Source organism: Loxodonta africana, chromosome 7 (genome assembly GCF_030014295.1).
Source record: "Loxodonta africana isolate mLoxAfr1 chromosome 7, mLoxAfr1.hap2, whole genome shotgun sequence".
NCBI lineage: Eukaryota > Metazoa > Chordata > Mammalia > Proboscidea > Elephantidae > Loxodonta > Loxodonta africana.
This window is the reverse complement of record NC_087348.1, coordinates 88595821-88667909: the sequence shown is the minus strand read 5'-3', so window position 1 is coordinate 88667909 and position 72089 is coordinate 88595821. Positions and strand designations below refer to the sequence as shown.

The 72089-nt window shown below is 39.0% G+C and overlaps 1 long non-coding RNA gene across 1 annotated transcript; it reads left to right on the top strand.

Moving 5' to 3' along the window:
* Positions 1-26410: 26410 nt before the first annotated feature.
* On the top strand, positions 26411-64428 carry LOC100672561 (uncharacterized). Its single transcript, XR_010322480.1, has 4 exons — positions 26411-26578; positions 61476-61544; positions 62377-62490; positions 63088-64428. It is a non-coding gene; the product is annotated as an uncharacterized LOC100672561 (long non-coding RNA).
* The last annotated feature ends 7661 nt before the right edge of the window (positions 64429-72089 follow it).

Genomic DNA, 72089 nt, shown 5'->3' with positions numbered 1-72089 from the left:
TATTATATTATTCCTTCTGGTGCCTGAAGGTTTCATTGTTGTTGTTGTTATTGCTCTCTTTCTATTTGATCAAGTTGTAGGGATAATTCTTTGATTTTGGCCCTTTATTCTTTTTCTATGTGTGCTTTTATTGATATAAAATGACCTCTAAACACTGTTTTAGTCGTGTCCCAGAGGTTCTGATAAGAAGCTTTTTCATTCTCTTTGGATTCTATGAATTTCTTTATTCCACCCTTAATGTCTTGTATAACCCCGTCATTTTTAAACAGGGTATTGTTCAGTTTCCAAGTGTTTGATTTCTTTTCCCTGCTTTTTCTGTTATTGATTTCTACTTTTATGGCCTTATGGTCAGAGAAGGTGCTTTGTAATATTTCAATGTTTTAGATTCTGTTCAGGCTTGCTTTATGACCTGCTATGTGGTCTGCCCTTAGAGAATGTTCCATGTGCACTCGAAAAGAAAGTATACTTGGCTGCTGTTGGGTGGAGTGTTAAGTTGGTTAAGAGTGTTAAGAGGTTAAGTTGGTTGATTGTGGCATTTAGATCTTCCATGTCTTTACTGACCTCTGTCCTTCACCGAAAGTAGTGTGTTGAAGTCTCCTACTATGATTGTGCAGCTGTCTATCTCACTTTTCAATGCTGTTAAAGTTTGTTTCATATATCTTGAAGCCTTGTCATTGGGTGTAGAAATATTTAAATACAGTTATATCCTCTTGGTATATTGTCCCTTTAATCATTCATTATATAGTGTCCTTCCTTACTCTTTTTTGTGGATTTAACTTTAAAGTCTATTTTGTCAGAAATTATTGTTAACACTCCTGATCTTTTTTGACTGTTGTTTGCTTGATATGTTTTTTCCATCCTTTGAGTTTTAGTTTGTTTGTGTTTTTAAGTCTAAGGTGTGTCTCTTGTAGGCAGCATAGAGATGGATCATGTTTTTTTATCCATTCTGTAACTCTCTGCCTGTTTATTGGTGCATTTAGTCCATTTACATTCAGCATAATTATGGATAGGTTTTAGTTTAGTGTTGTCATTTTTACGTCGTTTTTGTGTGTGTGTGTTGTTTACACTTTCTTTTCTCCACTTTATTTTTTGCCCTGAGTAGTTTTTATGTATTGTCTTTTCCTCTTATTAGTTACCGTGGATTTTTTTTTTTTTCGCTGAGTCATTTTTTTCCTTATATTCTATTTCCATGAGTAGGATTGTTAGTCTCCTTCATGGTTACCTTAATATTTACCCTTATTTTTGTAAGTTTAAATATAACTTTTATTTCTTGAGATCACCCTGACTTCTTCTTTATTGTTTTAGTTGCTCTTTATTGTTTTAATATTGCCATTTTTAATATAATGACATCACTGTTTCCCTGGTTTGAGCTTTTTTTTTTTTAATCTTGACTTATTTTTGTGATTTCCCTATCTGGACGGACATTCGCTTGCTCTGTCTTGTGTTCTAGGTTTGGGTTTATATCCGATATTACTGATTTTCTAACCAGAGAACTCCCTTTAGTATTTCTTGTAGTTTTTGTTTGTTTTTACAAATTCCCTAAACTTCTGTTTATCTGGAAATGTCCTAATTTTGCCTTCATATTTGAGAGGCTATTTTCCTGGATATATGATTCTTGGCTGGCAATTTTTTTCCTTCAAGGTTTTATATAAGTCATCCCATTACCTTCTTGCCTGCATGGTTTCTACCAAGTAGTCTGAGCTTATGCTTATGGACTCTCCTTTGTAGGTGACTTTTCATTTATCCCTAGCCACTCTTAAAAATCTCTGTTTAACTTTGGTTTTGGCAAGTTTGATTATAATACATCTTAGTGACTTTTTTTAAGACCTACCTTATGTGGTTTATGTGGAGTTTGATGAATACCTTGAATAGATATCTTCACATCTTTCATGATATCAGGGAAGTTTTCTGCCAACAAATCTTAAACAATTCTCTCTTTATTTTCTATTATCCCTCCATGTTCTGGTACTCAAATGACTCATAGATTATTTCTTTTGACAGATTCCCACATGATTCTTAGGGTTTCTTCTTTTTTTTTTTTTTTTTTATTCTTTTATCTGATTTTTCTTTATATGTAGTGCCAAGTGTTTTATCTTCTTCAATCTCACTAATTCTGCTTTCCATTTCCTTAATTCTGCTCCTCTGACTTTCTATTGAGTGCCTAATTCTGTAATTTTATTGTTAATCTTCTATATTTCTGATTGCTGCCTGTCCATAGATTCTTGCAGCCTATTAAATTTTTCATTATGTTCTTGAATAACCTTTTTAATTTCTTCAACTGCTTAGTCTGTGTTCCTTGGGTTATTCTGTGTTTTTCCTAATCTAGTTTTATGTCTTAAAGTGTTCTGTATTTTAATCTTTTGTATTCTACATCTGGTAATTCCAGGAAGAAACCTTCATCTAGAAGATTCCTTGATTGTTTTGAGAGCTTGTTGAACTGATCATGGTCTGCTTCTATATGTGATTTGATATTGACTGTTGTCTCTGAGCCATCTCTAAGTTATCGTATTAGTTTATTTTATGTTTGCTTACTCCATGTTAGCCTCTTGCTTTGTTTTGTTTTGATATGCCAAAATAGGCTGCTTGAGCGAGCTAGCTTATTTTCACCTGTGAAGCTCTAACATCCTGTTACCAGGTGGCTAGAGCTGTTATCAGCTATATAAGCATGGGAGTCCATTTGCTTTTCTTGTATGCATTCAGCTCAGGTGTCCAGGTATTTGGTCTTCAAGTGCGTGGTACAGGCTCTGTCCTACAGTCTTAGAGGGGCAGGGGTGATACGTATAGGCAGAGGTATCTGGTTGCCACAGGGGGTCATGCTCTGAATAAGGCAGGAGGCTGACAACCATCCTCCAAGTGTCTGTGAGGAAACCACTTCCCTGTTCCCTAGACTGAACAGGTGGGTGGGTTCTGCAGACAGACCATGGACACTCAAAGGTTTGGGTTGTAAGGACTGTGAGGTACCACTAATTCTTCAACCCCTGTCACAGGTGGCTTTATGTATACCGTCCCATTGCCTTCTTGCCTGCATGGTTTCTGCTGAGTATTCCCAGCTTCCTCTTATTGACTCTCCTCTGTAGGTGATTTTTCATTGATCCCCAGATGCTCTTAAAATTCTCTCCTTATCCCTGGTTTTGGCAACTTTGATTAAAACATGTCTTTGTGACTTTTTTTTTTTTTTTGGATCCACCTTCTGTGTTGTTCAGTGAGCATCTTGGATAGATATCTTCTCACCTTGCACAATATCAGGGAAGTTTACTGCCAACAAATCCTCAATAATTCTCTTTTTATTTTCTGTTGTATGCCGCCTGTTCTGGTACTCTAATCACTAAGGTTATTCCTTTTGATAGAGTCCCACATAATTCTTAGAGTTCCTTCATTCTTTAAAATTCTTTCATCTGATTTTTCCTCAAATATGTTGGTGTCAAGTGTTTTCATTTCAATATCACTAATTGTGATTTCAGTTGCCTCAATTCTGCTCTTATGGCTTTCTATTGAATTGTCTAATTCTGAAATTTTATTGTGTTTGCAGTCTCTCTATGGATTCTTGCAGCCTATTAAATTCGTCATTATGTTTTTCTCTAATCTTCTGAAGTTTCTCTGTTGCTTTATCTGTGAACTCCTTTGCTTTTTCTGCATTTTGCCTATCTCCTTCCTGATCTCTTGAAGAGTTCTGTATATTAATCTTTGTATTCTACCTCCAGTAATTCCAGGAAGTTCTGTTTCTCTGCAAGATTTCTTGATTCTTTGTTTTGGGAGCTTGCTGAAGCCATCATGATCTGCCTCTTTATGTGATTTGATAGTGACTGTTGTCTCCAAGCCATCAATAAGTTATTATATTGATTTACTTTATGTTTGCTTACTGTGTCCTAGTTTCTTGTTTTGTTTGAATATGCCCAAAAAGGCTGCTACGGTGAGCTAATTTGATTATTGGCCCCTTCATACCACTAACGTCCTGTCATTAGGTGGTTAGAGCTGTTACCAGGTATGTGAGCTCAGAAGTCCATTTACTTTTCTTGTATGGATTCAGCTCAGGTGTCCAGGTGGTCTGTCACTAAGTGTGTGCTGCAGGCTCTCACCCACAGTCCTAGATGAGCAGGTGTGATTGGTGTAGGCACAGGTATCTGGCTGCAGTAGGGGGTTCATGTGCTGAAAAGGCCAGGGGCTGACAATAGCCCATAAGTGTGAGGAAAACATGTCCCTGTTCCCTAGAACATGTAGGTGGGTGGGTTTTGCAGCTGGACTATGAGCACCCAAAACTGTTGGCTGTAAAGACCAGGAGGCATCATTTATTCTTGGACCCTGTCCACGGGTGGCTGGATGGCATGGGTGGAGTCACCAGTACTCAGGTGCCTGATGTGGGTAGCTAAGGACCCTCCTTAACAGGCAGAGTGGTGTCAAATGCACGAACTTGCCTCTCCACCATATAGGTGAAACATTTGAAGTTAGACTTCAGGTGCATATCCTGTTTTACTGTGCTAATGAGGGACTACACTGTTGAAATGGGCCCACACAGGTCTATGCAGGGGTGAGAGGCATTCAAAGTCTGTGGACCCCTTATGCTTGTGCCTAGGTTAGGAACTGTTTTTGCCCTGAGTTCCTGGCTTAAAGGAGCAGCAGATTATTTTTTCCCTGTTTGTTAATTTGTTCCCTCTCCGAAGATGGGAGAATGGCTCAGGGCACATGACTCTTCCTACTTCCACCCCAGGGGATGTGGCAATCTCTGAAGCCAGCTTGGACACAGTACAGAGGGGAAAGGAGGCAGGTAAGTGGGAGAGAGTTTTTTCCCAGAGTATTTTTTTTTTATCCATGTGATAGGTTAGACGAATGTTCTTATCTTTTGCCAGTTGAACGCCACTTTCACTAATTCTTTAGGTGTGAGTAAACTGTAGGCCTCTCAGTCCCTCCGGATGTGGAAAATGCATCCCAAATGACACAGCATACCTCACGACTGGTGCCAGCTGATCCTGGCCTACAGAGTGCCTGTTACTGGCAAATCAAGTCTAGCAACTCTTCGCTGCTTCTGAATTGGCCCTCCTGGCCCTTGATGCTCAGTCTGATTCATCAACTTTGCCTTTGATGTTCAGGGCTTCTAGGTTGTCATAAATAATCTATTCACTTGTTTTTTGGGGGTCTTTGTTGTAAAAGGCACCACAGGAAGCACCTGACTACTCCGCCATCTTGGCCCTGCCTTGAGGGTAAACTTCTTGCCCAAGTTCGCATAGCCATAAATCCACAGAACAGTATTCAAATGCAAATGTTTCCTTTTTCACTTAATGGCTAGAAATTCACAAGATATTAGGGTTAGGAACCAGACAACTAAGAAGAATCCAGACAAGAAATAAATAATGTTCTTTCAGTTCTTTTTCTTCCTCTATAGCTGGTCTCGCAGCCCTGCTAATGCACTGGTTAAGAGCTCAGCCACTAAGCAAAAGGCCGGTAGTTTGAATCTAAACCAATTCCTTAGAAGCCCTGTGGGGGTGAGTCAGAATTGGCTTGATGGCAATGGGATTTTTTGGTTTCTACAGCTGGCCTGGCTCCAAGTCAGCACAAAATATGAGTTGCGCCTTCAAGTGGCCGTGTGGATTACATGGACTTTAAGAAAATAATTTTATACGTAAAAGTAACAGTGGGTTTCAGCCTGTACCCCTTCAGAGGTGAGGAAGAAACGCCTGTTGAACAAGCTACGAGAAGCAAATGAAATGGGAACTCATCTAGGAAACTAACCCTAGATTCACTGAGTTTCAGTTGATTAGATAAGATCTACATGTGTGCCTAGTGCTTATTAAAAAACTCAGCAATCCTCTGGATATCTTTTCTCATCTTCTATAGCCACTGTCAACTACATTTAAGACTTTTTATGGGTTTTGCCTCTAGGAAATTATGCTTATGTTGTTATTTCTGACTCATCAATTTTAGACATTATCTGTGGTCTTACCACTATGATAGGTCTCTTTCTATGTTACCAATATAGTCATTACACAATATAGAGAATACTAATATTCTCTCATCATTTCAGAAATTGGTGGAATGACTTTAAAAATGACTTTAGGGATTGTTAAAGAGAGAAACTGAGGATCAGAGAAGTTGACAATTTTCTCTAAGTACATTGGAAAATTCACAAAGGTCACATACCAGTGTAGAAGGCAACGAAGAAGACATCAACAGGAATAAGAAGACACAGTGGAGAAAGTCACTATCAAATTGCAGAAAATGCCTTTTTGCGACATGACTTCTGTTAACCACAAAATTGCTTAAATTTTACCTCGTACAAAGAAATTAACTTTGTACAACACAATTTGGCTCTTGTTCCTTTTCCTGAGAAGTAATCCTTGGAATTTCGTCAGTAGCTGAGGTACCTTTAATATTTGAAAACTTGTGATTTTTACGAGCTCCCAGTTATCTAGTCTTTCTTCTGGTGTTTGTGCAGTTAGTTATGATTTGTGCTCTATTTATGCTATTTATTAGGTCTCCTAGTGTTGTCCCTATTTTTTTTCCCATGATCTTTATCATTTTAGATTTAATATTTCAATCTTTAATCCATTTTGAGTTAGTTTTTGTGTACAGTGTGATGTATGGGTCCCATTTCATTTTTTTTTGCAGATGGCTATCCAGCACCATTTGTTAAAGAGATTGTTCTTTCCCCATTTAACAGACTTTGGGCCTTTGTCAAATATAAGCTGCTCATAGGTGGATGAATTTATGTATTGGCTCTCAATTCTCTTCCATTGGTCTATGTGTCCATTGCTGTAGCAATACCAGGCTGTTTGGACAAAGATGGCAGTGTAAAACCAACCAAAAACCAAACCCCCGTTGCCGTGGAGTTCATTCTGACTCAACACGACCCTAGAGGACAAAGTGGAACTGCCCCGTAGGGTTTCCAAAGAGCACATGGTGGATCTGAACTGCTGACTTTTTGGTTAGAAGCCGTAGCTCCTAAGCACTATATCTCCAGGGTTTTCCATGGCGGTATAATAGGTTCTAAAATCAGGTAGTAAGAGGCCTCACACTTTGTTCTTGTTCTTCAATAATGCTTTACTTCTCCAGGGCCTCTTTTTTTTCCATATGAATTTGGTGATTTGTTTCTCCTTCTCGTTAAAAAATGTTTTTGGAATTTGGATCAGGATTTTATTGCATATGTAGCTTGCTTTGGGTAGAAATGATATTTTCACAATGTTGAGTCTTCCTATCCATGAGCACAGTGTGTTTTTCCACTTACATAGGTCTCTTATGGTTTCTTGAAATAGTATTTTATAGTTTTCTTTGTATAGGCCTTTTACATCTCTGATTAGATTTATTCCTAAATATTTTATCTCCTTGGGGGATATTGTAAATGGTATTAATTTGGTGATTTCCTTTTCAAAGTTCTTTTTTTACCTGTAGAGAAATCCAACTGAGTTTTTGTATCTTTATCTTGTATCCTGATACTCTGATGAACTCTTTATTAGTTTCAGTATTATTCTTGAGCATTCTTTAGGTTTTTCTGTGTATAAGATCATGTCATCTGCAAACAGAGATACTTTTACTTCTTCTTTGCCTATTTGAATGCCCTTAATTTCTTCATCTCGCCTTAGTGCTCTGGCTAGAATTTCTAGCACAATGTTGAATAGAAGTGGTGATAAAGGGCATCCTTATCTGGTTCCTGTTCTCAAGGGGAATGCTTTCAGTCTCTCTCCAATTAGAATGACTTTGGCTGTTGGCTTTGTACAAATGCCCTTTATTATGTTGAGAAATTTCCCTTCTATTCCTATATTGCCAAGAGCTTTTATCATGAATGGGTATTGGGCTTTGTCAAACACCTTTTCTGCATCAATTGATAAGATCGTGAGGTTCTTACCTTTTATTTATGTGATGCATTACATTGATTGATTTTCTAATGTCAAACCATCCCTGCATAAAGAAAAAAAGTGTTATACCTGGTATGAATCCGCCTTGGTCATGATGCATTATTTTTTTGATATGCTGTTGTATTCTATTGGCTAGAATTTTGTTGAGCATTTTTGCACCTATGTTCTTGAGGGACATTCGTCTCTAATTTTCTTTTTTGTGGTGTCTTTCCCTGGCTTAGGTATCAGGGTAATGCCGGCTTCATAGAATGAGTTTGATACTATTCCTTCCTTTTCTATGCTCTGAAATACCTTAAGTAGTACTGGTGTTAACTCTTCTCTGAAAGTTCGGTAGAATTCTCTAGTGAAACGGTATGGGCCAGGGTTTTTATAACAGGCGTTTCTTTTTTTTTTTTCAATATCTTTTTTTCTTATGGGTTTATTTTTTTGTTCTAACTATTTGTGTTAGTTTAAGCAGGGAGTGTGTTTCTAGAAATTTTTCCATTTCCTGTAGGTTTTCTAATTTTTTGGAGTACAATTTTTCATAATATCGTGTTAAGATCCTTTTTATTTCAGTTGGGTCTGTTACGATATCTCCCATCTTATTTCTTATTCGGGTTATTTGCATACCGTCCTGTTTTTCTTTTGTTAGTTTGGCCAGTGGTTTGTCAATTTTGTTGATATTTTCAAAGAAGGAACTTTTGGTCTTGTTGACACTTTCAATTGTTTTTCTATTCTCTGGTTCATTTATTTCTGCTTTCACCTTTACTATTTCTTCTGGTGCCTGTGGGCTTCTTTTGCTGCTCTCTTTCTATTTGTTCGAGTTTTAGGGTTAATGTTTTGATTTTGGCCCTTTCTTCTTTTTAGATGTGTATGGTTTTTGTTGTAAATTGATCTCTAAGCCCTGCTTTTGCCGTGTCCCAAAGGTTCTGGTAAGATGTGTTTTCATTCTCATTTGATTCAATCAATTTCTTTATTCCATCCTTGATTTCTTCTATGACTCAGCAGTTTTTGAGTAAAGTCTTTGGTTTCCATGAATGTGATTTTTTTCTTTTGCCTTGCTGTTTCCATTATTGAATTCTACTTTTATGGCATTATGTCAGAAAGGAAGCTTTGTAATATTTTGATGTTCTGGAGTCTGTTAAGGCTTGTTTTGTGGCCTAAAATGTGATCTATTCCAGGTAATGTTCCATGTGCATTGGAAGAGAATGTATACTTGGCAGCTGTTGGGTGGAGTGTTCTGAGTCTATGAGGTCAAGTTGATTGATTGTAGCATTTAGATCTTCCATATCTTTACTGAGTTTCTTTCTAGATGTTGTGTACTTCACTGAAAGTGGTGTGTGGAAGTCTCCTACTGTTATTGTGGAGCTATTTCTCTTTTCAATGCTGTTAGAGCTTGTTTTGTGTATTTTGGAGTTTGCCATTGGATGTGTATATATTTATTATGGCTGTGTCCTCCTGGTCTATTGACACTTGAATCAGTATATAGTGTCCTTCCTTATCCTTTGTGGTGGATATTGCTTTAAAGTCTATTTTGTCAGATTAATGTCACTTCTGTTCTTTTTGAGTTGTTGTTTGCTTGATATACAATTTTTTCCATTCTTTGACTTTTAGTTTGATTGTGTCTTTGAAACTACGGGGTGTCTCTTGTAGGTAGAATATAGACAGGTCTTTTTTTTTTTTTTTTTTTTAATCCATTCTGTCACTCTCTTGTCTCTTTATTGGTACATTTAGTCCTTTTACATACAGTATAATTATTGATAGGTCTGAGTTTACTGTTGTTATTTTGATTTTTTTTTCTTTTTGTGGTGTTGACAGTTTCTTCGTTCTGCTGAATTTTCTTTGCTCATTTGTTTTTCTTTATGTATTTTCTGTTCATGTTTTTCATTATTGTTGATTTTGTGTTTGCTGAGTTTTTGTTTTTCTTCTTTTTTATTTTGATGGTAAGCTTGTTAGCTACCTTTGTCGTTACCTTAAAATTTACCTTCATTTTTCTAAATTTAAGCTGATACTTTATTTCTCGATATTGCTTTAACTTCTTCTCCGTATGGAAGTTCTATGACTACACTGTTTTTTCCCTCTTTTTTGTTTCGATGTTGTCATCATTTACACATTGATGTCTCTGGTTCTGTCTTTTCAGTCTTTTAGCTTTGACTCTTTTTTGCAACTTTCCTATCTGGGTTGATAACTTGTTGATCTGTTCTGTGTTCTGGTCTTGGGTTGTTGTCTGATATTGTTGTTTCTCTAACTGGAAGACTCCCTTTAATAATTCCTGTAATTTTGGTTTTGTTTTTGCATATTCCCTTAACTTCTATTCATATGGAAATAATGTGTTTGCCATGGTACTTGAGAGACAGTTTTGCTAGATATATAATCCTTGGCTGGCAATTTTTTTCCTTCAAGGCTTTATTATGTCATTGCATTGCCTTCTTGCCTGCGTGTTTCTGCCGAGTAGTCAGAACTTCATCTTATTGGTTCTCCTTTGTAAGTGATTTTTTGTTTATCCTTAGCCACTCTCAGGATTCTATCTTTGTGTTTGGTTCTAGCAAGTTTGATTATGATATGTATTGGTGACATTCCTTTATGTTTTATCTTGTGTGTAATTCATTGAGCTTCTTGACAGATATCTTCTCATCTTTCACGATATCAGGGAAGTTTTCTGCCAGGAATTCTTCAATAATTCTCTCTGTTTTTTCTATTATCTCCCATGTTCTGGTACTCCAATCACTCATAGGATTTTCATCTTGATAGTGTCCCACATAATTCTTAGGCTTTCTTCATTTTTTTAAAGTCTTTTTTCTGATTTTTCCTCAAATAAGTTGGTGTCAAGGGGTTTATCTTCAATCTCACTAATTCTGACTTCCACTGCCTCAATTCTGTTCCTATAACCTTCTATTGTGCTGTCTAATTCTGAAATTTTATTGTTAATCTTTTAGATTTCTAGTTGCTGTCTCTCTATGGTTTCTATCAACCTGTTAAATTTGTTGTTTTGTTCTTGTACTGATTTCCTGAATTCCTCTATTGCTTTGTCTGTGTGTTCCTTGGCTTGATCTGAGTTTTGTCCGAACTCTATTAGTCCTTTGAATTCTAACTCAGCTAATTCCATGGCCATCTCTTCCTCTGGAATGTTCCCTGGATTTTTATTTTGGTTGCTTGCTGGAGCCATCTTGATCTGCTTCTTTATATGATTTGATATTGACTCTTGACTCTGAGCCATCAATAAGTTATTAAATTTTTTTACTGAATGTTTGTTTACTGTGTCCTAGGTTTCTGTTTTGTTTTGATTTGATGTGTCCAAGTAAGCTGCATGTCTGAGCTACTTTGCTTATTGGTGTCTTTGAAGCTCTCGTGCCCTGTGTACATGTGGTTAAAGCAGCTACTAGGTGTGTCAGCCCAGGAATCTGTTTACTTTTCTTGTGCAGGTGTGGCATAGGTGTCTAGGTTGTCGGTCACTGAGTATACGATGCAAACTCTCACCTACAGTCTGGACAGCTGGGGCTGCATAGTGTTGTTTGGAGCAGGCACTGGTATCTGGCTACAGTAGGGGTCTATGTGTAGAGCAAGGCATGGGGCTGACAGCTGCCCCTGGGTGCCTAGGTAGAGGGCATGTCCCTGTCTCCTACAGTGTATACTGAAGGAAGATATTGCAGCCCGTCCGTGGGCACACAGTGCTGTTGGCTAAAGGGACAGGGAGGCACCACTTATTCTCAAACTCATGTCATGGGTGTTTTGATGGAGTGAGTGGTACCATCATCCCTCAGGCCCCTATGTGGGTGGGGTGGGTGTGGTACCTGCTCAAGGAGAAAGGCAGTGTCAAATGTCACTAACCTGCAGCAGCCCCTTGGCTGCTGCAGTTTAAAGGGAGCTTCAGTTGTATGCCCTGCTGTTTTATGCTAATGAGGGCCTTCGGTGTTGAATCGACCCTCACATGTCTAGGCAAGGATGAATGATGCTGTGGACCCCTATGCCAGCGGCTAGATGCAAGGGCTACTGGCTTAGGGTGCTTGGAGTTTTTTTAATGTCTCAAGAATGATGTGGGTACCACTGGCCCTGAGTTCCAGCTTAGGGGGTGTGGCAGTTGTTGATTACTTCAGGACCAGTGTTGAAGCAGAGCAGGGTGAGGGGCATCTGTTAGCTAGCTGAATATCTTCTTTAGTGAATGTCTTCAAGGGCAGCCTGTTCATATCCTTTGCCAGTTTTTTAGTTGGGTTATTTGTCTTTTTGTTGTTGAGGTTTTGCAGTATCATGTAGATTTTAGAGATCAGACGCTGATTAGAAATGTCATAGCTAAAAACTTTTTCCCAGTCTGTAAGTAATCTTTTTACTCTTTTGGCGAAGTCTTTGGATGAGGATAGGTATTTGATTTTTAGGAGCTCCCCATTATCTAGTTTCTCTTCTGGTGTTTGCGCATTGTTAGTAATGTTTTCTGTACTGTTTATGTCATGTATTAGGGCTCCTAGCATTGTCCCTATTTTTTCTTCCATGATCTTTATCATTTTAGATTTTATATTTAGGTCTTTGATCCATTCTCAGTTTTTGTACGTGGTGTGACGTATGGATCTTGTTTCATTTTTTTGTAGATTGATGGCCAGTTATGCCAGCACTATTTGTTAAAGAGGTCATCTTTTCCCCATTTAACTGACTTTGGACCTTTGTCAAATATCAACTGTGTGTATGTGGATGGATTTATGTCTGGATTCTCAATTCTGTTCCATTGGTCTATGTATCTGTTGTTGTGCCAGTACCAGGCACTTTTGATTACTCTGGCAGTATAACATGTGCTAAAATCAGGTAGTGTGAGGTCTCCCACTTTGTTCTTCTTTTTCAGTAAACCTTGTCTTATCCGGGGCCTCTCTCCCTTCCATATGCAGTTGGTGATTTGTTTCTCCATCTCTTTAAAAAACGTTGTTGGAATTTGGATCAAAATTGCATTGTATACACTGTTTTTGGTAAATAAGACATTTTTACAATGTTGAGTCTTCCTATCCATGAGCAAGGTATGTTCTTCCACTTATGTAGGTCTCTTGGTTTCTTATAGTTGTGTCTTCTAGATTTCTTTGTACAGGTCTTTTATGTCTCTGGTTAGATTTATTCCCAAGTGTTTTATCTTCTTGGGGGCTCCTGTAAGTGATATTGATTTGGTGATTTCTTCTTCAATGTTCTCTTCATTGGTGTAGAGGAATCCAACTGCTTTTTGTATGTTTATCTTGTATTCTGATACTCTGCTGAACTCCTTATTAGTTTCAGCAGTTTTCTTGAGAATTCTTTAGGGTTTTCTATGTATAAGGTCATTTCATCTGCAAATAGAGATACTTTTACTTCATCCTTACCAATCTGGGTGCCCTTTATTTCTTTATCTAGCCTAATTGCTCTGGCTTGGACCTCCAACACAATGTTGAATAAAAGTGGTGATAAAAGGCATCCTTATCTGGTTCCCATTCTCAAGGGGAATGCTTTCAGACTCTCTCCATTTAGGATGATGTTGGCTGTTGGCTTTGTATAGATGGCCTTTATTATGTTGAGGAATTTTCCTTCTATTTCTATTTTGCTGAGAGCTTTTATCATGAATGGGTGTTGGACTTTGTCAAATAACTTTGCTGAATCAATGGATAAGATCTTGTGGTTCTTGTCTTTTGTTTTGTTTATACAATGGATTACATGGATTCTTTTTCTAATGTTGAACCATTCCTGCATACTTGGTGTGAATCCCGCTTGATCTTGGTAAATTCTTTTTTTGATATGTTGTTGAATTCTATTGGCTAGAATTTTTTTGAGGATTTTCACATCTAAGTTAATGAGTGATATAGGTCTGTAATTTTCTTTTTTGTTGTGTCTTTACCTGGTTTTGGTATCAGGGATATGCTGGCTTCATAGAATGAGTCTAGGAGTATTACCTCTTTTTCAGTGCTCTGAAATACCTACCGTACTAATGGTGTTAACTCTTCTCTGAAAGTTTGGTGGAACTCTGCAGTGAAGCTGTCCAGATCAGGGCTATTTTTTCGTTGGGAGTTTTATTTACCTTTTCAATGTCTTCTTCTGTTATGGGTTTATTTAGTTGTTCTATCTCAGTTTGTGTTAGTTTAGGTAGGTAATGTGTTTCTAGAAATTCATCCCTTTCTTTTGGGTTTTCAAATTTGTTAGAGTACAATTTTTCATAGAATTCTGATATGATTCTTTTAATCTCACTTAGGTCTGTGGTGATACCACCCATCTCATTTCTTATTTAGGCTATTTGCTTCCTCTTCTGTTTTTTTTTTTTTTTTTTTTGGTCAGTTTGGCCAACGTTTTATCAATTCTATTAATTTCTTCAAAGAATCAGCTTTTGGTCTGAACTCTTTCAATTATTTTTCTCTTCTCTATTTCATTTAATTCTGCTCTAATTTTTATTACATGACTTCTTCTGGTGCCTGAGGATTTTCCTCTGTTGTTGTGCTCTTTCTGTTTCATCAAGTTGTAGGGATAATTCTTTGATTTTGGCCCTTGCTTCTTTTTGGATGTGTGCACTTATTGATATAAATTGATCTCCGAGCACTGCTTTAGCTGTATCCCAGAGGTTCTAATGGAACTGTTTTCATTCTCTTTGGATTCTATGAATTTCTTTACTCTATCCTTAATGTCTTCTATAACCCAGTCATTTTTGAGTAGGGTATTGTTCAGTTTCCAAGTGTTTGATTTCTTTTCCCTGCTTTTTCTATTATTCGTTTCTACGTTTACAGCCTTATGGTCAAAGAAGGTACTTTGTAATATTTTGATGTTTTGGATTCTGTTGAGACTTGCTTTATGACCTATTGTGTGGTCCATTCTAAAGAATGTTCCGTGTGCACAAGAAAAGAAGGTACACTTGGCTGCTTTTGGGTGGAGTGTTCTGTATACGTCCATGAGGTCAAGTTGGTTGATTGTGGCATTTAGATCTTCCGTGTCTTTACTGAGCTTCTTTCTGATGCTCGGTCCTTCACCAAAAGTGGTGTGTTGAAATGTCCTACCATAATTGTGGAGCTATCTATCTCACTTTTCAATGCTGTTAGAGTTTATTTCATGTATCTTGAAGCCTTGTCATTGGGTGCAGAAATATTAAACATGGTTTTATCCTCTTGATACATTGTCCCTTTAATAATTATATAGTGCCCTTCCTTACCCCATTTTGTGGATTTAACTTTAAAGACTATTTTGTCAGAAATTATTATTGCTACTCCTGATCTTTTTTGACTGTTGTTTGCTTGATATATTTTTTTTCCATCCTTTGAGTTTTAGTTTATGTCTTTAAGTCTAAGGTATGTCTCTTGTAGGCAGCATATAGGTGGATTCTGTTTTTTTTTTTTAATCCATTCTGCCACTCTCTGTCTGTTTATTGGTGCATTTAGTCCATTTACATTCAGCATAATTATGGATAGGTATTAGTTCTTTTTTTTTTTTTTATTAGTTTAGTGCTGTCATTTTAATGTCTTTTTTGTGTGTTTACAGTTTCTTTTCTCCACTTTTTTTTTGTGCTGAGTAGTTTTTCTTTATATATTGTCTTTTCCTCTTATTAGTTATCAAGGTTTTTTTTTTTTTTTTGCTGAGTCTTTATTTTTTTCTTGTATTTTATTTTGATGAGTAGGATTGTTAGTCCCCTTCATGGTTACCTTAATATTTACCCTTATTTTTCTAAGTTTAAACCTAACTTTTATTTATTTATATCACCTTGACTTCCTCTCCATATGAAAGACCTATGACTACATTTTTTAGTCCCTCTTGTTTTTTTTGTTTTGTTTTGTTTTAATATTGTCAACTTTTACATAATGACATCCCTGTTTCCCTGGTTTGAGCTTTTTTTTTTTTTTAATCTTGATTTATTTTTGTGATTTTCCTATCTGGGTTTACATCTGGTTGCCCTGTCTTGTGTTCTAGGTTTGGGTTTATATCTGATATTATTGATTTTCTAACCAGACAACTCCCTTTAGTATTTCTTGTAGTTTGGTTTGGTTTTTACAAATTCCCTAAACTTCTGTTTATCTGGAAGTGTCCTAATTTTTCCTTCATATGTGAGAGACAATTTTGCTGGATATATGATTTTTGTTGGCAATTTTTTTCCTTCAAGGTTTTATATAAGTCATCCCGTTGCCTTCTTGCCTGCATGGTTTCTACCAAGTAGTCTGAGCTTATTCTTATTGACTCTCCTTTGTAGGGGACTTTTCATTTATCCCTAGCCACTCTTAAAAATCTCCCTTTAAATTTGCTTTTGGCAAGTTTGATTAAAATATGTCTTAGTGACTTTTTTTGAGATCTACCTTATGTTTAGTTGGATGAGCATCTTGGACAGATATCTTCTCATATTATCAGGGAAGTTTTCCGCCAGCAAGTCTTCTCTTTATTTTCTATTATCCCTCCATGTTCTGGTACTTTAATCACTTGAAGGTTATTTCTCTTGATAGATTCCCACATGATTCTTAGGGTTTCTTCATGTCTTTTTAAATTATTTTATCTGATTTTCCTTCAAATATATTGGTGCCAAGTGTTTTATCTTCTTCAATCTCACTAATTCTCTGCTTTCCATTTCCTTAATTCTGCTCCTCTGACTTTCTATTGAGTTGTCTGATTCTGTAATTTTATTCTTAATCTTTATTTCTGATTGCTGCCTGTCTATAGATTCTTGCAGCCTATTAAATTTTTCATTATGTTCTTGAATAACCTTTTTAATTTCTTCAACTGCTTAGTCTGTGTTCCCTGGCTTGCTCTGTGTTTTTCCTAATCTCGTTTTATGTCTTGAAGAGTCCTGCATCTTAATTTTTTGTTTTCTACATCTGGTAATTCCAGAAAGACACCTTCATCCAGAAGATTCCTTGACTCTTTCTTTTGAGAGCTTGTTGAAGTGATCATGGTCTGCTTCCTTATGGATTTGATATTGACTGTTGTCTCTGAGCCATCTATAAGTTATTGTATTAATTTATTTTATGTTTGCTTACTGCATCTTAGCCACTTGCTTTGTTTTGTTTTGATATGCCAAAATAGGCTGCTTGAGTGAGCTATCTTGATTATTTTCACCTTTGAAGCTCTAACATCCTCTTACCAGATGGCTAGAGCTGTTATCAGCTATATGGCCCTAGGAGTCCATTCCCTTTTCTTGTATCGATTCAGCTCAGGTGTCCAGGTATTTGGTCATCAAGTGTGTGGTACAGGCTCTCTCCTACAGTCTTAGAGGGGCAGGGGTGATAGGTAGAGGCACAGGTATCTGGTTGCAGCAGGGGGTCATGCTATGAATGAGGCAGGAGGCTGACAACCATTCCCTGGGTGTCTGTGAGGATAACACTTCCCTGCTCCCTAGAGTGGACAGGTGGGTGGGTTCTGCAGCCAGACCATGGGCTCTCAATGCTTTTGGTTGTAAGGACTGGGAGGTACCACTTATTCTTCAACACCTGTCTCAGGTGGTTAGGTGGCATGGGTGGAATCACCAGTCCTTAGGCCCCTTATGTGGGTAGGTGAGGACCCTGTTTAACAGGCAAAGTGTTGCCAAACATCAAAAATGCACCTGTCCACCATACAGCTGAAACAGGTGCAGTCTGCCAACAGTGCCTATTCTCAAATGGGCCCAACCAGGTCCATGCAGGGGTGAAAGGTATTCAAAGTCTGTGGACTGTTTGTGCCTGGACGGGAGCTTCTTCTGTCCAGAGCTCCCCAGCTTAATGGAGCTGGCAGATTATCTTCTCCCCTGTTGTTAATTTGTTTCTCTCCAAGGCCAGGAGAATGGCTCAGAAAGTGCAGCAAGACCTATCTCAGGCCCAAGGAAATCAACAGCCACTGAAGCCAGCTTGGGGGCTGGGAGCATGGTAAAATTAATGCAAGTACTTAGCTTTTGATGAGAGCACTGTTCTTCTCTGGTTCCGGAGATGTCAGTTGGCTGTGCAGCTCACTGCCTCTCCCTGAGGAAGCCATGTCCAGAATGCCACCACCAGCTTTACCATGATTGCTTGAGAAGATTGTGCCTGGGAGCTCCCACTGAGTCAAGTCCGGCAACTCATCACTGCTTCTGAACCATCTCTCCCTCTCCCTGCTGCTCAGTCCATTTTCTAACTTTGCATTTGATGGTCAGGGCTCCTAGCTTGTCATATATGCAATCGTTTCACTTTTTTTTCAGGTCTCTGTTGTAAGAGGTATCACCAGAAGGGACTGACTACTCCACCCTCTTGGCCCTGCATCCTCCATAAATTTTTTTTGATACACTTCTACCTCTCCCTATTTACAATATTTTTTTCTTCTTTTTTTATTTTCTCTGATAACCTTGAATGGGGCCCTGGTTTCACAATGGTTAAATGTTTGGCTGCGAACCAGAATCTCAGAAGTTTGAATCCACCAGCCACTCCTTGGAAACACTATGGGACAGTACTCCTCTCTCCTATATGGTCACTATGAGAAAACGATAAAGATCATGGAAGAAAAAATAGGGACAAAGTTAGGAGCCCTAATACATGGCATAAACAGTATACAAAACATTACAAATAATGCAGAAGAAAAACTAGATAACTGGGAGCTCCTAAAAATCAAACACCTATGCTCATCCAAAGACTTCACTGAAAAAGTAAAAAGATTACCTATAAAAAAAAAAAAATTTTTTTTTAGACTGGAAAAAAGTTTTTAGCTATGACATTTCTGATCAGCTCCTGATCTCTAAAATCTACATGATACTGCAAAAACTCAACTGCAAAAAGACAAATAACCCAATTTAAAAATGGGCAAAAGGTATGAACAAACACTTCACTAAAGAAGACATTCAGGTAGCCAACAGATACATGAAGAAATGTTCACGATCTTTAGCCATTAGAGAAATGCAAATCAAAACTACAATGAGATTTCATCTCACTCCAACAAGGCTGGCATTAACCCAAAAAGCACAAAAGAATAAACGTTGGAGAGGCTGTGGAGAGACTGGAACACTTATACACTGCTGGTTGGAATGTAAAATCATACAACCACTTTGGAAATCGATTTGGCATTTCTTTAAAAACCTAGAAATAGAACTACCATACGATCCAGCAGTCCCACTCCTTGGAGTATACCCACCACCCAGTGCCCTCGAGTCAATTCTGACTCATAGCGACCCTACAGGACAGAGTAAAACTGCCCCATAGAGTTTCCAAGGAGCGCCTGGCAGATTCGAGCTGCTATAAAAGCCTAGAGAAATAAGAGCCTTTACACGAACAGATATATGCACACCCATGTTCATTGCAGCACTGTTTACAATAGCAAAAAGATGGAAGCAACCAAGGTGCCCATCAACAGATGAATGGATAAATAAATTATGGTATATTCACACAATGGAATACTACACATTGATAAAGAACAGTGATGAATCTGTGAAACATTTCATAACGTGGAGAAACCTGGAAAGCATTATGCTGAGTGAAATTAGTCAGTTGCAAAAGGACAACTATTGTATAAGACCACTATTATAAGAGCTGGAGAAATAGTTTAAACTGAGAAGAAAATATTCTTTGATGGTTACCAGAGGGGGGAGGGAGGGAGGGTGGGTGAAGGGTATTCACTAATTAGATAGTACATAAGAACTACTTCAGCTGACAGGAAAGACAACACACAATACAGACAAGGTCAACACAACTAGACTAAACCAAAAGCAAAGAAGTTTCTGGAATAAACTGAATGCTTGGAAGGCCAGCATAGCAGGGGCGGGGATTTGAGGACCATGGTTTCAGGGGACATCTAAGTCAATTGACATAATAAAATCTATTAAGAAAACATTCTGCATCCCACTTTGTAGAGTGGCATCTGGGGTCTTAAACGCTAGCAAGCAGCCATCTAAGATGCATCAATTGGTCTAAACCCACGTGGATCAAAGGAGAATGAAGAATACGAAGGTCACAAGACAATTATGAGCCCAAGAGACAGAAAGGGCCACATGAACTAGAGACTTACATCATCCTGAAACCAGAAGAACTAGATGATGCCTGGCCACAACCGATGACTGCCCTGACAGGGAGCACAACAGAGAACCCCTGAGGGAGCAGGAGAGCAGTGGGATACAGACCTCAAATTCTCATAAAAAGACCAGACTTAATGGTCTGACTAAGAGTAGAAGGACACCGGTGGTCATGGCCCCCAGACCTTCTGTTGGCCCAGGACATGAACCATTCCCAAGGCCAACTCTTCAGACATGGATTGGACTGGACAATGGCTTGGAGAGGGATGCTGGTGTTAAACTGCTTCATTTAAGCAGTGCACTAAATATAAGGGGATCCCTCACATCTCAGAAATTTGGGTGCTTATTTTGATTGATACAATGTGGCTTCTAAGAGAACAATTCCAAAATTGCTTCTAAAAAAGATTCTTTAATTCATGCAGAAGACAGGGTTAAACTCTCAACTTCAGGAGAAGTAACGGTTAGTAAATCTGCTCCCATATCTATATGTATGTATATTATGTGTGTATACTTCATATTTTTCTAACTCTGAATGGTGTTACAAAGTTAGATTATAATGTCCTTCCCAGGAACTACATTTTGATTGATTTCAAGATAATTGTATACTTAAAAAATTGAATAGCTCCGATATTCCAAGAAGTTAATGAAAGTGAATTTGCCATGACAAGAATTTGTTTCAGTGGTAATTATGCTTTTAGTACACAGCTTAAACACAATTTCTAAGATTTTTTTGGTAACTTCAGATCTTGCATTTAGGCTAGATTAGGCGAAGTGTGCAAGATGGATCCTGTTAAAAACAGAAAGTAATTTTGTTCTAATGTAAAAAATCTAGTTCTAGAATGAGAAAAAAGAAAGTGTGGGTCAAAGCTCTATGTATATGAAAAGTAGTAGAAGGTTTGTCGTAAAGATATGTTGTTATAGTCAAAGCTAAGACTTAATAGGATTTTTTAAAAATAATATGCAAAGCTAGAATTTGGTTTCCTCTTAGCTAAACTGACAAAATTTTCTTTAGTTACTCGGTTGCTGTAGAAAAAGCTTGTAAAAGCTTATCTTTGAAATCTTCCTAGGCAACAAACAGTGTATGTCTCTTCAGAATAAATTCCTGATATTATGTTGACCTTATCATGTCCTTGATTGTTAAGAAAACCGAAAACCTCTAACTTATGCGAAATCTGAGTTTTTTGTTTTCTTTTTAAACAATCATATTGCTTCCTATACTAACTTTTAAAAAAGTTTTTATTGTCACTTTGGTTACATAGACACCCAAGTATTATTTCTCCATGATCTGTGATTCTATTTAACCAAATGTTGAAACCTCTCAAAATCTAATCTTAAATAATACCATTATACCTAAAATTTGTATTTTGGCATTTCCCAGCAGGAGCTCAGAAAAGTCTCACAGACACATCCAAAATCCCTGAATTACCCAATTACTGGGCTGAGGGGTATGGGGACCATGGTCTTGGGGGACATAAGTTCAATTGGCAGAACATATTTTATTAAGAAAATGGTCTACATTCTACTTTGGTGAGCAGAGTCTGGGATCTTACAAGCTTGTGAGCGGCCTTCTAAGATACTCCACTGGTCTCACCCCATCTGGACCAAGGGAGACTGAAAAAAACCAAAGACACAGGGAAAGATTAGTCCGAATGACAGACCACAACTACCACAGCCTCCATCGGATTGAGTCCAGCACAACTAGATGGAGCCTGGCTACCGCCACCGACTACTCTGATAGGGATCACAGTAGAGAGTCCTGGACAGAGCTGGAGAAATATGTAGAACAAAATTCTAACTCACACACACACACAAAAAAAAAACAGACTTACTGGTCTGACAGATACTGAAGAAACCTGAGAGTGTGGCACCTGGACACCCTTTTAGCTCAGCAATGAAGTCACTCCTGAGATTCACCTTTCATCCAAAGATTAGACAGGCTCATAAAACAAAACAAGACTAAATGGGTGCACCAGCCCTTGGGCAAGGATGAGAAGGCAGGAGGGAACAGGAAAGCTGGTAATAGGGAACCCAAGGTCAAGCAGGAGAGAATGTTGACATGTCATGGGGTTGGCAAGCAATGTCACAAAATAATATGTGCACTAATTATTTAATGAGAAGCTAATTTGTTTTGTAAGCTTTCTTCTAAAGTACAATAAAAAATATTAAGTACTAAAAAAAAAGAAAAACAACGAAATCCTCTCATTTATGAGAAAGCTGTCCTTTTTGTTTTTATTTTTTAAGGATCATATTACCTCCTATATTTACTTTTTAAATGTTTTTATTGTCACTTTGGTTATATAGATATCCAAGTATTATTTCTCCATGAACTGTGATTCTATTTAATCAAATGTTAAAATCTCTCAAAATCTAATTCTAAATGATATCTTTATATGTAAAATTTGTCTTTTGGCATTACCCAGCATGTTGCTGTGATGCTGGAAACTATGCCCACCCAAAAATTCAAATACCAGCAGGACCACCAATGGTGGACAGATTTTAGCTGAGCTTCTAAACTAAGACACATTCGGAAGAAGGACCTGGCGGTCTACTTCTGAAGAAAATTAGCACTTGAAACCTTATGAATAGTAGCAGAACATTGTCTGATACAGTGCCAGAAGGTGAGCCCCTCAGATTGGAAGGCACTCAAGAGACGAATATATACTAATATATTCAAAGGCAATCATAAATATCTTTAAAAATAGTAAATTTTGAAGATAACATTGAACAAAGTCACTAGATATTTAAAATGAATGAACAAAAAAAACCAAAGCTATAGACAATAGAGAAGTCCAGAGTATTGGAATCAGACTTGACACCTCTCTTTCTCTCACAATCCACATCCTCTCCATTAATAAATTCTGTCAACTTTACCTTCAGAACCTATTCAGCCCTGGTCCTCTCACAACCTCCAGTGCTAATGCTGGTACAGTCACTATCATCCTTCACCTACAATGCTGCAAAAGCCTCCTCGTCTCCATGCTTCCAGGCTGCCTTACCTCCTATCCTGTCAGAGTTTATTCTCCACAAGTGTACCCTCAGTGCTTCATTGAAAAGATAGATGGATCATGTCATTACTCTGCTAAAGACCTCTCATTGGCTTCCCATTATCCTCAGAGTGTAGCTGAAATCTTTACAGGGGTCTGCAAGGCAATATGAGATCTGGGGTCCCTCTCTAATCTAATTTTTGTCTTTCCCCACTCTAGCAAATCTTGGCCCCCTCACTATTCTTCAAAATCCCCAGCAAAATACTCATTCAGAATATTTGCACTTTGTTCCCTCTGCCTTGAAAACTTTCCCCAGGTAGCCTCCAACCTCGCTCCTTCCTGTCCTCAGGTCTTTGATCAAATATCACCTTTTCAATGACATCTACGCCCCAAAACTGTGGTAAGATAACATCATTTGTGCTAGTCTTTGTCAGCTGTACTAAAGAATTCCATGAATGGCATTATTCCGATCTTAGCAAAGTCTATCTGATAAAGTATTAGATAATATACTGAACAGAGAAAATTTTCAAGAGTTTCTTTCATTAAGAATTAAAAAGCGGTAACAAATATAAACACCAAGAGGCAATTAACACTTGCACATTTATGTTTTCAATATCACATAGCATCATTAGGCAAATAATATTTAAAAAGGACTAAAAATTCACCATTTAACCATTTTAAGCTATTTTAAGGATCTCAAACTTGGTGTGGTAGCCAGCCACCACATAGGCCCCAGATGATCCTTACCTTATCTACAGAACACAGTTAGTGAGCTTGGTTTTCGGTTTCAGTTGGGAGTATGCCCTAGCTGACATACCCGACAACATATGCGGTTTATGGGGTTTTTCAGCAGCCCTGGTAGCATAGTGTTTAAGAGCTACAGCTGCTAACCAAATGGTTGCAGTTCGAATCCACCAAATGTTCCTTGGCAGCCCTATGGGACAATTCTACTCTGTCATACAGCATTGCTATGAGTCAGAGTGGACTCCATGGCAACAGGTTTGTTTTCTTTTTTCCTCTGTTTTTATTTATTTATTTATTGTACTTTAGAGTAAGGTTATGGAACAAACTAGTTTCTCATCAAAGACTTAGTACACACATTGTTCTATGATATGGGTTAACAATCCCACAACATGTCAACACTCTCCTTTCTGAACCCTGGGTTCCCTATTACCAGCTTTCCTCTTCCCTCCTACCTTCCAGTCCCTGCCCCCGGGCTGGTGCACCCCTTTAGTCTTGTTTCGTTCTGTGGGCCTGTTCAATCTTTGGCTGAAGGGTGAGCCTCAGGGGTCACCTCATTACTGAGCTGAAAGGGTGTCCAGGGCGATATTCTAGGGGTTCCTCTTCCTCCAGTCTGTCAGGCCAGCAAGTCTGGTCTTTCTTTTTGAGTTAGAATTTTGTTCTACATTTTTCTCCAGCTCTGTCTGGGACCCTCTATTGTGATCCCTGTCAAAGCAGTCAGTGGTGATAGCCAGGCACCAGCTAGTTATACTGGACTCAGTCTGGTGGAGGCCGTGGCAGATGTGGTCCATTAGTCCTTTGGACTAATCTTTCCCTTGTATCTTTAGTTTTCTTCATTATTCCTTGTTCCCAAAGGGATGAGACCAGTGGAGTATACTAGATGGCCACTCACAGGCTCTTAATACCCCAAATGCTACTCACCAAAGTAGAACATAGAACATATTCTTTATAAACTATGTCATGTCAGTTGAGCTAGATGTCCCCCAAGACCATGATCCCCACAGCCATCAGCCCAGCAATTCAGTCCCAAAGGGAGTTTGGATGTGTCTATGGAGCTACCACTACCTTGCCTTGTACCGGTTGTGCGGGCTTCCCCAGTATTGTGTACTGTCTTACCCTTCACCGAAGTTACTGCTTATCTATTGTCTATTTAGTGGTAACCTTCGTAACCATCAAAGATTGTTTCTTTTTGTGTGTAAACCTTTTCATGTGTTTTTACAGTAATGATCTCATACAATATTTGTCCTTTTGTGATTGACTTATTTTATTCAGAATATAGCATTGCTATGAGTCAGAATGGACTCGATGGCAGTGTGTTTGGCTTTTTCTTTTTTTTTTTCTACATGAGGAAGTTACTGAGAGTTAGTGAAGAAAACTGACACAGAAAAGGAAGTCTTGGAACTAGGTCAGAGAGAGCTTGGGGGAAGTGAGTAAGAAACCTGTGACCGGTTATTAGAGATTCAGACCCAGTCTATTTCAAGTGTTTCAAAATTGTGACAAAGGCATCCCTTATTTTAATGATTTGAATGACTGAAGTTAATAAAAAGATATGAACAGAAGAAAGAGTGGGGAATTGCTCATGCAAGACATTGTCTCCTTGGAAAGAATCTAAAGCCTTGAAATTCTCTTAAGAAATTGCTCTGAACTATCCATAAGGAAACCGACCTATAGGTGAAGTGGAGGTCCTGTGGCGCCATCTGTGCTCCAAGCAGGTGTCAGGTCACTGAGCACAGCACTTCTCTGAGATGCAAGTGAGGAACAGGGGCACCTGAGTGCAAAGCGCAGTGAAGCAGGTGCTACAGGGAAAGGATCAGGAGAGGAGGATCCACAAAGGAGGATACATAGATAGAGAGAGTATGAAATTTGCCACCTTCAAGGATTCTGCCCTCTAAGAAATAGAGTGTAAAGAAAGGAGAGAGCATAAATCTTTGGGTTCCATCTATATAAAGGGGTTAATAATTTTTCCTCATACACTTCATTGGGTTGTTTTGATAACCTAAGTGCTATTGCAAATGTTAAATAGGTAGTCCCATATTTTGTACCTACTCTCATCCTGAAAATGTATGTGAAATAGAAGTGTTAGGATTAGTTTATATGTTAACAACATTTTATATTCCTAAATAAAAATATCAAATCCATATTAAACTCAGGCATACACAATTTTCAATAATGTTTATTTTCAACACTTCAAGCAACTTCCTTAAATTCAATTATTTCCACAATTGTCAGCAGCTATTAAAATAATCAAAACCAAAGAAATTGAAATGTAAGTTTTCTTTTGAGTACTCATTCTATATGCAAGCAGGGTGATCAATTTTTTCTAAAAATAAGTGGCTCAAAATAGACTAGTTAACAATTATAAAAAGCTATATGGCTGAAATAATTAAAAAAATATTTGATTTTTTTTCATGATTTAATAAACAATTTGCAAATAGGAGGAGTATGTATTTCCCCACATGAAAGAACATGGTCTAAGAAGAGGGTAGGGCTAGGACGATGACAAGGACAAAGAAGGACATTGTTCTGCATAATAAAAGGAAAATTAAGATTTCAGGAGATCTGTGGTTCCTAAGGCTCTAGGGAAAATTGAAAGCTGGACAGCCTATAGAGGAGCCTTGAGGGGGAGATGGTAAGACAAAATGGTGGTATAAAACCTCTGCGTTTAATTCCCAAATTTTCAAAAATGCTTCTACTCCCAAATGCCTTTTCTTACTTTGGTGGTGTGTGTGATGGTTAAGATTGCGTGTCAGCTTGGCTGGGCCATGATTCTTAGTGTTTTGGCAGTTGTATAATGCTGTGATCACCTTCCTATTGAAATTTGATATGTGATCACCCCCACGATGGAATCTGCTGAGTGGTACCAGTGTGGGGTGGGGCCTGTGGTGGCTCACCGCCCTATCAGCCTTCATCTCTCCACCTTACTCCGCCTACTTCCTTCCTGCTTGCCTTGAAAAAGTTGTTGGCTTGTTCTGGATCCAGCAGCTGTCTCTTGTCTGATCTCTGGTTCTTCGGACTCAAGCTAGCAGCTTACCTGTCCATCTTGGGATTCATCCATCTTCACGGCCTGCAGACAAGAGTCTTGCTCCTCAACCTGCCTATCTTGGATTCGCCAGCCCCTGTGGGTAAGTGACTCAGGGGAAACCTTTTGGTCTTGCCTCCCAACCTTGGGGATTCCTCGACCATCACAACCTGTGAGCAGGATCTCTGCTCTCCAATCTGCTCATCTTGGGTTCACCAGCTTCTGCATCTCTGTGAATTGGAAAAGGACTCTATCCTGATCCAAAGATTTGGGAGGTTCCAACTCCTACAATCTCATGAGCTGTTTCTTTAATATAATCTCTATAAAAAAAAAAAAAATTTTTTTTCTATATATATTTGTATGCATTACTGGTTTTGCTTCTCTAGACAACCCAGCCTAAGACAGGTGGCAAAGGGGTGAATGCAGAAAAGGAGCTAAATTTCATATGTGGGTAGTGCTGAGCAGAGATATGAGAGAAGCTAAAGCTGTGTGGCTGTGTTTATTCCAATTCATAGCAACTCCATAGGACAGAGTAGAACTGACCCTAGTGTCTCTGAAGCTGTAAATCTTTATGGAAGCAGGCTTCCACATCTTTCTCCTGGAGAACAGCTGCTGGGTTTGAACCTGTGACCTTTTGGTATAAGCAGCTGAACATATAACCACTGAGCAACCAGGACTCTTTTGAGGGAAGCTAGGGAAGATGCAATGCCTGTAAGGTGAAAAGATCAGGAAGAGACAGAATTAGAACCAAGAGTGAGCATACAAATATAAAGAGATGTATACACCCACTTGATGGACGCCAAAACTCTAAATACATCAGAAACTTTCCTGGTCAGGAGGGAGCAGGTCAATAGCAAAAGAGCTTGGAGTAGTTCGAGGTTTCCATTCTGTTCCACCTGCAGAAGCAAGGATCACTTGGAGTTGGGCTGGCTCCCACAAGCGGAGCACAGCTAGAGGATAGATGTTACCAGAAATGAGTGGTTTACTTAGGAAATACAGAGCCAGGGACCTGGGAAAAAGATTTTAAATTGTGCTGCACCACTCTACAAAGATGTGCTGAACCTGTAGGCCTCTGAAGCTGAGAGGTAAAGGACAGCTAAGAAGTCTCCCAGGCAACATGAGAGCTGCTGGGCCTTTTAGGTCAAAATTTCCACTGTGCACACATATGCACACGCTATGAACACACTGTGTACCCATACCAAAGAGAAAAATCCTCTTAAATGTGATGTGACCCTGCTGGCTCTTGCCAAGAGTAGCAAAAGGAGGTGCTTTTGAACTGGGAGACAGACAAAAGATGCATTTCTGGGAAAGAATGAACATGTTCTCAGCCATGGGAAGGGTAGGACAGAAAGAGTCGATATTAAGATATTAGTATTGTGAAAGACTTTATTTATCTGTGAAACAAGGATATAACTGTAAGCTTCAAAGTGTGTTATTTGAAGCATTAAGGGGATTGTTGCTGTTTGGTACCTTCAAGTTGTGTTTTGATTCATAGAGACCTCATGCGAAAGAGGAGAACTGCCCCACGGTGTTTTCTAGGCCATAACTTTTACAGGAGCAGATTGCCAGCTCTTTCTCCAGTGGAGCTTCTAAGCAGGTAGCGTTGGCCAAGCTTTTAGTGAGCTGCCCAGTGCTTAACCACTGAACCACCAGGACTCCTTATTAAAGGGTTAGAGGAGAGGTAACTGTTTTAGCAGAACAGAAGAAAATAAAGGTAAGTGCCCACAGAGGGGGAATGATGGCAAGAATCATGCTGATGTACCTGTTAACTACCAGAAGAAGGTGTGGGTCATGCAGATTGCTCCACCAAAAAGATTGCCTATGAGAATATATAATAAAAAGTAAGAACCTCAGGTCCCCCCTCCCTACTGAGTTCAGACTCACATACAGCTACCAGCTCCCCATGTCATATATCTACATACCATCTCCACCCTTACTCCCTTAGGAGTGTGCAGAAATTAAACAAGGTAGGCTTGGGGCAGGTAGCACTAGTACAGGGTTAGGGAGTGAGATGAATAAAGTAGGTGTTAGACTGAAACCTGGAGGATTAAGTAAAAATCTGAATGTTGAACGATGAGACCTCTATATCACTTCTCTTCAAATTCCAGAAGGCTGGTCAGGCTGTACCAAACCCTCTCTAGTTAGGCAAGAGATCAGAAAATCCTTCTCTGGGAAAGTTGGATGATTCTAGAGAAAGACCTACAGATTCTGACATTTGAAAACCAGAGAAAGATCTGTTTGCCCACTTGAGCCCCATTATCTAAAGTGAAGCATTACTTTTTGTGGACCCCCCTCATCATCCATGCACACAGCGTTTACAGTGGCTTCTTAGAGTCTCTTTCTGACATGTGAACACAGAGTCAAGGAAGAAACACCATGGAGGTAATAGAAACAATAGACGGAACAGATGAAAGCCCTTATATATGTTATTCTTGGTAATAACATTTCCAACCACTAGGGATAAAGAGACGATACTAAGAGTTTACAAAGAGAAAATCAGTATCTGTAGGAAGATTCAGGGAAAAGAAAATAATTAGCATTAAAGTTCTCAAAAGCAACATGGGAAAGTAGAAGAAAATACAGAGCTAAAAAAAAAAAAAAAAACTAAGTTAAAATGATTTTCTACCCAGATTTCTTTACTCGGTTTAATTTGAGAAGAGAATAAAGATCTTTTCAGAAAACCAAAAAGTAAAAAAACAATGCTTTTAAAATAAAGAAAGAAATGGCACCCTCTCCTACAAATCATGAAATACCAAGCTAACAGTGGTTTAAAAAAAATAAATGTTTTCTCACATAATAAGAACTCTGGAGGAAGGCGGTTGCAAATATCAGGTCAGAAGCTTGGGCGTCAAAGTCAAGTAACCGAAATTCTTTTGCCCTTTCCCTTATTCTTATTGTTCAAAGTCACAGAATGGCTGCCCAAAGGCAGACATCACATGGCGCCTGAACATGAGGTGCATGATCCAGGAATTGAACCCAAACTCTTGATATTTGAAAACTAAATAAGGAATGCAAAAATTCTAGTACTGAAGCACCACTGCCTCCTGTTTTTATCACTACCCGGCATTCTATTATATTTAAATTTGTGTATTTGTTTCTCACTTGTATCATCAGGTTTCACATGTGTAACTATTACTTTATGCTGTCAAAATAAAGTACAGAGAAAATAAAGCACTTAAATTTACTTGAGCAGTTTATCTATATGCACACAGGAAGACCACAATGTTCAGACAAACCGGGAGACTCATCTTAGGCCAGTTACAGTGAGATTTTTAAGGAGAAAAAAAGAGGAACGTAGAGTAGGAAATTAACTAAAAAGGCTAATTTGAATCAAACTCCCTGCCGATCGATCCTAAGTTTACCTGACATGGCCACCAGGTGGTGTTTGCTGCCAAGTTAGTCTCTATTCATTTGTACACATCCTCACTTGTCTGGAGTTGTTTGGTTTTTGTTTGGTTTTGTTAATTTATTTTTTTCAATAATATTTTATTGTGTTTTTGGTCAAGGTTTACACAGCACTTTCGGTTCTCATCCAACAATTTCTACACAAATTGTTCAGTTATACTGGTTATATTCTTCACAATGTCAGAATATTCTCATTGCTTCAGTTCTGATTGTTCTGTTTCCATTAAACTAGTTTCTCTTCCTCTTTACACTCTCATATTTGATAATTGCATGAAGGTTTTAATTAATAAAGGCTTCCCAGGTACTCAAGAAATTCCAATGATTATTTCTCAGGAAATGGCCAAAATACATTGGGTGAAGTTAATTTTGTGCACAAGTAAGCAAGTTTGCGGTTATAGATGTTCTGTCACCAAAAGGGATTAGCACAATTTCATAGTCACTGTGTCTCCACTGTGTCTCCTTATTCCTGTTTATTTGTTCTTGGTTGTATTATTCCACATTGGTCAACGACCTTTGCGAATTTTCCTATGTACTCAGAGCAATCTGTCCAAGTCTCTGGTCCTCAGTTTCTCTACTTATCAATGACCTACTTCTTGATCACACTGTTAAAGAGCTTAAGCAAGATTCTGGATCACCATTTAGTAGAGAATTTCATGCAAGCAATCTGAAGTCTGATCCTGTCATTCCTTCTGTAGACTAATGATGTTGGATACCATTTGTAGTCATAGCGGTTGCTCACACACATTTAAGATCATTGATACTATGCCTTTTTTTATTACACTGAGGGCGATGGCACTGGGGTTGGGGTTTTATATTACACTGAGGGAGCCCTGGTGTTTCAGTGGTTAGGAACTATGATTGCTAACCAAAATGTCGGCAGTACGATTCCACCAGCTGCTCCTTGGAAAACCTATGAGGCTGTTCTACTCTGTGTTACAGGGTGGCTATGAGTTGAAATTGACTCTACAGCAATGGGTTTGTTTGGTTTTTTGGGTTTTTTTTTTTTTTAATAGTGAGAGTGAGTAGATGACAATACCCAAGGGTTTGAAAAAATTTTTTAAGCCAAGGACCCCAAGGACTGAGATTTAGGCAGGAGAATAAATTCCTTGCATTACCTGTTTTTGCTTTGATCCGCTGGGCTGCTTGTTGGGCATTGGTTTCAGTGTAGCAACTTTGATGAATTCTGTGCTGCCCATCATTCATGTACACACAGCATTGTGATCCAATCAAAGCACAAACATCTCCCTGTGAGGTCATCACGTAATCTAAAGCTAGTGTATCCCGTAAAGTCATTTTGGTAATTTAGGATAATCCTTTGGATAGGAAAACACTGGGTCTTTTAATTCTAATGCTACCTTGTCTAAAACCATTTGTATTCTTTAAGTGTATCTTCTCATGCTAGAAATTCTAGCTTCAGAGACATAACTGAGCATCCTGTAAGTTTGCTTTTGGCTAATGCTCTTACCATCTTCAATTTAGTGTTATATCTAAAGAAGCATTAGTTTGTTCTCTTCTTTCTACAGTGATGATCTCTCTCCTATTTTTTTCCCTTCAGTAAATGATTGTATATGGACACACAGGGAAAAAAATCAGCTAGTTAGCAAGAATCAATCCAATGTGCAGGTAGAAAACAAAACTGTTAGTTGCTATAGTTTATAAAATGATATAAAATAACTCGAAGACATATAGGACTAGAATGCTATAATTTTCTATTGAAACATGAATGTTCTCTCTATGGTCACCCCCTTTTTGATGAAAGGTAACCTCAAGGCAAGGTTGTTCTTGATCTTAAAATAAAACTCCTTATAATTATGTACATAGGCCCAGCAAAAGTGATAATTTATCATTTGGTCTTTAAATTTCCTCTGCTGGAAGTTTTCATAAGGAATCTCAGATTAAACTTGTAAAACCCTTCGAGGCTAAAAAGCCAAACTGAGAACTAGGCACCAGATTTTACCTGTAGTACCTACCCACAGATTTAAGGATGGAGGGTGGTGCAATATTTAACATCTTGATGAATACCAGAATGTCAGAGGATTGAACTCACCAGCCATTCTACAGAAGAAAAGATCTAACAATCTTGACCCATATAGATTAAAGCCAAATAAGCCCTACGGGCAATTCTACTGTTTTATAGAAATGCTGTGAGCCAAAGTTGACTTGAAGACACACATCAACAACACGCATAGATTTCAGTAATCCATACTGAAGGCTGTGGTTTTTGGTCTTCATCAGTAAGTACTTCAAGTCCTGCCCACTTTCAGCAAGCAAGGTTGTGTCATCTGTGTAACTCATGTTGTTAATGAGTCTTCCTCCATTCCTGATGCCCCATTCTTCTTCACAGAGTCCAGTTTCTCCAATTATTTGCTCGGCATACAGATTGAATAGGTATGGTGAAAGGATACGACCCTGACACACGCCTTTCCTGACTTGAAACCTCTTCGGTATCCCCCTGTTCTGTCTGAACAACTGCCTCTTGATCTGTGTACAGGTTCCTCATGAACACAATTAAGTGGTCTGGAATTCCCATTCTTTGCAATATTATCCATAATTTGTTATGATTCACATAGTGGAATGCCTTTGCATAGTCAATAAAACACAGGTAAACATCTTTCTGGTATTCTCTGCTTTTATCCAGGATCCATCCGACATCAGCAATTATATCTCTGGTTCCATTTCCTCTTCTGAATCCAGTTTGAATTTCTGGCAGTTCCCTGTCAGTATACTACTGCAGCCCCTTTTGAGTGATCTTTAGCAAAATTTTGATTGCGTGATATTAATGATATTTTTTGATAATTTCCGCATTTTGTTGGAACACCTTTCTTGGGAATAGGCATAAATATGGATCTCTTCCAGTTGGTTGGCCAGGTAACTGTCTTCCAAATTTCTTGACATAGACTAGTGAGCACTTCCAGCCCTGCGTCTGTTTGTTGAAACATCTCAATTGGCATCCCATCAATTCCTGGAGCCTTGTTTATCGCCGATGCCTTCAGTGCAGCTTGGACTTCTTCCTTCAGTACTCTCAGTTCCTGATCATATGTTACCTCCTGAAATGGTTGAACGTCGACCAATTCTTTCTTGTATACCCAGTGCCATCGAGTCGATTCCGACTCATAGCGACCCTATAGGACAGAGTAGAACTGCCCCATAGTTTCCAAGGAGCACTTGGCGGATTCGAACTGCCAACCCTTTGGTTGGCAGCCGTAGCACTTAACCACTGTGCCATCAGGTAGCATTCTTTTTGGTATAGTGACTCTGTATTCTTTCTATCTTCATCTGATGCTTCCTGAATTGTTGAATATTTTCCCTGTAGAATCCTTCACCATTGCTACTCAAGGCTTGAATGTTTTCTTCAGTTCTTTCATACCAAGAAATACTGAGCTTGTTCTTCCCTTTAGGTTTTCTAATTCCAGGTCTTTGCACATTTCATTATAGTATTTTACTTTTCCATCTGAAGCCACCCTTTGAAATCTTCTGTTCAACTGTCTTACTTCATCATTTCTTCCATTTGCTTTAGCTCCTCTATGTTCAAAAGTAAGCTTCAGAGTCTTTTCTGACATCTATTTGGGTCTTTTCTTTCTTTCCTTCTTTTCAATGGCCTCTTGCTTTCTTCATGTATGACGTCTTGATGGCATTCCACAGCTTTTCTGGTCTTTGGTCATTTGTGTTCAATGAGTCAAATCTATTCCTTAGATGGTCTCTAAATTCATGTGGGATATATTTAAGGTTGTATTGGTGGTGCAGTAGATAAAGCTATGGACAGCCAACCAAAAGTTTAGTGGTTGGAAACCACCAGTGGCTCTGTGGGAGAAAGATGTGGCAGACTGCTTCCATAGAGATTTACAGCCTTGGAAACCATGTGGGGTTGCTGTGAGTTAGAATCCACTCCACAGTAGTGGTTTTTTTGTTTTGTTTTGTTTTCTGACTTGCTATAATTTTTAGCTTCCACTTGAACTCCCATATGAGCAATTCATGGTCTGTTTTGCAGTCAGCCCCAGGCCTTGTTCTGACAGATAATATTGAGCTTTTCCATCATCTCTTTCCACAGATGTAGTTGATTTGATTCCTGTGTATTCGGTCTGGTGAGGTCCATGTGTATAGATGCCATTTATGTTGTTAAGAAAAAGTATTTGCAATGAAGAAGTCATTGGTTTTGCAAAATTCTATCACCAAGGCCATATTTTCCAGCTACCAATCCTTCTTTGCTTTCAACTTTCACATTTCAATCACCAGTAATTATCAATGCATCTTGATTACATGTTTGATCAATGTCAGACTACAGAAGTTGGTAAAAATTTTCAATTTCCTCATCTTTGGCATTAGTAGTTGGTGCATAAATTTGAATAATAGTTGTATTAACTGGTCTTCATTGTAGGCATATGGATATTATCCTATCACTAACAGCATTGTACTTCAGTATAGATCTTAAAATGTTCTTTTTGACAACGAATGCGACACCATTCCTCTTCAAAGATCATATGTTTGTTCAATTCAAAATTGGCAATACCAGTCCACATCAGATCAGTAATACTTAGGATATTTATGCATTCCTTTTCATTTTTGATGACTTCTAATTTTCCTAGATTCATACTTTTTACATCCCATGTTTGCAGTTGTTTCTTCCCATTTTGAGTTGTGCTGCATCAGCAATGAAAGTTCTGAAATAGATTGGATCCTCTTGATTTTTTGTGTGTCTTGTCACTTTTATCTAATGTTGGGCATTATGTATAGAAAAGTAGAAACTAAGGTAAATAATATCAATGCCGAGGAATGGACATGTCTCTTCTCTTCTAGGTTGTTAGTATGAGGGTTTGATAACTCCAGTCAGGAGTGGTGTTAGGTTGGTCTTCGTTGCTACTGTCATTACTTTCAAGGCACCACAGATTTCAAATTCTTCTAATGGTGGGTTGCTATTGTATTGTGTTTGCAACTATGTCAGGGTTGCTGGAGGGTGTTCCTTCGTGTTCATCTCCTTACTTAGCATTCAGTAATCTCTGCATGACTGCACCACAGAAGAAGTCTCTCTCCAGGATATTGCCCTCTCCAAGCAGTACACTACTTCTGCTTGCACTCAGTGCTAAGCTTATGATTGAGACAAGGGATTCTCTGTTGTTCTGGTTCAACAGCACTTGAACATACAGTAAAATGAATGAAAAGAAATGTGAGATTAATAATATAAGCACATTTTCCTCACCTGAAATGTAACGTGTCTTCAAATAGAAAAGGTCTACCAAATTTCAAGTAAGATAAACAAAAAAGACCCCGGTCACACACATCATTGTGAAAAATCAGAGTGCCAAATATAAAGACATTGCATTTTCCAAGTGAGTAAAAAATACAAAAAAACCAAGCTTGTTGCTGTCAAGTTGGTTCCAATACATAACAACACTATGTGTTTCATAGTACAAGTGCTTTGTAGGGTTTTCTTGCCTGTAATGTCTGTGGAAGCAGTTCACCAGGCATTTCTTCTACAATACCACTGGCTGTGTTTGAACCACCAACCTTTAGGTTACCAGTTGAAGAAAAATGTTTGTACAACACAGGGACCTTTCATAGAAAGAAAGAACAGATAAACTATAAAGAAATGACAATAGAATCCACACTGTTCTCAGTAGCAGCCCTGGAATCTGGAAGCAATGAAGTAATGCCATTTACATTCTTTTGGGACCTTTCAGGTTTTAAGATGATTGAGGAAAGGTGTCATGGATGGAATTGTGCCCTCCAGAAATATGTTGTCACCATGTCTAGGTCATTATTCTCAGCCTTGTGAAATTTTCCTCCATTTTGTGATCTTATGTAATTCTCCTCCATTTTGTGGTATTGTGTAATTATCTTCCATTTTCTGTGTTGTAAACCTTAAATCTCTACATGTTGACAGGGCAGGATTACTGTGGGGTGTATCTTAAGTCACACCCTTTGGACCTGGAGTCCCTGTACAGAGAAGCTCCTAGACCAAGGGAAGATAGATGACAAGGACCTTCCCCTAGAGCTGACCGAGAAAGAAAGCCCTCTCCTGGAGCCAGTGCCCTAGATTCAGGCTTTTAGCCTCTTAAATTTTGAAAGAATAAATTTCTGTTTGTTAAAGCCATCCACTTGTGGTATGTCTATTATAGCAGCACTAGATATCTAAGACACTGCCTTAAGTCACCACCTTACTGAAGTCACTGCCTTACTCAACTCACACTCTTGCTTGAGTCACATCTTTTATCTAACAAGAGATAAAAGGACAGAGAAACAAGCAGAGGGGAGAGGGACCTCGCAACAACCATGAAAGTCAAGCCAGCAGTGGAGTGCATCCTTTGAACCCAGGGTCCCTGTGCTGAGAAATTCCTAGACCCAGGGGAAATTACTGCCAAGACACATGGAGATATCCAAGGAATGCTAGGCTCACAGATGTTGAAAGGAGACAAGGACCTTTCCCCCAGACCAACAGAGAGAGAAAGCCTTCCCCTAGAGCCAGCACTCTAAATTTGGACTTATAGCTCACTAAACTATGAGGAAATAAATTTCTGTTTGGTAAAGTCATCTACTGGTGGTATTTCTGATATAGCATCACTAGATAACTAGATAAAACAAAAGGTATTTCTGCCTTCCTATTCTCAGAAATCACTCAAATACCACAAGGTGATTGAGAGACAAAAGGGTATACTTTACCTGTGAGGAAAGAAAGCACCTGTAATATCGCAATACAATCCATGAAGATGGAAAACCAGAGAAGAGTGAGAAATCACTCGACAGAGCAGAGGATGTGGAAATATGATGGTTTGCCAAGAGCATACAAGAAGCAGGTCCCAGGGAGGCTTAGAAATTGGAGCCATCAGGAACTGAAAAGGTGGGACGAGGCTATAGCCTAAAAAAAGGGAAGAAGTTGGTAAGGAATGGTTAGCATGCTATTCTCCACCCCACCTCACATAGGAGGAAAACTGTTTCTTTCTCTTCCCCCTCAAACCAAAACCAAACCTGTTGTGCTTGAGTTGATTCCATCTCATAGTGACTCTATTGGGCAGTGGTTAAGCACTCAGTTGCCAACCAAAAGGTCAGTGGTTTCCAACCAATAGCTGCTTTACAGGAGAAAGATGAAGCAGTCTGCTTCTGTAAAGATTATAGTCTTAGAAACTCTATGGGGCAATTCCAATCAGTCCTATATCGTCACTATGAGTCTCTTCCCCCTCGGAGCTGAGAAATGTATTCATAGAGCTACAGACTCTGGACTCCAAGTAGAACTGGAAACTAGATAAAGTTCCAGACTGGAAATGGGGATGAAATAAATGTCTGACTAGAGAATGGTTAGGCCCTGTACACCTTCCCCCTAAGCTGAACCAAAACACAAACCATCTGCCGTCCAGTTGTTTTCAACTCATAATGACTCTATAGGGCAGAGTAGAACTACCCCATAGGGTCTCCAAGGTTGTAAATCTTTATGGGAGCAGACCGCCACATCTTTCTCCTGGAGCAGTTGGTAGGTTTGAACTGCCGACCTTTTGGTTAATAGCCAAATGCTTTAAACACTGTGCCACCAGGGATCCTCAGCTCTCTACCTACTGCTCCCTGAATGCTGGAGAGACTCATGCTCTCACACAAATAGGAGTTGAAGATTCTTTCTATGAAGTGAATCACCACAGCAAAATGAGAGAACTGTAAATATAACTACAAATGCAGGGCTCCCTCCTTGGAAAAGTTATCTTTGCCGGTCTGCCCCACAGTACAGACCACCAGTCACAAAGCTCTGCCTTTGCTCACAGAGTTTCCTGTCAGCTTTTTAAGCTCAGTATTAAGCTTTAAAAGCAGAATCATGAGACATTTTAGGAAATATTTCTACAGGAAAGACAAAACCAAAACAAACACATTTTTAAAAGCAAATTAGATAAACAGAAAACCAGAGAAATCTTTCCACAAACAGTAATATGTTCAGAAATAATATTAAATTTCTTAAATTAACAGTAAATTTGGGAGATTATATTGAAAAAAAAACCACCTGATAATAAAAATAAATATATGAATAAAAAACCAAAGCAATAGGCAGCAGGGAAGGCCAGAGTTTTGAAGTCAGGCTTGACTCCTCTTTCTCTCACAACCAGTTGAGCCGATTCCAATTCATAGTGAATGTATAGGTGTCTTAGTTACCTCATGCCGCTATAACACAAATACCACAAGTGGATGTCTTTAAGAAAGAAAAATTCATTTCTTCACAGTAAAATAGGCTAAAAGTCAAATTCAGGGTGTCAGCTCCAGGGGAAGGCTTTCTCTCTCTGTCAGCCTTCTCGTCAATCTTCCCACAGACTAGGAGTTTCTGCATAGGAACCCCAAGTCCAAAGGACGCCCTAAGCTCCTGGTAGTGCTTTCTTGGTGGTATGAGTTCCACCTGTCTCTCTGCTTGCTTCTTTCTTTTCTATCTCAAGAGATTGCCTCAAGACACAATCCAATCTTGTAGGGTGAGTCCTGCCTCACTAACACAACTGCTCTCCATCCTCCCTCATTAACATCATAGAGGCAGGATTTACAACATATAGGAAAATCACACAATACTGGGAATCATGGCCCAGCCAAACTGATACACACATTTGTGGGGGGGGGGGGACATAATTCAATCCATGACAATGGGACAGAATAAAATGCCCCCAAGGGTTTCCAAGACTACAAATCTTTCTGAAAACAGACTACTATATCTTTCTCCCGGGAAGCAGCTGGTGGGTTCAAACCACTAGTTTGAGGTTTCTATTCTATTCCACCTGTAGAAACAGGATCCCCTGGAGTTGGACAGCTCCCATAAAGGGAGTCCAGCTAGAGCACAGACGATATCAGAAGCAAGCTGCTTACTTAGGTAGTACAGAGCCAGAGACTGAGGAGAAAGATTTTAAATTGGGCTGCAAGACTGTACCAAGACGTCCTGAACCTGCAGGCCTCTGAAGCTGAGAAGCAAAAAAGTACGGCTAGGAATTCTCCCACGCAATGTGAAAGTAGCTGGGCCATCTAGATCAAAATTTCTACGGTGCACATGTATGGACATACTATGAACATACTGTACACACATAGCAAAGAGAAAAAGCCCCTGAAAATGTGATATGACACTAGTGGCCCTACCGTGGCCAAGACTGGCACAAGAAGGTGTTATTGAACTGGGCAACTGTTAAAAGATTCATTTCTGGGAAGGAATGAATATAATCTCACCTTGGGAAAGAGGACAGAACAAATGGGTCAACATTAAGATATTAGTGTTGTGAAATGACATTTTTCTGTGAAACAAGAATGAAACTGTAAGCCTCAAGCTGCATTATGTGAAGTATTCAGGGGATTGCTGTTATTTGGCGCCTTTGAGTTGACTTTTGTGAAAGAGTAAAACTGCCCCATAGTGTTTTCGATGTTGTTGCATTTCCATTAAACTAGTTTTTCTTCCCCCTTACATTCTCCTCTTTGTTGTAATTTCATGAATTTTTTAAAATAATAAAGGCACCTCAGCTCTTCAAGAAATTTCTCAGGAAGAATAATAAAGGCCAAAACGCATTGGGTAAAGTTAGATTCTTTGCTCAAGATAAATTTTAAGCAAGTTTTTGATAAACAGATGTCATGTCACCAAAAATGATTTGCACAATTTCACAATCACTGGGACTCCTTATTCCTGTTTATTTGTTCTTCATTGCATCCCAAACTAGTCAGTGACCTTTGTGAATCTTCCTGTGTACTCAGGAATCTTTCCATTTTCTGGTCCTCGGTTTCTCTATTTAATGATGACTCACCTCTTGGTCTTACTGTTAAAGAGCTTAAGCGAGAATCTGGACCACCATTTAGTAGAGAATTTAATGTAAGCAATCTGAAGTCTGATTCTGTCATCTCTGTAGCTTCTGTAGACTTATGATGTCGATACCATTTGTAGTCTTAGTGGTTGCAAAAAGGCACCTATAGGAAGGCTATGATAGTGAGAAGGACTAAGAGAGAGAACAATATACAAGGCTTGAAAATTTCCCTGAGCCAAGGATGCCAAGTACCAAGATTTAGACCAGAGAATAAATCCCTTGGACTTTCTGGTTTTACTTTGGCCCATTTGGCTGCTTGTTGTGCATGAGATTCAGTGTAGTAAATATGAAGAATTTCTTGCTGTATATCATTTATACAACAATCAAACCACAATCAAACCCAATCAAACCACAAACATCTCCCTGTGAGGTCTGCACGTAATCCAAAGCTTGTCTATTCTGTAAAGGCACTTCAGAAATTTCAAATAATCCTTTAGATGGGAAAAGGCTAGCTTGTCTGAGTTGTGACATTGAGTCTTCTAATTCTAATTCTACCTTGCCTAATACCATTTGTAATCTTAAAGTATATGTTCGCGCTAGAAATCCTACCTCTCGAGACAAAGGGAGATAATCCCATAACAAGTTTGCTTTCAGTTAAATACTTTTTCCAAATTTAATTTAGTGTTGCATCTAAACAAGCAGTAGTTTGTTCTCTTGTCTCTACAGCTGTGGTCTCTCATACTCCTATTGTTTCCTTTGGGTTAATGATTGCATATGGACACATAGGGAACAGCATAAGCTGTGTAGCAAGAAACAATTCAGTTTATAGGTAGAAAAAAAAAAAAACATTAGTTAGTGTAGTTTACAAAGTAGTGTAAAATAGCTGAATGACAATGAAAGGACCAGGATTTGATAGACCACAAGGGCATGCTATAATTTTTCTATTGAAACATAAAATTTCTCCTACAGCCACACTCTTTTTGATCAAAGGTATCTCAAAAGTAAGGTTGTTCTTCATCTTAAAATAAGATTGGTTATAATTACCTATGTAGGTGTGCAAGAATGGTAATTTATCAGTTGGTCTTTTACATTTCCTCTGCTGGAAGTTTTCATAAGGAATCTTAGTTAAACTTGTAAAGCACTTCCAGGCTAAGAAACCAAGCTGGGAACTAGCCACCACATTTCACCTGTAGTACCAACAGATTTAAGGATCCCTAATGGGGCCATATTTAAGGGCTCAGCACCTACCAAAATGTCAGAGGATGGAAACTACAAGCCATTCCACAGAAAAAAAAGACATGGCAATCTGCTCCCATAGTGATTAAAGCCAAAGAAACCCTATAGGCCAATATGACTGCGTCATATAGGGTTGCTATGTGCCAAAATCAATTTGAAGACATAAAACAACACCCATAGATTTGGCAGATTTTCTTTCTTCTCCAGGTCCCAAAATATCATTCTTACTCATCTGTAAGACTGGCATACCTGCAAGCCAGGTATCAGGCCAGTTTTCCTGGGAGGACTTTGGAACCATTGGCTGCATAAAGGCAACGTCGTCAGTTCCTTCAATGTGTCTGCTCATATCTGATTCTAAGGGCATGGTTTTAAAATATGACATTCTAGTCAAAGCTTGGTGATATAACCAATGTTTCCAATCATGTCCTGTAAACAAGGAGAACAGGTTCTTATTGAACCTATGTATATAATTACATTGCCAAGAAAATATGAATACTCATTAAGAGTATTCCTCCATTTCTGTAGGAATCAGGCAGGGAGAAAAAAATAAATGTTTCATTTCTATAAAACCCTAGTCTACTAAATTGTTATGAGAAATAGATAGTTTAAGATAAAAGAAAGAGATTCCTTGTATTTGGCAACGAGAACACTGAACATCAGCACAATAATCCAAACAAAACCTTTACTTACCCTTCAGGTCATTCAGGCCTATGTAATTAATATCTCTTGCACTCCATCTTGGGTTTCCAGTCTTGGGAATCCATTAGCTTCTACATCATAGTTCTGAAAATCAAGTGCCACTACCAATGCATATTATCTTATTTGGAAATCTTTGTCACGCTAATAAGAACATATCCTTGTAGAGTATGTCTTAAACCTAATCACTTTAAGAGATGAAGAGCAGCATAAACACAGACGAAAGTGAGCACAAACGGAAGAAAGACAGATGCCATGTGGAAATCTCCAAGGAAGGAAGAATGCCAGTGCTAAAGGAGCTGAGATAAGGATTTTCCTCCAGGGAGGATAGAGAGGGAGCTTTCCCCTAGAGCCAGTTCCCTGAAATTAGACTTTGAGTCTTGTCATGGATTGAATTGTGTTCCCGCAAAAAATATGTGTCAACTTGGTTAGGCCATGATTCCCAGTGTCGTGTGGTTGTCCTCCATTTTGTGATTGTAATTTTATGCTGAAGAGGATTAAAGTGGGATTGTAACACCACCCTGACTCAGGTCACTTCCCTGATCCAAGGTAAAGGGAGTTTCCCTGGGGTGTGGCCTATACCACCTTTTATCTCTCTAGAGATAAAAGGGAATCAAGCAGAGAGTTGGGGACTTCATACCACCAAGAAAGCAGCCCCAGGAGCAGAGTGCATCCTTAGGACATGGGGTCCCTGTGCCTAAGAAGCTCCTTGACCAGGAGAAGATTGAGGACAAGGACCTTCCTCCAGAATCGACAGAGAAAAAAAGACTTCCCCAGGAGCCAACGCCCTGAATTTGGACTTGTAACCTACCAGACTGTGAGAAAATAAATTTCTCTTTGTTAAAGCCATCCACTCGTGGAATGTCTGTTATGGCCACACTAGCTGACTAAGACAAGTCTACAAAACAGTGAGGAAATAAATTTTGGTTTATTATATCCACTCACTTGTACTATTTCTGTTATAGTGGCACTAAAAACCTAAGATACTGATATACCTAATTAAGTACCAACTCCTCAGTTTGTCATTCAAGTCTTTCCTCAAATTTGCCCTCATCATTTACTGCAGTAGTCCCAATACTTTAACCAATGCCAGGTTTATTCTCTCGCAGATCACCCTGCACTTTTTCTTGTTTATACCTCTGTTGTTGTTGCTAGTTGTCTAGCCAGTTCTGACTCAAAGCAACCCTATGCGCAACAGAATGAAACACTATCCGATCCTGAGCCATCCTTAAAATTGTTGTTATGCTTGAGCCCATTGTTGCAGCCACTGTGTCAATCCAACTCATTGAGGGTCTTCCTCTTTTTCACCGACCATCTATTTTACCAAGCGTGATGTCCTTCTCCAGCAACTGATCCCCCCTGACAACATGTCCAAAGTATGTGAGACTTAGTCTAGCCATCCTTGCTTCTAAGGAGCATTCTAGTTGTGCTTCTTCCAAGACAGATCTGTTCATTCTTTTGGCAGGCCATGGTGAAGCGGGCAGCCTCAGAGCCCAACCCTTCTAAGAGACATCTGCTCTGACTTATCCTCCTACACTGAGCACAATAAGCTTCCCTTTCTTCTGAAATTGTTCTTGAAAAGATAACCCCAGAACCGGCCATAGATGGCTTCAACCCACCTCTGGGTGGAGATTTAACCTCCTAATAAAAGAAAATCAACCTCTTCTTCCATCCTGGAGGATCAAATCCTTGTCTAAAAAAAAAATGCATAGTCATCCCCAAGTTCTGAGCACCTGCATAGAAGTCAATCTTGAATATTCATAATGAATTTGCATTTCCTTGTCTGCTATCTGTAAAAGCCCACCTCCTCAAGCTGCCTGCCAGTGGTCTTGGAGGCAGCAGCCCGGATTGCTCCTTTCCTCATACAATGAAATAAAGGCATCTTTCTGATATCTCACCTTGGCCTCTCTTGTTTACTGACTGTAACAAGTCACACAGAGCAAAACCTGGGGTTTTCACTCGGCGACAACAGCATATTCAATATTCTTTACCAACACCACAATTCAAAGGTATCAATTCTTCCTAGGTTTTCCTTATTCATCCTTCAGCTTTCGAAAACATATGAGGCTATTGAAAACACCATGGCTTGGGTTAGGAACACCTTAGTCTTCAAGGTGACATCTTTGCTTTTCAACACTTTAAAGAGGTCTTTTGGGGCAGATTTCCCCAATGCAATGCTTCTTTTGATTTCTTGACTGCTGTTTCCATGGGTGTTGATTGTGAATCCAAGTAAAACGAAATCCTTCACAACATCTATCTTTTCTTCATTTATTATGTGTTGCTTATTGGTCCAGTTGTAAGGATTTTTGTTTTCTTCATGTTGAAGTGTAATCCATACTGAAGGCTGTGGTCTTTGATCTTCATCAGTAAGTGCTTCAAGTACTCTTTACTTTCAGCAAGCAAGATTGTGTCATCTGCATATCACAGGTTGCTAATGAGTCTTCCTCCAATCCTCATGCCCCGTTCTTCATATAGTCCAGTTTCTCAGATTATTCGCTTAGCAAACAGATTGAACAGGTATAGTGAAAGGCTACAACCTGACACACACCTTTCCTGAGTTGAAACCATGCAGTATCTCCTTGTTCTGTTCGAACGACTGCCTCTTCATCTATGTACAGGTTCTTCATGAGTACAATTAAGTGATCTGGAATTTCCATTCCTCGCAATATTATCCACTATTTTTTATGATCCACAGAGTCGAATGTCTTTGCATAGTCAATAAAACACAAGTAAACATCTTTCCGGTATTCTGTATTCAGCCAGGATCCATCTGACATCAGCAATCATACCCCTGGTTCTACATTCTTTTCTGAACCAGACCTGAATTTCTGGTAGTGCCCTTTCCATATAGTGCTGCAGCCACTTTTGAATGATCTTCAATAAAATTTTACTCTCATGATGTTAATGACATTGTTCAATGATTTCCACATTCGGTTGGATCAACTTTCTTGGGAATAGGCATAAATATGGATCTCTTCCAGTCAGTTGGCCAAGTAGCTGTAGCTGTCTTCCAAATTTCTTGGCATAGATGAGTGATTCCTTCCAGTGCTGCATTCATTTGTTGAAACATCTCAGTTGGTATTCTGTAAATTCCTGGAGCCTTGTTTTCCGCCAAACCTTCAGTGCAGCTTGGACTTCTTCCTTCAGTACCATTAGTTCCTGTTCATAGCCTACCTCCTGAAATGGTTGAACATCGACCAATTTTTTTGGCATAGTGCCTCTGTGTATTCCTTCCATTTACTTTTTTTTTTTAATAATTTTTATTGTGCTTTAACTGAAAGTTTACAAATGAAGTCAGTCTCTCACATATAAACTTATATACACCTTGCTACATACTCCCATTTACTCTCCCCCTAATGAGTCAGCCCACTCCCTCCTTCCAGTCTTTGCTTTCATGACCATTTTGCCAGTTTCTAACCCTCTCTACCCTTCCATCTCCCCTCTAGACAGGAGATGCCAACACAGTCTCAAGTGTACACCTAATACAAGTAGCTCATTCCTCATCAGCATCTCTCCAACCCATTGTCCAGTCCAATCCATGTCTGATGAGTTGCCTTCGGGAATGGTTCCTGTCCTGGGCCAACAGAAGGTTTGGGGACCATGACCACCGGGATTCTTCTAGTCTCAGTCAGACCATTAAGTCTGGTCCTTTTATGAGAATTTCGGGTCTGCATCCCACTGTTCTCCTGCTCCCTCAGGGGTTCTCTGTTGTGCTCCCTGTCAGGGCAGTCATCATTTGGGGCCGGGCACCATCTAGTTCTTCTGGTCTCAGGATGATGTAAGTCTCTAGTTCATGTGGCTCTTTCTGTCTCTTGGGCTCAAAATTATCTTGTGACCTTTGTATTCTTCATTCTCCTTTGATCCATGCGGGTTGAGACCAATTGATGCATCTTAGATGGCCACTTGTTAGCATTTAAGGCCCCAGATGCCACACTTCAAAGTGGAATGCAGAATGTTTTCTTAATAGAATTTATTTTGCCAGTTGACTTAGATGTTCCCTGAAGCCAAGTTCCCAAACCCCCGACCTTGCTCCGCTGACCTTCGAAGCATTCAGTTTATCCAGGAAACTTCTTTGCTTTTCGTCCAGTCCAGTTGAGCTGACCTTCTGTGTATTGAGTATTGTCCTTCCCTTCACCTAAAGTAGTTCTTATCTACTATCTAATCAGTAAATAACCCTGTCCCACCCTCCCTCCCTCCCCCGTCTCGTAACCACAAAAGAATGTGTTCTTCTCAGCTTAAACTATTTCTCAAGATCTTATAATAGTGGTCTATACAATATTTGTCCTTTTGCATCTAACTAATTTCACTCAGCATAATGCCTTCCAGGTTCCTCCATATTATGAAATGTTTCGCAGATTCATCACTGTTCTTTATCGATGCGTAGTATTCCATTGTGTGAATACACCATAACTTATTTATCCATTCATCCATTGATGGACACCTTGGTTGCTTCCAGCTTTTTGCTATTGTAAACAGTGCTGCAATAAACATGGGTGTGCATATATCTGTTTGTGTAAAGGCTCTTATTTCTCTAGGATATATTCCGAGGAGTGGGATTTCTGGGTTGTATGGTAGTTCTGACTTTTTAAGGAAACGCCAGATAGATTTCCAAAGTGGTTGTACCATTTTACATTCCCACCGGCAGTGCATAAGAGTTCCAATCTCTCCGCAGTCTCTCCAACATTTATTATTTTGTGTTTTTTGGATTAATGCCAGCCTTGTTGGAGTGAGATAGAATCTCATCGTAGTTTTAATTTGCATTTCTCTAATGGCTAATGATCGAGAGCATTTTCTCATATATCTGTTAGCTGCCTGAATATCTTCTTTAGTGAAGTGCATGTTCATATCCTTTGCCCAATTTTTAATTGGGTTGTTTGTCTTTTTGTGGTTGAGTTTTAACAGAATCATACAGATTTTAGATATCAGGCGCTGGTCGGAGATGTCATAGCTGAAAATTTTTTCCCAATCTGTAGGTGGTCTTTTTACTCTTTTGGTGAAGTCTTTAGATGAGCATAGGTGTTTGATTTTTAGGAGCTCCCAGTTATCTGGTAACTCTTCATCATTTTTAGTAATGCTTTGTATTCTGTTTATGCCTTGTATTAGGGCTCCTAACATTATCCCTATTTTTCTTCCTGATCTTTATTGTTTTAGTCTTTATGTTTAGGTCTTTGATCCACTTGGAGTTAGTTCTTGTGCATGGTGTGAGGTATGGGTCCTGTTTCATTTTTTTGCAAATGGATATCCAGTTATGCCAGCACCATTTGTTAAAAAGACTATCTTTTCCCCAATTAACTGACACCGGGCCTTTATCAAATATCAGCTACTCATATGTGGATGGATTTATATCTGGGTTCTCAATTCTGTTCCACTGGTCTATGTGCCTGTTGTTGTACCAGTACCAGGCTGTTTTGACTACTGTGGCTGCGTAATAGGTTCTAAAATCAGGTCGAGTGAGGCCTCTCACTTTCTTCTTCTTTTTCAGTAATGCTTTACTTATCTGGGGCTTCTTTCCCTTCCATATGAAGTTGGTGATTTGCTTCTCCATCACATTAAAAAATGTCATCGGAATTTGGATCGGAAGAGCATTATATATATAGATGGCTTTTGGTAGAAGAGACATTTTTACTATGTTAAGTCTTCCTATCCATGAACAAGGTATGTTTTTCCACTTAGGTAGGTCCCTTTTAGTTTCTTGCACTAGTACTTTATAGTTTTCTTTGTATAGGTTTTTCACACCTTTGGTAATATTTATTCCTAAGTATTTTACCTTCTTGGGGGCTACTGTGAATGGTATTGATTTGGTGATTTCCTCTTCGATGTTCTTTTTGTTGATGTAGAGGAATCCAAGCGATTTTTGTATGTTTATCTTGTAACTTGAAACTCTACCGAACTCTTCTATTAGTTTCAGTAGTTTTTTGGAGGATTCCTTACGGTTTTCTGTGTATAAGATCATGTCATCTGTAAATAGAGATAATTTTACTTCTTCCTTGCCAATCCAGATGCCCTTTATTTCTTTGTGTAGCCTAATTGCTCTGGCTAGGTCCTCTAGCACAATGTTGAATAAGAGCAATGATAAAGGGCATCCTTGTCTGGTTCCCGTTCTCAAGGGAAATGCTTTCAGGCTCTCTCCATTTAGAATGATGTTGGCTGTTGGCTTTGTATAGATGCCCTTTATTATGTTGAGGAATTTTCCTTCAATTCCTATTTTGCTGAGAGTTTTTATCATGAATGGGTGTTGGACTTTGTCAAGTGCCTTTTCTGCATCAATTGATAAGATCATGCGGTTTTTGTCTTTTGTTTTATTTATATGGTGGATTACATTAATGGTTTTTCTAATACTGAACCAACCTTCCATACCTGATATAAATCCCACTTGTTCATGGTGGATTATTTTTTTGATATGGTGTTGAATTCTATTGGCTAGAATTTTGTTGAGGATTTTTGCATTATGTTCATGAGGGATATAGGTCTGTAATTTTCTTTTTTGTGGTGTCTTTACCTGGTTTTGGTATCAGGGATATGCTGGGTTCATAGAATGAGTTAGGTAGTATTCCATCATTTTCTATGCTTTGAAATACCATTAGTAGTAGCGGTGTTAACTCTTCTTCCCTGAAAGTTTGGTAGAACTCTGCAGTGAAGCCGTCCGGGACCGGGCTTTTTTTTTTTTTTATTGGGAGTTTTCTGATTACCTTTTCAATCTCTTTTTTTGTTATGGGTCTATTTAGTTGTTCTACTTCTGATTGTGTTAGTTTAGGTAGGTAGTGTTTTTCTAGGAATTTGTCCATTTCTTCTAGGTTTGCAAATTTGTTAGAGTACAATTTTTTGTAATAATCTGATATGATTCTTTTAATTTCAGTTGGGTCTGTTGTGATATGGCCCATCTCATTTCTTATTCAGGTTATTTTTTTCCTTTCCCGTATTCCTTTAGTCAGTCTGGCCAATGGTTTATCAATTTTGTTAATTTTTTCAAAGAACTAGCTTTTGGCTTTGTTAATTCTTTCAATTGTTTTTCTGTTCTCTAATTCACTTAGTTCAGCTCTAATTTTTATTATTTGTTTTCTTCTGGTGCCTGATGGATTCTTTTGTTGCTCACTTTCTATTTGTTCAAGTTGTAGGGACAGTTCTCTGATTTTGGCTCCTTCTTCTTTATGCTATGTGTGCATTTACCGATACAAATTGACCTCTGAGCACTGCTTTTGCTGTGTCCCAGAGGTTTTGATAGGAAGTGTTTTCATTTTTGTTGCATTCTATGACTTTTTTTATTCCCTCCTTGATGTCTTCTATAACCCAGTCTTTTTTGAGCAGGGTATCGTTCACTTTCGAAGTATTTGATTTCTTTTCCCTGATTTTTCTGTTTTTCATTTCCACTTTTATGGCCTTGTGGTCTGAGAAGATGCTTTGTAATATTTCGATGTTTTGGATTCTGCAAAGGTTTGTTTTATGACCTAATACGTGATCTCTTCTAGAGAATGTTCCATGTGCACTAGAAAAAAAAGTATACTTTGCAGCTGTTGGGTGCAGTGTTCTGTGTAAGTGTATGAGGTCAAGTTGGTTGATTGTAGCAATTAGATCTTCCGTGTCTCTATTGAGTTTCTTACTGGAAGTCCTATCCTTCTCCGAAAGTGGTGTGTTGAAGTCTCCTACTATAATTGCGGAGATGTGTATCTCACTTCAATTGTGTTAAAGTTTGTTTTATGTATCTTGCAGCCCTGTCATTGGGTGCATAAATATTTAATATGGTTATATCTTCCTGGTAAATTGTCCCTTTAATCATTATGTACTGTCCTTCTTTATCCTTTGTGGTGGATTTAACTTTAAAGTCTATTTTGTCAGAAATTAATATTTCCACTTCCGCTATTTTTTGCTTATTGTTTGCTTGATATATTTTTTCCATCCTTTGAGTTTTAGTTTGCTTGTGTCTCTGCGTCTAAGGTGTGTCTCTTGTAGGCAGCATATAGACGGATCGTGTTTCTTTATCCAGTCTGAGACTCTCTGTCTCTTTATTGGTGCATTTAGTCCATTTACATTCAGCTTAATTATATATAAGTATTTTTTTTATGAGTTTAGTGCTGTCATTTCGATGCCTTTTTGTGTGTGTTGTTGACGATTTCATTTTTCCACTTACTTTTTTGTGCTGAGACTTTTTTCTTTGTAAATTGTGTGTTCCTCATTTTCTTAGTAGTTGAATTTATGTTTGCTGAGTCGTTATGTTTTTCTTGGTTTTTATTTTGAAGTATGTAATTGTTAGACCTCTTTGTGGTTACCTTAATGTTTACCCCTATTTTTCTAAGTAAAAACCTATCTTGTATTGTCCTATATTGCCTTGTTTTCCTCTCCATATGGAAGATATATGCCTCCTGTATTTGGTCTCTCTTTTTGATTATTGTGAGCTTTTACGTAATGACTTCAATGATTCCCTATTTTGAGCATTTTTTTCTTTCTAAAATCAATCTTAATTTGGTTTTGTGATTTCCCTATTTGAGTTGATATCAGGATGTTCTGTTCTGTGACCTTGTGTTGTGTTGGTATCTGATATTATTGATTTTCTGACCAATTTCCTTTAGTAATTCTTATAGCTTTGGTTTGGTTTTTGCAAATTCTCTAAGCTTGTGTTTATCTGTAAATGTTTTAATTTCACCTTCATATTGAGAGAGAGTTTTGCTGGGTATATGATCCTTGGCTGGCAGTTTTTCTCCTTCAGTGCTCTATATATGTCATCCCATTGCCTTCTTGACTGCATGGTTTCTGCTGAGTAGCCTGAACTTCTTCTTATTGATTCTCCCTTGTAGGTGACTTTTCTTTTATCCCTGGCTGCTTTTAAAATTTTCTCTTTATCTTTGGTTTTGGCAAGTTTAATGATAATATGCCTTGGTGATTTTCTTTTTGGATCAATCTTACATGGGGTTCGATGAGCATCTTGGATAGATATCCTTTCATCTTTCATGATGCCAGGGAAGTTTTCTGCCAATAGATCTTCAACTATTCTCTCTGTATTTTCTGTTACCCCTCCCTGTTCTGGACCTTCCATTTACTTTTGATTTTTCCTGTGTCATTTAATATTGCAACTCGATGCTTCAATTTTTTTTTTTTTTTCAGTTCTTTCAGCTTGAGGCATGCTGAGTGTGTTCTTCCCTTTTGGTTTTCCACCTCCCGGTCTTTGCATACATCATTATAATTCTTTGCTTTGTCTTCTCAAGCCACCTCTTGGAATCTTCTGTTCAACTGTTTTTACTTTATCATTTCTTCATTTCACTTTGGCTACTTTAGAAACCTCTAAATGGTTTCGTATGATCTGGGCACGACAGAACCCTACCCATCTTCTACTTGCATGTTTCTCTAACTTGGCACTATTAATGTTCTGGGCCAAATGGCTCCTTGTTGAAGGCCAATGTTCTGTGAGTTGTATGATGTTTAGCAGCATCCCTGGCCTGCTTCCACTGTTTTTGTTAGATGCCATCGAGTCACATCTGTCACATAGGAACTCTGTACAACATAACAAAACACTTCCCAATACTGTGCCATCCTTACAATCGTTCCTATATTTGAGCTCACTGTTGTAGCCACTGTGTCAATCCATCTCACTGAGGGCCTCCCCCTTTTTTGCTGATCCACTACCAAGTATGATGTCCTCCTCCAGGGACTGGTCCCTCCTGATAACGTGTTCAAAGTACATGAGACAGAATCTTGCCACCCTGGTTTCTAAGGGGCATTCTGGCTGTGCTTCCTCCAATGCAGATTTGTTCATGCTCTCCCTCCAAAAGCTAGCAGCAATAAGCCCCTTCCCCAGTTATGACAACCAGAAACGTCTCCAGATATTACCAAATATTTCCTGGGGTGGCATCTCCCCCAGTTGAGAATCACTGTTCTACTCTCATCCCAAATGACATCTGTAGATAACTTTTTTGATACAATTCTTGCTTCTCCCTATATATAATATTTTCCTTTTCTGTTGTCTTTTTTTTACATTCAGTTATAATTCAATCATGCTCTGCATTATTATTATTTGTAACCAGGAATTCCTTTCATTTCCCTTTATAATGTCTTTCTCTTCTTTTAGACCACAGTGTGCAATTTAAAGAGAAACTGAAAGGCTCTGCAGTCAGACAAATGTGCGTCAGACCCTCGGAGCTTATTCTTCATAGGACCCTGGATAGGATATGTAATCTCTCTTACCCTGTTTTCACTTGTAAAAAGAAAAGAAAATGTTCAAGTGAAGATGAATTGGGTATTAATTTTAAGCACAGTACCTGTCAGAAGCCGGCAACCGAAAACAGTTTACCAGAGTGAATTGAGTTGGGCCTTGGGGATTTGAACAGCTGAGGCCTCCCTGTGCTCTGGGAAGATTCTGCTCATCCCTGTGTCTCTGAGCCAAGTGAAGAGCAGCTGCAACTAGAACTTGTGAGGAAGGGGTGTGTGCATTTACAGGTCAGGATGGGGAGTGGTGGGTAGAGGCTGCAGTTAGGAGCTGGCCTCAGGCACATGAAGAGGATTTTCTTGGAGGTCTAGGCTACTCTTTCGTGTCAGTCACCTTCCCAATCATTCTCTGGAACTGTGGCCCTAAAATGTGTTGATGTATATTACCACCAGCCATAGCCTGGTGTGTCACAAGAACTATGGTATATTGAGTAAAGATAAACTGGGTTAAGAAGATATGATGTCTCAGAACTTCCTCTTCTCCTCTGACTAGCAGGGGTCATAACAGATGTCTGTTAAAGAAAATTCACTGCCCTCCCCATTAAAACTTAACTCTCAACCTTTCTGAGAAACTAACAATTTATGATGAAGACAAAGTTCTGAGAAAATTTAAATAATTAGATAAACCATAACTAGCCATAGAATGCAGACACACAAACTTAACAAAACAACCCAACTTAAAGCTCCACCTTTAATAGCCCACATCATGCTGATTAAGTGAATGACAAGCAATCATTTTAAATTTCTCTTTTGGAAAATCTCCTAACAGTTTGTACTGTTATAAGCTGATAAAAATGGTAATGTGAAGAGCTCATCTGATCGGAGGGGTGCTCAGTGATTGGGAAAAGTTTTGCACCAAATAAAACCTTTTAACTCTAATTGACTTATTGATCAATTTTTTAACAGTATTTTATTGAGTTACTGGTAAAAGTTTACACAGGAAGTTAGGTTCCTATTTGACAATTTCTGCAAAAATTTTCAGTGACATTAGTTACATTAATCATAATGTGTCAACATTCTTTTCCATTATGTTTTATTTGTTCCATTTCCAGTATTCACGTTTCCTTGCCTAGTTATGTTCTCATCTTTGCTTTAGAGTTATTGTTGACATTTTGTCCTCATAGTGATGGTTGTTAAGTAGAGCACCCATCTTACAGGCAATATCTTCTATTTTGAGTGACACTCTGCTATTTTGCTAAAAGGTGATCCCAGAGCATGGGTTTGGCTCTAGGTTTAAAGACTGTCTCAAGGTGTCTTCTGTACTCTACTGTTCCAGTTTGTCTGGATTTTTTTTTTTTTTTTTACAAAATTGCCCCAAAGATTTCAGAAACTTATATTTGTAAATATAATGTATGAAGAACATACTGCTTTTCAAAGCGTAATTTAGACTTTTAAAGTTTGCTTATTTGAACAGAATTCTTTTAATAAATTGAAGAATTGCTTCTAAGCAAATAAGTACTCACTTGTTTTTGTTTTTGTTTAAATTCTGGATGTTGTTTTATAAAGCAAGCTTCACATTTGAAAAAGTTCCCATTTTAATGATTATAAAATAGAGATTAAATGGTTCATTAAGGGCAATGCATCAAAACAAGTGCCGTTGTCATTTTACGAAGTCGATTCCTTCTCTATAGGAGAATCGGAGTCAATTGATATCTACTAAACAGGATCTCTATGCCAGGCAACATGCCAAGGATGTTCTATATTATTGTTTTATTTTTTTTTTTATTGTACTTTACATGAAGGTTCACAGAATAAACTAACTTCGCATTAAATAATAAATAGCCCTTTTTTAAATAACAATTTGAGTTCTGATCCATACTTTTCTCCCATTTTATCTGGGACCATCTCCTGTGATTCTAGTCAGAACAGTTGGTGGTAGTAGCCAGGAACAATTTAGTTCTGGTCTCAGGGAAGATGATATTCTGGCTCATGTATAGACTTATTTCTTCTCTTAGCTTTTGGTTAATTTCTTATTGTTTTCTCCTGGCAAGTAGAGACCCATAGTTGTGTCTTAGATGGCTATTTACAACCTTTTAAGATGCCAGACAGTACTCACTTCACTAGGATGCATGATTTTTATAAACTACACTATGTCAGTTGACTGAGTTGTCCCATGATGATGGTTCTAAGCCTTCAATGCCAGGAAACCAAACTTGGACAGTGTTTGATTATGTCTATGGATTGTCTGTATTTATGTCTTCAATGAATATATGTGCCTAAACCAACATATTTCTGTTGACACATGTCTATAGCTACTTCTGTCTGTTCTCACCTATGTACATATACCTGTACCTGCCCATCTATATGTGCTCAAACACTTGATTTTATTTTGGTTGTGCTGTGCTTTTTGCATTCACATTCGGTGCCACTTTTCCTACAACCAAAAAAAATTAACATGTTTCTACAATCTAAAGCATACTTTCCTATTTCCCCCTCCTCTCCCTGGTAACCACCAGTGAGCACTGGTCTCTCTATATATGTCTATTCTTGTCTTCTTATAAAAGAGGGATCGTACAACATTTATCCTTATATTCTTGACTTTTGTCAATTAGCATTATGCCCTCCAGGTCCATCCACGTTATATTTTTCACAACCTCAACATTGTTCTTGATGGGCGTGTAGAATTCCATTGTACATATGGTCCACGAGTTGCTTATCCATTCTTCTGTTGATGGGCACTTCGTGTGTATCCATTTATTTGCTATTGTGATTGGAGCAGCAATGAACATAAGTGTGCACAAGTCTGTGTGTGCCACTATATTTTTAGGTCTCTAGGGCCTATACCTAGAAGTGGGACCACTAGATCATAGGGTAGATCTATTTCAAGTTTTTTTGAGAAATTGCCACACCACTTTCCTTAGGGGTTGTATCACTTTATAGTTACATCAACAACGGATAAGAGTTTCAATCTCCACATATCCTTGGAAGCATTTTTTTTTTTAATCAGTGCCATAACAGCCAGGGTAAGATGGTTATCTCATTATAGTTTTCATTTTCATCTCTCTAATGGTTAATGATCATGATCATCTCTTCATTTTGTTGACTGCTTGAATGTCATCTTTGGTTAAGATTTTCTTCATGTCATTTGCCCAGTTTGTGATTGGGTTGTCTTTTCTTCTTTGAGTTCTAGCAATCTTTTATACATTTTAGAGATTAGATTTATTCATCAGATTTTTATAGACATGCCTCACAGCGTGGTTGTAAATGGGAATCTATAAAGTACTATATACATAACATAAAAATTAAGTATATATGATAATATCAGAGAGAGAGAGGTTCCTGATCATATGCCACCTCTTGAAATGGTGGAATTTCGACTAATTCTTTTCGGTATAATGACTCTGTGTATTCCTTCCATCTTCTTTAATGTTTCCTGCTTCACTTAATATTTTCTCCATAGAATCCTTCACTATTGCAACTCGAGGCTTGAATTTTTTCTTCAGTTCTTTCAGCTTGAGAAACGCCAAGCGTGTTCTTCCCTTTTGGTTTTCCATCTCCAGATCTTTGCACATGTCATTATAATACTTTACTTTGTCTTCTCGAGCCACCCTTTGATATCTTCTGTTCAGTTCTTTTACTTCATCAATTCTTCCTTTTGGTTTAGCTGCTTGACGTTTGAAAGCAAGTTTCAGAGTCTCCTCTGACATCCATCTTGGTCTTTTCTTTCTTTCCTGTCCTTTCAATGATCTCTTGCTTTCTTCATGGATGATGTCCTTGATGTCATTCCACAACTCGTCTGGTCTTCAGTCACTAATGTTCAATGCGTCAAATCTATTCTTCAGATGGCCTCTAAATTCAGGTGGGATATACTCAAGGTCATATTTTGGCTCTCGTGAACTTGCTCTGGTTTTCTTCAGTTTCAGCTTGAACTTGCATATGAGCAATTGAAGGTCTGTTCCACAGTCGGCCCCTGGCCTTGTTCTGACTGATGATATTGAGCTTTTCCATTGTCTCTTTCCACAGATGTAGTCATTTGATTTCTGTGTGTTCCCTCTGGTGAGGTCCACGTATATAGTCGCCGTTTATGTTAACGAAAGAAGGTATTTGCAATGAAGAAGTTGTTGGTCTTGCAAAATTCTATCATTTGATCTCCAGCATTGTTTCTATCACCAAGGTCATATTTTCCAACTACTGATCCTTCTTCTTTGTTTGCAACTTTCACATATGATGCAAACCGATGGTACTGAAGGAAGAAGTCCAAGCTTCTGTGAATGCACTGGTGAAAAACAAGGCTCCAGGAATTGATGGAATATCAACTGAGATGTTTCAACAAACCGATGAAGCACGGGAGGTGCTCACTCATCTCTGCCAAGAAATATGGAAGACATCTTCCTGGCCAACTGACTGGAAGAGATCCATATTTATGCCTATTCCCAAGAAAGGTGATCCAACTGAAAGTGGAAATTATAGAACAATATCATTAATATCACACGCAAGCAAAATTTTGCTGAAGATCATTCAAAAACGGCTGCAGCAGTATATCAACAGGGAACTGCCAGAAATTCAGGCCAGTTTCAGAGGAAGACGTGGAACCAGGGGTATCATTGCTGATGTCAGATGGATCCTGGCTGAAAGCAGAGAATACCAGGAGGATGTTTACCTGTGTTTTATTGACTATGCAAAGGCATTTGACTGTGGATCATAAAAAATTATGGATAACATTGTGAAGAATGGGAATTCCAGAACACTTAACTGTGCTCATGAGGAACCTGTACATAGATCAAGAGGCAGTTGTTTGGACAGAACAAGGGGATACTGATTGGTTTAAAGTCAGGAATGGTGTGCATCAGGGTTGTATTCTTTCACCATACCTATTCAATCTGTATGCTGAGCAAATAATATGAGAAGCTGGACTATATGAAGAAGAATGGGGCAACAGGATTGGAGGAAGACTCATTAAAAACCTGCATTATGCAGATGACACAACCTTGCTTGCTGAAAATGAACAGGGCTTGAAGCACTTACTAATGAAGATCAAAGACCACAGCCTTCAGTATGGATTGCACCTCAACATAAAGAACCGGCCTAATGAGCAACATCATGATAAATGGAGAAAAGATTGAAGTTGTCAAAAATTTCATTTTACTTGGATCCACAATCAACAGCCACGAAAGCAGCAGTCAAGAAATCAAAAGACGCATCGCATTGGGTAAATCTGCTGCAAAGGACCTCTTTAAAGTGTTGAAGAGCAAAGATGTCCGAGATGCGCCTGACCCAAGCCATGGTATTTTCAATCACATCATATGCATGCGAAAGCTAGACAATGAATAAGGAAGACCGAAGAAGAATTGATACCCTTGAATTGTGGTGTTGGTGAAGAATATTGAATATACCACGGACTGCCAAAAGAACGAACAAATCTGTCTTAGAAGTACAACCAGAATGCTCCTTAGAGACAAGACTAGCGAGACTTTGTCTTACATACTTTGGACATGTTGTTAGGACGGATCAGTCCCTAGAGAAGGATATAATGCTTGGCAGAGTACAGGGTCAGTGGAAAAGAGGAAGAGCCTCAACAAGGTGGATTGACACAGTGGCTGCAACAATGATCTCAAGCATAACAACAATTGTAAGGATGGCTCAGGATCGGACAGTGTTTCGTTCTGTTGTGCATAGGGTCACTATGAGTCAGAGCCGACTCAACGGCACCTAACAACAACAACGATAATATCTGCAAAACTTAATCCTCCAAAGGAGAGGAAACCTCAATAATTCATCACTGTTCTTCCTTAAGCACCTACTTTGTTCTCGGCATTGTGTTGAGTATGTTCACGCACGGTATCTCATTTAAACTCAGAAGCCTAAAACATAGCAACTGTCATTGTTGTTAGTTGCCTTGAAGTGGTTCTGACTCAGCATGACCTTATGTATAAGAATAAAACATTGCCCAGTCCTGCACAAACCATGACCATTGGTAGTTTGCATCCATTGTTCTAGCTGTTAGGTCAATCCAACTCATTGGAGGCTTTCCTTGGCCCTTTCCTAGGGATTGGTCTTTCCTAATGATGCGACCTATGTAAGCAACTTGAAATCTCGGCATCCTGGCTTCTAAGGAGCATAGTGGTTTTGTTTATCCTAAGACTGATTTGTTCCTTTTTTGGCAGTCCATGATGTAAGTAATATTTTTCACCAGCACCACAGTATGAAATCATGAATCCTTTTTCTGTCTTACTTTTTCATTTTCCAAACTTAATGTGCATATAAGGTGATTAAAAAAAAAAAAAGCTTAGGATGTGTCTTAGGCTGAGTTCTCTAGCAATGCAAACTTAGTGACAAACACACATATAAGTAATATATATATATACATATAATACATACATATAATCAAAAGTCATTGCCGTCAAGTCAAATCTGACTCGCAGCGAACCAAAAAAAAAAAAACCATTGCCGTCACATCCGTTCTGACTCATATTGACCCCTGAGAACAGAGTAAAATTGCCCCACAGGGTTTCCTGTGGCTAGTGGAATCAAATTGCGAACTTTTTGCTTAGAAGCTTTAGCACTTAACCATTGTGCCACACATATATCTGTGTAGAGAGAAAAAGAGAGGGAGATTTACATCAACGTCGTGGCTCACGTGGCTGTAGAGGCAGGGAAGTCCCACGTCTGTGGGTCAGGTGACAGTCTGGAGGTTTCTCCTGATTCCTTTAGCTGCAGGGACTGACAAATCCAATATTGACAGGTAAAATGAATCATGATAAGGATTACCATTTACTTAATTTTCTTTTACATTCACTTTTCTCCTTAAAAAACTTGCTGTAACTGCACTAAGTCTCCCTATTTCTCTCATTGGAGAGGTCCCCCTGTAAGCACAGAGATTAACTGATTGAATAAACACTGTACACTTTAATTTCTTTGTGCCACTGTTACTATTTTGTGTTGTGCTGTGCTGTCTAAATGTGTTGTTGTCATAAAAATGAGAATTATATGGAGAACGTAGGCCTAGACTCCTTCAGTCTGTTTTTCAAGCCAGCCACACAGACAGGCTACTTTGAAGGTCCTACTGGAGCAGCTTGCACTTGGATAAACTTCAGTATGGTCACCTATAAAACCTGAGGAGGTTCATCTTCCATTTTATTTTTGTCCTGAGAGCTTACCTTCAATCCAGAGACAGCCTTCTTTCTGGTTTTCAATTTGCCAGAGGACACAGATTGTCAGGTCTGCATTTGGAGGTAGCCAACAATCAGGTTTTTCCAACAAGCAACATGCATGAGCATCACATTGCTACAAAAATTGCCAGCTCCCATGCGGTCATTCCTATACCTGGAAAAAATCTTGCTGTTTCCATATTCTCTCATTCCTAATTCTTTCGTCTATCTTGCAAAATGGCATAACTTAACAAAGGATCATTTGGGCCTGCAGTGATTACTTTGGAGATTTTTTGAGATCTGTAAACTTCTTCGTTTAAACAGTGCAATAGATATAAGGGGATCCTGTACATCTCCAAGAGATTGGGTTGCCGTTTTTGATTGATACAATGTGGCTTCTAAAAGACAGAGCAATTCCAAAATTGCCTCTCTAAAAGATTCTTTAAAACATTCGGAAGACAGTGGTAAATCCCTGACTTCAGGAGAACTGTAACTTACTCTTTCTGCTCCCATATCTGTATGGATGTATGTTATGTGTATATACGTCATATTTTTCTACCTCTAGATGGTAAAGATGAATATTTAAAAAATTGAACAGTTCCAGTATTTTCAGGAATAAATGAAACTGAATTTGTAATGACAATTTATTTCAAGAGTAACTATGTTTTTAGTACAACAGTATAAACACCATTGTCGAGATCTTTTTGGTAACTTAAAATTTTGGATAAGACCAGATTAGGCAAAGTGTACAAGATGGATTCTGTTAAAAATAGAGAGTAATTTTGTTCTACTGTAAAAAATCTAGTTGTTCTAGAATGAGAAAAAAGAATGTGTGGGGTGATACCCTATGTTCATGAAAAGTAGTACAAAGTTTGTTGTAAAGGGATGTTCTTATAGTTAAAGCTAAGAATTGATAAACCAAGACAGCTGTCATAGAGTCAAGTTAATTCTGACTCATAGTGACCCTGTAGGACAGAGTGCAACTGCCCCATACAGTTTCCAAGGAGCACCTTCTGGATTTGAACTGCCAAGCTTTTGGTTAGCAGCCATAGCTCTTAACCACTACACCACCAGGGTTTCCAAAGGGCTTTTTGAAAGCTTTAGTATCAAATAGTATGGAAAGCTAGAATTTGGTTTTTTCTTAGCTAAAATGAAAAAATGTTTTTTAGTTACTGGGTTACTCTTAGAAAGAGCTTGTAATGGCTTACCTTTATGATCTTTGAAATCTGCCTAGAAGGCAAATGTTCTATGTCTTTTCTGAATAAATTCCTGATCTTATGTTGAACTTATCATGTCCTTGATTGTTTAAGAAAAACTAAACCTTCTCGATTATGGAAAAACTGAGTTTCTCTTTTTTTTTTTTTTTAATAATCATATTACCTCCTATATTAACTTTTAAAATATTTTTACTGGCACTTTGGCTATATAGATACCCAAGTATTGTTTTTCCATGACCTGTGATTCTATTTTACCACATGATAAAACCTCTCAAAATCTAATCCTAAATGATATCTTTATTCCTAAAATTTGTCCTGTGGCATTTCCTAGCACGCCCCAAGAAAAGTCTCAAAAGGTTTGTTTTCTTTCTATTTGTAAACAGAGAGGTTGTAAAAATTATTAGACATTTTTGATATGCTATGAAGTACATGGGGAGTGTTATCAAATCAGAAGAGGGCCTTACAATATTTTGGGAGTTCAAGAAGAGAGGAATTCCCTCAAAATTGTGAGTTCTACAGCTAAAATCTGGTGGCAAGTTCTTGACTTGTCTTCCTAGCTTTGGAGACTTTTACAAATTCAATTTGAGATTTCTTAAGAAAACATTCAGCAGAGCAAATTTAAGAGGACTATATGATAAATTACCATTCTTGCTGCAGCTATGTAAGTAATTATGATTGATTGACCTTATTGTTATGGATTGAATTGAGTCTAAGCTGGAAGAAACTTGAGTGGTACAAGCAATTTGCATTTGCTGCTAAAGAAAAGGCAGACAGTTCCAACCCATCCAGTGGTACCACTGAGCAAAAGAACTGCTGATCTTCCTCCTTAAACATTATGGTCAAGAAGATCTTATTGACCAGTTTTACTCCACAACACATGAGTTCATGGAGAGTTAGGGGCTGATTTGATTCACCTACCAACAATATCTAGTCAGGACTGTGGTCTGAAAGGTAAGCCCCACATGCCTATTTTGTGTTCAGGGCTGTATTTAACAACAGCCAAGGTACATATGCACTTCTCTAAACTTACTTTATTAGGAGCTCAAATATCTTTCCTCCCATCGTATTTCAGGAAAGGATTCCTGTGAAGTATGGAATGTTGAGGCCAGTGTGATCCAGAGTCTGTAACTCACCTGAGACTCACAAATCCTTTGGCTGAGTAAGGCAGCCATGATTCTCCCATTTTAAAACTAGTTCAAATGTGACAGAAAGAAGCCATGAAAGAACATGGGTCCCTTGGCTGACCATGGAGGAGAGCTGAGCCAGAGATGCTGGGAGGATTGGGGCCAGGGCTCCCTTCACAGGAGCAGTACGCCCCCCACCTGGCCTCTCATTCGCTGTTCCTCCCAGCCCGGGGCTATAAAGAGCAATGATTCTTAGTGTATGAGACACCTTCAGGCTCTATTCTGCCTTCTGCTCCTCCCTGTTGCTAGGTTCTGAGATGAGTAAACGCCTCCTGCTCCTGATTCTGGGTCTCTCCCTGCTGTTGGACTTCCTGCAAGGTAAGCTTCTGGGGACATTTGGAAGAAAGAAGGGCTGGGTCTATGTGAGCAGAACCCACACAGGTGGCTGTGGATTTTTGGTCCATGAGGAGATGGGCATGGAGGTGCAAGGATGGTCCTGACTTTACCTTTCGGGGTGGTCTCCACAGCCTCCATCCCACCCCGACTTGTTTTTCTCCTCCTAGGCCTTCACTCTCCTTTGCTTTCTCCTTCACTTTTGGCCCAAATTTGCTCCTCTCATTTCTTTCTCTTTTCTCTCTTTTTTTTACTTCAGGCTCAACCCACCTTCCACATTAGTACTAATTCCTGTTACTTCCAAATTTCTCAAGCTTTCTTTCTGAGAACCCTAAATTTTAGTTGAAAAGGATCTAGAAATGTTTTGGGGGGAGGGGTTGAGGACAGATGAGGAGGGTTATTCTGAAGGAACTGAGAATATGGTTCTTCTGTCACAAGATGTGAGGCCTAGGGAAGCTGCAATGTAGGTCATCATTTTCTCCCTCCAGCAACATAGTCCATTTTAGGAAGCCTGCATACCTGTGAATAAAGAGATTCTGTCTGCGCATGGGCAAAGACCTTGTCCCCAGAGGCACACATGCCTCTTCCCCGCAAAGGTCCTTGGTGCAGGCCCAAGGATGATGAAGATGAGGCTCTACTGGTGTAAGCCAACCCCAGAGAAGTCAAACCACACTTTTAGCAAAATAATCTATGCCAACCTGTGTGTGGACCTGACCAACTTTCATGTTAGTTGTGGGGTAGATGGCGGGCAAGGTTGCCCAACCAGCAGCAAAAGTGAGCCCAGAAGAGATTCATTATCCTTGTTTTGACTTTCTAGCTCTAACTTGTCACAAGTGTTTTTATGTTCATCCTGATGGAAATTGCGCCCATAATAGAACCTACTGCCATGCCATGCAAGGACAGCAGTGCATTTTGAAGAAGAACTATCGAGGTAGGTGGAGGCTGAGAAACCCTCTTTCTGAGGCCCTTGCCAATTTTTCAGGAAGGTGGCTTTCTCAGGGGCTCTGGAAGCCAGAGCAGGGGGTGAGGGAGGATTTTTCTTTACCCTTAAATAGTCGGGACAGGGTCCTCTGGCTCTGATGCTGTGTTGCCACTGGCCCTTGATAGGACTAGTAGTCCTATCAGGAGAAAAACGGTTTGCTGAGGAGTCTCAGGGCCCTTGGTTCCTGCAAGATCATCAGGCAAAAAGATGCTGTTCATTGTGAGGAAGGAAAGAAATTGGGCTATAAATATTCCACTAGGGCTCGTTAGTGGTAACATTTTCAGGAAATGAAGTGTCAGTAGGAAGGATTTTGGGCTGGGGGAGGTTGACCCACAAGGGCCTCACCTCAGTCATCTCAGTCCCTTCCCATCAAACAGCTTGATGCCCAGGGCAACATGCTGTTTAACTGCACTCATCGAATAATTGGCCCTTCCTCTTCCAACAAATGTTTATTGATTACCTCTTAGAAGGCAAATGGTTGCCTTGTTGGAGAAGACTTGAAGCAGAAATTAAGGATCCCCTTTTCTTGTCTTTCTTCTTCTCCAGGTAAACGTCTACACTATGGATTCCAGGGATGTCAACTCAGGTGCAAAAGAAATATGAGGTCCATTGGAATTTATCTAAGTATATCTTCCTGCTGCAAAAACAAAAATTTCTGTAATGAACTTTGAGTCTTGGACCTTGATCCCAAGCCTTGGTCCTCCTATTCACCCCTTCTCTGTTCTCATGTGTAAGCCTCAGAGAACTGAGCTTTCTTTCCCCTGCGTTGTCTAAGCCCTGAAGGCGGCTCCTGTCCAGCTACAAGTGTTCAAGTTTCAACATCAACTCATCCGATGGGTGTTTTCTCCCTCTCACCATCCATGCTGTTCTGTCCTTTCTCAGAGTTTAGTCCCCTTCTTTGCTTTTTTCCTTCCTTCTGCATAACTCATTTTAAATTAGTTGAGGCTTGTTTTATGGGCACTCCTATGGACTGAAATACATCCCCCAAAATATGTGTTATAAATCCTAACCTCTATACTGTGGTTATAATTTCAGTTGAGAAATGTTTGTCTTTGTTATGTTAATGAAGCAGGGTTATCATTGTTGTTGTTATGTTCCATCAAGTTGCTTCCTGTAGGGCATATCTTGAGTCAATCCCTTTTGAGATGTAAAAGAGATTAATCAAAGAAGCAGAACAGAGATGAGGTAATATAGATGTCAAGACACATGGAGATCTCTAAGGATCCAGGAAGCAGAAGCTGAAGAGACAAAGACCTTCCTCCAGAGCCCACAGGGCAGAAAGATTTCCCCTTGAGCTAGTGTTCTGAATTTGGGCTCTGAGCCTTCTAAACTGGAAGAGAACAAATTTCTGTTTGTTGAAGCCATCCACTTGTGGTACTGAAACAGATAGGGTTAACTGACCTGGCTGAACGAAAGAGCTCTTAAAAGATTACCATCTAGAAGTTGGGTAAACAGGAACCACACCCTGTCAACATGAGATAAGGTTGAAACAACCTGTGAATTACTATCTCCTCAGTGTTTTTTTAGTCCATTCTCCCTTTACAAACTCCAGCATGCACAGAACAAAGTGTGACCACTGTTTAACCTTCCTTAGCCCTCTGAAGATGGTGATGTAGTGCCAAATATCAGTGAGGTTAAAATATATCACATAATAAGTGATGCCAAGGGCTGCTGAGATGTGCTCTCAACCTAATTAACAGGCACTGCCATTCTGAGAAGTACCCACCCCTTGAAAGAAGCCCAGTAAATATTCATTACTCTACTGTCTCCACCGAACCCATACGAGCCCTCACCTTGCTTCCCTTTTCAAGTCAGTTTTTGGAGAAGTTTAGTTCCCCGCTGACTCCTTTTGCCTGCCTCAACCAAAATAAAGCTTGCTGAAGATAATGTTTGTCTTTCATGTGTATTCTTACACTCGGGGAAAAAACAAGGACACTTTGTGTCAGATTGGTGATTCGTAACAGTATTTCTATTTATTATAGAAGCACTAGATAACTAACATCCTTAGCATGGTCTATCTTCATGAATGTTCCAGGGCAGTTGAAAGGAATGTATCTTCTACTCCTGCTGTGTATTCCACAAATGTCAATTATGACTAGTTGTTTGACAGTGTATTTAGATATTCAATCCAGAGGTTTTTGTTTTTGTTAACTTATTCTATTGATAACTCAGAGAAGAGTATTGAACTATCTAGCTGTTGTCATGAATTGGTCTATTTCTCTGTTTTCATTGGTTGTTGCTTTATGCATTTTGACATTCTTTTGTTGGTGCATAATGCATTCAGGATTATTATGTCTTCTTGGTGGGCTGCCATTTTTATGCTTAAGTAATGTCATTCATTATCCCTGATAATATTAATTTTCTTGATAATATAACCACTAGCTTTTTTTGGATTATAATTTCCATGATATGCCTTTTACAACCTTTTAGTTAATCTACCTATCTCACAGTCTGTCTATTTATCTGTTGTTGTTGTTGTTAGGTGCTGTAGAGTTAGTTCTGACTAATAGTGACCCTATGCACAACAGAATGAAACACTGCCCCATCCTGAGCCATCCTTACAATCATGGTTATGCTTGAGCTCATTGTTGTAGCCACTTTGTCAGTCCACCTCATCGAGGGTCTTCCTCTTTTCCACCGACCTCTCCAGGGACTGATCCCTCCTGACAACATTTCCAAAGTATGTAAGATGCAGTTTCGCTATCCTTGCTTCTAAGGAGCATTCTGGTTGTACATCTTCTAAGACAGATTTGTTTGTTCTTTTGGCAGTCCATGATATATTCTTCACCAACACCACAATTCAAAGGTATCAATTCTTCTTTGGTCTTCCTTATTCATTGTCCAGCTTTCACATGCATATGATGCGATTGAAAATACCGTGGCTTGGGTCAGGCGCATCTTAGTCTTCAAGGTGACATCTTTGCTCTTCAACACTTAAAGAGCTCCTTTGCAGCAGATTTATCCTATGCAATGTGTCTTTTGATTTCTTGACTGCTGTTTCCATGGCTCTTGATTGTGGACCCAAGTAAAATGAAATCCTTTGCAACTTCGATCTTTTCTGTGCTTATCACGATGTTGTTCATTGGTCCAGTTGTGAGGATTTTTGTTTTCTTTATGTTGAGGTGCAATTCATACTGAAGGCTGTGGTCTTTGATCTTCATTAGTAAGTGCTTCAAGTCCTCTTCACTTTCAGCAAGCAAGGTTGTGTCGTCTGGATAACGCAGGTTGTTAATGAGTCTTCTTCCAATCCTGATGCCCTGTTCTTCTTCATATACTCCAGCTTCTCGGATTATTTGCTCAGCATACAGATTGAATAGGTATGGTGAAAGAATACAACCCTGAAGCACACCTTTCCTGACTTTAAACCAATCAGTGTCTCCTCGTTCTGTCCAAACAACTGCCTCTTGATCTATGTAAAGGTTCCTCATGGGCACAATTAAGTGTTCTGGAATTCCCATTCTTCACAATGTTATCCATAATTTGTTATGATCCACACAGTCGAACAACTTTGCACAGTCAATAAAACACAGGTAAACATCCTCCTGGTATTCTCTGCTTTCAGCCAGGATCCACCTGCTATCACCAATGATATTCCTGGTTCCATGTCCTCTTCTGAAACCAGCCTGAATTTCTGGCAGTTCCCTGTCGATATACTGCTGCAGCTGTTCCTGAATGATCTTCAGCGAAGTTTTGCTTGCATGTGATATTAATGATACTGTTCTATAATTTCCACATTCGGTTGGATCACCTTTCTTGGGAATAGGCATAAATATGGATCTCTTCCAGTCAGTTGGCCAGGAAACTATCTTCCGTATTTCTTAGCATAGATGAGTGAGCACCTCCAGTGCTTCATCTGTTTGTTGAAACATCTCAATTGATATTCCATCAATTCCTGGAGCCTTGTTTTTCACCAATGCCTTCAGAGCAGCTTGGACTTCTTCCTTCAGTACCATAGGTTCTTGATCATATGCTACCTCTTGAAATGGTTGCACGTCGACTAGTTCTTTTCAGTATAATGACTCTGTGTATTCCTTCCATCTTTTTTTGATGCTTCCCGAGTTACTTAATATTTTCCCCATAGAATCCTTCATTATTGCAACTCGAGGCTTGAATTTTTTCTTCAGTTCTTTCAGCTTGAGAAACACCAGGCGTGTTCTTCCCTTTTGATTTTCCATCTCCAGCTCTTTGCACATGTCGTTATAATACTTTACTTTGTCTTCTCGAGACGCCCCTTGAAATCTTCTGTTCAGTTCTTGTATTTCGTCAATTCTTCCTTTTGCTTTAGCTGCTCGATGTTTGAAAGCAAGTTTCAGAGTCTCCTCTGACATCCATTTTGGTCTTTTCTTTCTTTCCTGTCTTTTCAATGACCTCTTGCTTTCTTCATGTATGATGTCCTTGATGTCATTCTACAACTCGTCTGGTCTTCAGTCACTAGTGTTCAGTGCATCAAATCTATTCTTCAGATGGTCTCTAAATTCAGGTGGTATATACTCAAGGTCATATTTTGGCTCTCGTGGACTTGCTCTGAGTTTCTGATTTTGTCTATCTATCTCTGTGTATTTAATGTAGACTATTTTTGGACACAGCATATAATTAGTCTTGGTATTTTATACAACTAGACAATCTCTTCTTTAATTGGTATGTTATACTGTTTACTTTTAATCTAATTATTGATATGGTTCAATATAAATCTACCATCTGGCTAGTTGTTTTCTATTTTTCCCACAGGAAAACATAGGCACTTTGTAAGCCTTCTTTTAGATTGTGTATTTTTTGTGATTTCATTTTATCTTTATTATTATTAGCTTATTAGTTATACCTCTTTCCTAAAATGTTTTAGTGGTTGGTAGGGCTTATGGACTCTGGGGTCGCTGTGAGTCACAACTGACTCAACCCCAAAGGGTTTGGTTTTGGTTTGAAGGCTTATGGTATATATCTGTTATTTATCACAGTTTTCCTTAAAATTATATTATACCACCAGACATAAAGTGAAGAACTTTACCAGAGTAAACTTCTAATTTATTCTTTCCTTTCTTTGTGATATTGTCATGTATTTTACTTTTACAGGTACTATGTACCTCATGATATTTTGTTATAATTTTTGTATTGGATAATCAATTACTTTTTGGAGCATTGAAAAATATGTAAAACAATGCCTTTTACATTTACCTTCATTTCTACCATTTCTGGTTCTCTTCACGTCCTTGGGGAGACCTAGGTTTATATTTGGTATCATCCTCCTATCTGAAGAACTTCCTTAACATTTCTTGTAATACGCTGCTGGCGATGAATTATCTCAATTTCTTTTTTCTTTTTTTTTTAATTTTTATCTTCAGTTTTGGAACTATTCATGCTGGATGGGAATTCTGAACTGGAGCTTTTTCTACTGGTGTTTGAAAGAAGTCACTCCAATGTCTACGGGATTGCCTAGTTTCTAACGAGTATTCTAGTATAGTTCCTATTTTTATTTCTCAATAGGTGAAGAACTATCTTCTCTTGTCCTTAAGATTTTCTCTTCATCTTTGATTTTCAGCAGTTTGATACTGTTGTGGTTTCAGTATTTATCTTGTTTGGGATTCTCTCAGTTTCTCGGATCTGTGTTTTTTTTTTTTGATGGTTTTCATTATTTTGGAAAACCATGGCCATTGCCTCTTTAAGTACAAATTCTGCTTGATTCTATCTCTCTTCTACTTTTGAGAAACAATCACGTATGTCAGACTCTTTCATATTATCCCAAAGATTGTGGATATTTGTGCTCTTTGTTTTTCTTCCTCTTCTTTTTTTGTATTCCTTTGTCTTTTTGCATTTCTGTCTAAATGCTTTCGAGAGCATTCTCTTCAAATTCACGGGTTCTTTCCTCAGCTGTGGTAAGTTTAGTGATGAATCCATCATAGAAATTGTTTGCCTCAGACATTGTGTTGTTTTATTTCTAGAGCCTTCCTTTGAGTCTTTCTTACAGGTTCAATTTCTCTCTTCAAATTCTTCATCTGTTTATCTGTGTTGTCTAAATTTTCCACTCAACATTTTATCATGCTAATTATAGTCATTTTTATGCCTCTATTTTGAAGTTGCAACAATTGGGCCTTTGCCCAGTCTAGTTCTACCGATTAATCACTTGACAGTGGTTTGGATCCTCCTGCTTTTTGTCTGTCTTGTCCTTCTTTATTTAATGTTGGGGCATTGTGTGTAGAAGAATAGAGACTGAGGTTAATAGTATTGATGCCTGGAAACAGACATGTCCCTTCTATGCCACTCTGTTAGCATGAGGATTTGGTTAATGTAGTCAGGTGTTGTGTTAGGTTGGTCTTTGTTTTGCTATCATTACTTTCAGTGCACCACAGGGTTCAAATGTGCAGTGGACTCTTACTTTGGTAGTCTCCAATGAATCATGCCTTTTGGAATTAATTTCTTTGTGTAGTCCTTTCTCATTTTGACTCTGAGTTTGGCCATGTGCCTAGCTTTGGCCAATGGGACATTAACAAGTGTGTTGCAAGCAGAAGCTTGATAACTGTTTCAAAACTGTGACTCTTCTTTTGGAAATCTTCTTCTTGGAACCCAACCACCAAGCTGTGAGGAAGCCCAAGGAGTCACCTGGAGAAGACCAAATGGAAACAAACTAAGGCTCATGACAAATAGCCCCAGCTGAGCTTCCAGCTGACAACACCACCAAATGCCAGTCATGTGAGTTAAGCCATTTTGGACTTTCCAGCTTTCCCATTGTTTCAGTTGACACAATGTGAAGCAGAAGAATAACGTGGTCAATTCTCAGAAACATAAGAAATAATAAGTCTTTGTTGCTTTAAGCCACTAAACTTTAGGGTAGTTTGTTATACAGTATAGATAACTAGAACAGAGCAAAGCCAATATGCGAACTGGGCAAGCTAGAAAATGTGCATAACTATCCAGAAATAAAAATCCAATTTCCAAAGCCTAGCAGAACTTCATTTTAAAATTTTCATCCATTGAAGTGATTATTCTGCATTGCTTTTGTTAGACTATGTGAAATATTAAGCTCTCTCACCCTATGCTCTCTTCTTCTTTCCTTATTACATTTATAGATACCGTCAAAAAAATAAAATATTATTGATACCTAGAAGTGGACATGTCTATGCTGTCCCAAGCTGTTAATATGATGCTTTGGTTAATGCAGTCAGGATTTCTGCTAGGTTGGTCTTTCTGGTTGTTATCATCACACCACAGGCTTCAAATTCTTCTAGTGGTGTGATGGTTAATATTGTGTGTCAACTTGGCTGGGCCATGATTCTCAGTGTTTTGGCAGTCGTATAATGTTATGATCACTTCCCAGTTGACATTTGATATGTGCTCACCCCCATGATGGGATCTACTGTGAGAAGCCAACCAGTTGAAAGAGTTTCCTTGGGTGTGTGAACTGCATCAAATATAAGCAGAGATTCTGCCAGGGTTTGGGGTTTTTTATGCTCACTCTGGATCCTGCAGCTGACCTCTCCTGTTTGTCTGAGCTCTAGTTCTTGGGACTTGAACTAGTAGCTTGCCTGAAGTCTTGCCTGCCAATCTTGGGATTACTCGATCTTCACAGCCTGTGAGCAAGAACCTTGCTCTCTGACCTGCCAATTTGGGTTTGCCAGCCCCTGTGGCTATGTGACTCTGGAGAAGTCTCTATCCTGATGCACACACGTGGGATGTCCCAGCCTCTAGAACTCCTTGAGCTGTTTACCTGATATAAATTTCTCTCTATATATACATATATATTTATAGGCTTTGCTGACTTTGTTTCTCTACAAAGCCCAGCCTAAGGGAACTGGTGAGTTCCTGTTGTCTTGTGCTTGCAAGGATGTTAGGGTGGCTAGAGGGTTTTTCTTTGTGTTTATCTCCTCACTCAGCTTTCAGACATCTCTGAATGACTACAGCACAGAAAAAGTCTCTCTCCAGGATTTTGTTCTATCTCAGGAGTACACTACTTCTGCTTTCTACTCACTGCTAAACTTATCATTGTGACAAATGATTCTCTGTTGTTCTGGTTTAACCACAGTTGAATGTATAGTAACGTCAGTGACAAGAATACATCAAAGAAAATTTCCTAACTTGAAATGAAACATAAGACTTCAAATTGAAAGGGTCTACCAAATTTTAAGTAATATAAACAAAAAAGATACCACTCACACATATCATTGTTAATATTCAGGGTGCAGGGAGGCAGGGCCAAGATGGTGGAGTAGTTGGATGCTTCCAGTGATCCCTCTTACAACAAAGACCTGAAATAACAAGTAAAAAATTATATATATGGGAAGCTAGGAGCCGTGAACATCAAAAGGAAAATTAGGAAATCGAACTGAGAGGCACGGGAGGGAGAGACAGTTCAGAAGTGGTGAGGAGTTGCTGGACCTGACTCAGCAGTAACCAGTGCCCCTCAGGCACAGGCCCCTGGAGTGATTGTGGCTGGGCTGGTGGTAGCATTCAGGACGCAGTTTTCTCAGGAAGGGACAGTGAGCCGCATATCCTGCACACACCTCCAGAACCAGAGAAGAACAGCATTTTAGGAAAAAGCTAAGTACTTGCGTTTATTTTACCATGTCCCTGGCCCCCAAGCTGGCTTCAGCAGCTGTTGATTTCCCTGGGCCTGAGACAGGTCTTGCTGCTTGTCATCAGCCATTCTCCTGGCCTTGAAGAAGGAATAAATTAACAATTGGGGGAAAAGATAATCTCTAGCTCCACTAAGTTGGGGAGCTCAGGACAGAAGCAGCTCTTGTCCAGGCACAAATGGCCCACGACCTTTGAATACCTTTTATCCCTGCATGGAACTGTGTGGGCCCATTTCAGGAGATTAGGCCCTTGATGGCAGACAGCAATGGTGTATACACTTGAGATCTGACTTCAACTCTTTCAGCTGCATGGTGGAGGGGTGGAGTTTTGATGTTTGACACTGCTTTGCCTATTAAACACGCTCCTCACCTACCAAAATCACGGGCCTAGGACTAGTGGCTATGTGCATGTCACCTAGCCACCAGCAACAGGAGTCCGAGGATACGTGGTGCCTCCCAGTCCTTACAACCAAAAGTATTGGGTGCCTATGGTCCAGTTGCAGAAGCAACTCACCTGTGTGCACTAGGGAACAGAGATGTGATTTCCTCACAGACACTTGAAGAACGGTTTTCAGCCCACTGCCTTGCTCAGAGCATGATGGCCTACTGCAACCAGATATCTGTGCCTACACCAATCACCTGCACCTCTAAGACTGTAGGACAGAGCCTGTATCACACACTTGATGACCAACTACCTGGACACCTGAGCTGAATCCATACAAGAAAAGTGAGTGGACTCCTAGGCTCATACATGTAGTAATAAATCTACCCATCTGGTGGCAGGAACTTAGAGCTTCAAAGGTGAAAATAATCAAGCTAGCTCACTCAAGTAGCCTATCCGGGCATATCAAACAAAACAAAGAAGCTAGGATACGGTAAGCAAACAAAAAATAAACTAATATAATAACTTATACATGGCTTGGAGACAAGAGTCAATATCAAATCACATAAAGAAGCAGACAATGATCAGTTCAACACACACTCAAA